Consider the following 69,529-nt stretch of genomic DNA (forward strand, 5'->3'; position numbering starts at 1 on the left):
GAGACATTTGTTGTCGTGGGAGCATTCGTTGTTCCCTACCTCTCCAACGGAGATTAGCACCCCCCCTAAAAGTGTTGGTGACACTAGGTGTGGATTACCGTTGCTTGGTCCCTTGTTGTCACAAACAAGAGAGAAAACCGCGGCAAAAAGAGAATTCGCTTGAAGCTGCCAGCTATGAGATTGTGGCGGGGAGCACCGAAAAGAAAGGCATAATCGACCAAACCCCTACTCACCATCTATCATGTTTTTTTAAGACATCCATCTTGGTTGCTCAAGTGTCTTTAGTACTTGTGTCTTGAATATGTACGTGAAATGACCAATTATTGGTGTATCTACTATAACCTATGCCATCAAGTTATTTATTATTGCCTTTTAGGTCGTGTTGTCTGAAGTATTGTTATATTATTTGATTAATCAATGTTATTGCTGTTCCATTTTCTTTTGCTTATTGTTCTCTTATTGTTTTCTATACTTTCATTATGTGGAACTACTAATCATGACTTAGATTTCCCTCCTTTTCTATTTGCGTGTTTTTATTAGTGTGATCACTAGGAGGCAATAGATTGCATTGTATGCCATTGAACAGGGATTCCGACGATGCAGTGTCCCATGTGACGAGCAAGGTCAACCCACCAACCTACGCAAAGGCGGCTGGCCTCCATTGTAGATGTCACACACCAATGCAAAAACGATGTCGTCACGTGGCAAACACCGCGGCCACACCACACCACGACTACAAGGGGAACACGGGGTCGACACCGCCAACACAATGAGGGCCCACACAGCAACGCCCCACACGGATGGGTCGACACGACCCACTCGAGGGAAGGAAACCCCACCCACAGCCTCAGCCTCACACCCGCTCCACGCGCCGCCCGAGCTCGTGAGGCCAAAATCAAGGCGAGAAAAATAAAGAGCATGCATTACTTGTTTTCCAAGGCTAAGAAAAAGCGGACTGATTTTCACGCCTGTACTCCACTTGTACGGGTGAAAAAGAGTCGAGTGAGAGACAGACAGACATTACTGCCCAACCAGAAAACCTGGGAAGAAATAAGTAATGATAAATTAAACGACCAAACACCATCATTATGCTTGGTGCCCAGCATCCTTCCACTTCCCGATAAGCAAGCTTTGCTGCTCGCCTCTCCTAATCAAGCCCCAACCCAACCTCGGTGGAAAAGCCCGCACCTTTTGCGCGAACTCCCCGTGCTTTCTCCCGTATCAAAGTGAATCCACTGGTTGCATCCGTCTACATCTCGCCGCCGGTGAGCTCGCCTCAGCCAAAAACAGCCCCCCACCAACTCGCAAGTACATACATTTCGTCTCGGAACCGCGGATTCGGGCATGAACTCCAGAACTGTTTGGCTGCCACTGTAAGAGCACGACGGCGCCCGACCTCCTCGTGCTCTCTCCCGTATCGCGCTGCATCTTGCCGCCGGTGAGCGCCGCTGTCGAGGTCACCTGCCCCCCCTCGCCGCCTGTAGGTCTTCTCCTCGACCTCTCCTCCCTGCCTCCTTCCATTTCTTCTTCCGCCCTGACCCCAGTTCACTCGGTCGACAGCACGCCGTCGTCCCCGCCGGATTCGTTCTCATCCGCCGCAGCCTTTCGCCGGATCCGCCCGCCTCTTGCCGCCTCCGCTGCAGATCGAATCCCGTGGCATCGCCCCGGTCCGTCTCCGCCGCAGATCCCGACCTCCACGCCAGGGCCTTCGTCCACCTCCGGCGCCTTGCAAGGTACGCTCCGTCCATGCCTTGGCTGCTTAAAGCTCTTGGGTGTTGTCCCGGACATGGAAATCTTGGCTACAAGCAGGGCGTGTCTGCATTTTTTCACGATTTCTGAACTCTGCAATTGCACACTGCAACTAGCTGCATCTCTTGTCTGCACATGACACTGGTGTCTTTGCACAGGACACCAGCTGCCCAGCTACTGATCCACTAGTACCAATTTGTGTTATATAACTAGTTGAATTTTGGCTGCAAACCAAGCATGCTCTAAATCCTTGCTTGTGATATGCGAGTTTGTCAAATTGATCATACCCGTGCATCTCTTAGTTGCCTTTTGAAACTAAAGATGCATATGCTATATTTTGATTCCTTGATAATTTTGAAGCTAAACAAGGGTCTAGAGAAACGAAATGCTTAGCCTAGTTTGGCTCAATGAGGCCTGATACTGCATGGAATTAGTCCTATGTATGAATTATAGCAGGACAAGATTCTTGAATACTGCCTAACTTTACCTGTCTGGGTGAACTGGGGACAAATTCCTGTCAGCTAGTATGTTTCCACCCTGTGGCTCTAGATCTACGCGGATAAAAAGTTAAATCCGGGCATCTTGGTGTAGGTGAATTTTCAGTTATTAATTTTTCATTATACCGTGTATCTAACTCTGGTGAACATGTGAGGTGCTGAGAAACATGTGGTTGTTAGTAGGAATAGCTATGAAATTGTTGGGACCATAGTGCAGAAAACAATATGTCTTCAATTCTTTGTATAACTGCTATCATGTGAGTGTACCAGCCAGTTGCTTTTAATGACTAGCTTTTATACTGAATTTTTCTCATTGGTGGGTATGATTCCTGTCCCCGTGTTTGTGTGTTTGCACATGCATGAGGACATTCTGATCTACTCCCTCCGTCTCATAATATAAGAGCGTTTTTGACACTAGTGTAGTGTCAAAAACACTCTTATATTATGGGACGAAGGGAGTATCTTGTATGGTTTTTGGCTTGAATTTTGTTTGATTTGAAGGAGATTTTTAAAATGTATTTATGGATTTAAGGAAGTTTATATTGTCTTTGGTGCTTGCTTTCAGACAAAAGACCCCCCTAGAAGTACCAGATGCTTAAAGTATAAAGATTGACAGCATGTCAAGGGTGCGAAAATGGAAGATTGAAAAGGCCAAAGTTAAAGTTGTATTCCGGCTGCAATTCCATGCAACAAATGTAAGATCAAGTTATTTATGCTAACATAATTTCTTTGCCTTTTTGGTTGTTGAGACATTTTTTTGGTGAATCTTACTTTCGAGGAAAATATCCATTTTTCCTTGACTCTTGCACGGGTCTAGATTTCATCTCAACTCAAAAACCAGACACATTTCACCCTGAATTCCTGAAACCATTTGTTTTCACCTGTAGGCTGTTCTTTTTTTTTTTTTTTGCAAAGGAGCCAAAGCTCTGTTTTAACCAGACAACAGCTTTATGAGAAAACCCCTGAAAGAAAAGGAAAATATAATCCAGTCCTTAGGGAATCCTCCACCCCCCACATGTCGATGGAACATTGATGTTGGCACAGCTGGAGTTCCACACCATCGCCGGGACAAAAAAGTAGTGTCCACACAGGCAGCTAGGAAGTCACCCTTAGGCTGGTTTTATATGTGCTTTTCGGCTTTTCACCAAGTCGGCTGCCACATCGCTGATTTCAGCTTACATGCAGCACAGTGAACGTAATAAGAAATAAATATTTGTTTATTTGGGTGATGTTGTATTTTTCTTATTTGTTGATTTGCTGACTAGTTGCCTAGTTATTCTCAACCTAGAGCATGATTATGGGTCCCATGACATTGCCTGTCAAAAACATCCTAGATCCTACATATAGTGGCGTGTCGCCGTGTCGCCCAAAACCGTGTTGGGATTATTTGTGGGGGTGGGGGTGGTATTTCCAAAATTTAGGCTGTGGTTTGTCCATTTTTTGAGTTAGGGGTGAAAGATGCTAATACATACCCTGCCAAAAGTTGTAGGGTGTAAAATTGACTTATTTCCTGCTCTCTGATTTTTACTAATATGAGTCTTGCAGTTTGTGTGAATACTCAGGATTATTGCGTGTTTCTGCCATCCATAGTTGAATGATCTTTACATGGTTACTTGTTTCTGTTGCAGATTCCATCTACAGGATGGGACAAGTTGTTTTTGTCCTTTATCTCTGCTGATACAGGAAAGGTAACTGCAAAAACAAATAAAGCAAATGTGAGGAATGGAAGCTGCAAATGGCCAGATCCTATTTATGAAGCAACCCGACTTCTTCAGGATCCTAGGACTAAGACATATGATGACAAGCTCTACAAACTTGTTGTGGCCATGGTGCGTTGCACAATTGGTTTCGCTTATCCTACATCTTCCTTGGCCATGGACTTGCACACACGTTACGTTAATGTTTTGATATTGTGACCACTTAAATGCTGGATGAACTTACTAACAAGTGATGCTTGCTCTTTCTCCACTTGTTCTTGGAAAATCAGGGGACTTCTCGATCTAGTATTCTTGGGGAGGTCGATGTTAATCTTGCCGAATTTGCAGAAGCAGTGAAGCCTGTTTCAATCGCACTTCCTTTTCGTGGTTGCGACTTTGGAACAGTATTACATGTATGGTTTTTCCCCTACAATATACGTGCATGGGTTTTAGATAATGTTTTAACTTATGTCCATAATCATCAGAAAATAGTCTTTCACTGTTTTGCTTGCCTTCTGGTTGTCCTTTCTAATGTTGTTCTTTGATGAATACCATTGCAGGTCACGGCACAACTGCTCAGCACCAAAACTGGCTTCAGGTTTGGCCACGACAACAACGAAATTAGTTTTGGATTATTGGTTCCAAATCTTATGAGTGCTTTCTTGGTACAGGGAATTTGAACAGCAAAGAGAAACTGGTGCCAGAAGTTCTCAGCAGCTAGTGAATCAAAGAAGTCATGATCCTTCTGAAATTGCTGTTGCTTCATCCGATGTTGGTAGTGATAAGGTTGGTATAAATCCCTACGAAGTATTGGACCTCACTGCAATGGCACATGAAATGAAAACAAAAGAGTTCATTTTCAGGACAGTCATGTGTTTTATACTGTTTCTTGGTAGTAACTACTAACCTCCATGTCCCTAAAAAAACTACTAACTTCCATGCGTACATGGTTTACTGGTGAAAAATAATTCAAAACTTCTGACTTGAACTGCAACAAAGTAGACCAAGTTATGTGCCAGATTGCTTTGTTGAGAGTGACCTTGGTTATCTCAAGATTATGAAAGGATACATTTGAAGGGACTGCGGTCCTTTGGTTCTTTAACTGGAGGCATCGATCTATATTGAGTGGTCCTTTGGTTCTTTAACTGGAGGTATCGATCTATATTGAGTGTACTATTGCTGATTGTGCTGCAGATACATCACTAGAGAATTTACGTATTAGGCCTATATTCGTGACAATGAATGGAATCTGCATATCATGCAATGCCTACTGTTTTCATTTAATAAATAAATTAGCTAAACCATCTCCATATCCTTTTCTATGCATTTCGTCATTTGATGTAATTAAGTTACTTGGTACAAACCATAATTACCTTTATCATTTGTTATAGGCTAACACAAGGAATAAGTTAAAAGAAACTTCTTTGGGGTTCCCTGTGGCCGAAGATTCTGCGGGTTCAACCGAAGATTATGAAAATTCGTCACATAATTCAGATGGTTATTTTGCCGAAAAGAATGATCCATGTGGCAGTCATGAAATCAGTAGCTTTAGGAGCATACACTCTGGTGATTTACCACTGTGTCCGACAAGTCAAAGCCCTACACCAGAGAAGGGGCCATTTCGGGGTAAGCGTCTTTCACCACAAGGGAGCAGTGATTGGAGTCATGGTTGGACTCCTGAGTTGTCTACCAGTCATGATCTTGCTGCTGCTCATGACGAGAATAATCGACTCAAGACCAGATTGGAGGTGGCTGAGTCGGCCTTTTCTCAGCTGAAGTCAGAAGCAACATCCCTGCAAGATGTCACTGACAAATTAGGCAGTGAAACACAGGGCCTAGCTAACCAGCTTGCTGTTGAACTTATGTCACGCGGCGAGCTCACTACTGAAGTATCTTTCCTAAGGACAGAATGTTCTAGTTTGAAAAGAGAGTTGGAAGAAATGAAATCTGCTAAACCCTTGCAGCATGAGGCTGATGGAGGAAATGGTGTTCTTGCTACAGATAGTTCAGTACATAATCTCCAAACGGAATGGCTGCAAGGCTTGCTGCTTCTTGAAAGTAAACTGCAGCAGACCAGAAATAATGCTCTCCATGGACTTCAAGCAAGTGATCTTGATTTCCTTCTTGCTGATATAGGGGCTATTCAGCGTGTTATTGAGAACCTCAAGCAAGGTGTTCAGCTTGGACAAATGAAAGAAAATAACTATCAAGAACATTTGGCTCCACCATCCAATGTTGCCCATCAATCAAGCTCCGGACGTGATCATAATTCCGACAAGAAAAACACTGGCAGTACAGCCACGATGGAGGAAAAAATGTGTGGGCTCTTGCAGAAGTTGGAGGACTCAAAAACTGAGAAGGAGAATCTGCTGGAGAAGATGAGCCAGATTGAGCGCTACTACGAATCTTTTATCCACAAGCTTGAGGAAAGCCAGAAGCAGACAGCAATTGAATTGGAAAATCTCAGGAAAGAACACAATTCTTGTTTCTACACAGTTTCTGTCCTCCAAGCCCAGAAGCAGAAAATGCATGAGGAGATGAATGACCAGCTAATGAGATTTGCTGAGGACAGAACAGCTTTAGAAGCTCAAAATAAGGAGTTTGAGAGGAGAGCTGTTGCTACGGAAACAGCACTTAAGAGGGTCCGATGGAATTATTCTGCAGCTGTTGATCGTCTACAGAAAGACCTTGAGTTGCTGTCCTTTCAGGTTCTCTCTATGTATGAGTCAAGTGAAACTCTTGCAAAGCAGCCCATTGTAGAAGATGCTGAGCATTTTCCTGAAGAGCATTCTGCAATAGCAGATTTAAGCGGTACTATAGAACATGACCAAGACAGGCCTGTTGTCAAACAACGGGGAACTGAAGGTCTTCATGAGGCAACTGCATCTCAAATGTTTTCAACTGAAAATGGCACATCACGTAGTTTTAGCTACAAAATGGATGGCCAGCAAAACCTCCTTCGGGCTGCCAAAATTGAAGAACTTCGTAGCAGATCTGAAGTCATATGTAATCCTGATTCACAGGTGAACTGCTCCAACACCGAAGGACCAAAAGATGCTTCTTCCACAATGGAATCTGATATTTTAGAAACGTACGCTGTTAACATTCAGTGGCAGGTCTTCTCTGATGTGCTACGAGAATCTCACTATACTGCACTGGATATGATTAAGCAAATGCAGGGAAGGCTATACGTGCTAGAAAAAGAACTCCATGACTCTAATGATGCTAGGGAGTCTTTAATGCTCAAGTTAAACTCTGCACTGGACCAATCAAAAAGTTTGAAAGAAAGTGAATCAGGATACATTTTCAAGTGTGATGATCTGACAGTGAAGAACCAAATATTAGAAGCAAAGCTCCAAGATATTTCAGTTGAAAATGCTTTACTTATGGAAAGGCTTGTGGTATCTGAAACACTTGTTGAGGAACATAAAACTTGTGAAAGCAAGTACAGTGCCTGCACTGAAGAAAGGAAGAGATTTGAGAACCTTTTAATGAAAGAAAGTCAGCAAACTAGTCAGCTTAAGGATGAGCTCAGATCAGTAATGGAAGATTTTGAGGCAGTGAAAGATGAATTACGTAAGCAGTCCTCCTTAATCACTGAGCAGCAAATTGTTTCTACATCACTTCAAGAGCAACTGAGCATCCTATGCTCTAAACTTATTTCTTTGAGCAAGGACATCGACATTCCATGCTTGGATGACGTATCTTTGCTACATGAACTTGAGAACAAGAATTACGCTGCTGTCATAGCAAGCTTGGAATTCTTCCAGCAGCAAGCATGCCAGAAGGTGCTTCATCTCCATCACGAAAAGGAGGCATTGGAAGAAATGTGCGATGTTCTCCGGAAGAGATCAGACAAGTCTGAAACAGAATTGCTTGATGTGAAGCAGAAGTTTCATTGTGATATGGCTGGAACAGAAGAAAAGTTGAATATTTCTGAGGGACATGTAGAGAAGCTTCAGCAGGAACTGCAGGAAATGGTACATAAATTTGAGACAATCTCAGAGGCTCAAGAGCAACACTCAGTCAGCAATAGTGACTTAACATCAAAGTTGGCAAAAATGGAAGTTGAGCTGCGGATTGTCACCAGTGAGAATGAGACTCTTGTTGAAAAGATGAAAGACATTGCTGCTGTTGTTCAGGAACTTGAGAGGACCAAAGTAACTCTTGCAGAATCCGATGAAGATAACAAAACTTTGGCCCAGTCTCTACAGTCTAAAGACGAACTGTTGATGCACATGGAAAATGAAAACAGAGGTTTGCAAAATTGTCTGAGCTGTACTGAGGGAAATTTACTAAGAGAAAAGACAACGAGGGAAGATCTTGAATCTGCCCTCGCAAGTCTTACATCTCAACTTAGTGAGAAGGATCAGGTCCTGCTATCTTATAATGAGGACAAAACAGAGTTACTTCATCTGCGGGACCAGATTTCGGACATGAGTAAAGAAAACAGTTTGATGCAAGATGCTCTTTCAGAAAGTGAGCAAATCAAAAGGGACCTCAGTTGTAAGAATTGCTACCTTCACTCCCAGCTCTCCAATGCTGAAAATCAGTTAGGAACAATTCTGGAGGACTTGCTTGCCAGTGAAATTGAAGCTAGTTATATGATAAGTCAGGTTGAGGAGGTTGCCGTGCAACTTGATTTCTTAAAAAATAATTTTGGGAAGCTTCAGCTTAAGAACAAAGATGCTGACGAGTTATTAAGGGCGCACATGTTGACTATAGCAGAATTAACTGACAGAAATGCCACACTTGAATCAGCTATCCATTCTCAAGAAATCAACTTTGCGAGGGTTATTCAAGAGAAGGAAGGGCTTGAAGAGCTTATGAAAAGAAATGAACAAACATTGGCTCAGGTTAGCAATAGCGAGTCTCGAGATACATCAGTATCAATTAATAACAGTGAGGCAGAATTGAAGTATCATGACGAGATTGTGCAGCTTAGAGACGTGCAGACAAATCTTGAAGAGCACGTTGATGGTTTGAGATCTGCGAAAGATGAAGTTGAAATTCTAAACGTGGTTCTGAAATCAAAATTGGAGGAACACCATACTGAGGCGTCATCACTGCTACAGGATTCTGGATATCAGTTGACAACTTTAAAAGAACAGAACAAAGAGCTTACGCAGAAACTTGCTGAACAAACTCTGAAGGCAGAAGAGTTCAAGAACCTGTCTATCCAATTGAGAGAGCTAAAAGAAAAGGCTGAAGCTGGGAAAAAGGAGAAAGAGGGGTCATTGTTCGCCATACAAGATTCCCTTAGAATTGCATTTATCAAAGAGCAATATGAATCAAAGGTTCAAGAGCTTAAAAGTCAGGTGTTTGTCTCTAAAAAGTATTCTGAAGAGATGTTACTGAAGTTACAAAGTGCTTTGGATGAGGTTGAAACTGGGAGGAAAAACGAGATTGCTCTGGCTAAAAGAATTGAAGAGCTATCAATGAAAGTTTCTGAACTGGAGGTGGAGATGCAGGATTTATCTGCTGATAAAAGAGAGTTGTCTAATGCATATGACAGCATAATGACGGACTTGGAATGCACAAAACTGAACTTCGATTGCTGTAAAGAAGAAAAGCAGAGGATCGAGGTCTCTCTTCAGGAGTGCAGTGAGGAACGTAATAGAATAAGGGTGGAGCTTGACTTGGTGAAAAAGTTGCTGGAGAATATGGCATTAACCGACCATGTCGCCTCACCTGATAATTCTGGATCACGCATCTCTCGTGCCACATCTATCGGGCAAATTCTGGGAGATGTTAAATCTGGGTCTGCACCAGAGTTAATACCAAAACTAACAGAAGTTGATTCAGAATTACCCGAAGATGAAGGTGAAATCCATAGCACACATATTTCATCAAATGTAGCAGAATCAGAAGATGTCGGTAAGTCTGATGAGCATCCACATGCCAAGCATGCACCGACAAAGAACTTGGAGGTAATCAATCTAACATAAATGTCTTTATCTTAGTTTAGACTAATTGCGATTGAAACTAGGGCACATGGAATACTTGACAGTTGCTCACAATTGAAGTAATTTTTTCCCTGTAGGATAGTATGTTTACACATATGAGATATACCATGGTTCTCATGTTATATTATTGTAGTTACCAATTACCTTGAATCTATATATTTCAAACATAAGAGGACTAGAAAGAGGCCTGCGTCTAAGATCTGAATAACCTAAGCACATTTTAGAAACTTCTGTTTCAGCGTTTGATGGGAATAGCTTGTTAATCAGATGGCAATATTAAGTTGGATGATGTCGCGGAGTCCTTTGACCCAACTTCACAAGAAATAAGATCTGGCTCTTGTTGAATTTTTACCTGTCAGTGCTTTGTTTAGAAGTGTATATACACACCTCCTGGTGTGACACTTCACTTTTGCTTTTGCTTCACAATCACCAAGTAGAGTTGAAAGATATTCATCTGGCAGTGTGCATTTATATATATATTTTTAATAATTGTTTTGCTTCGGTATCTGTAACATTTATAGCAGTGTTTGTTCTCTCAGCTTACTTTAATTGTACTATTTTGATAGAATTGCCATAAGCAATCTGACGAATCATTGGAGAATCATCCAACTGTCGACAATACCATCAAAGATATTTCTAAAGAGCATAAGAAATTGGCAAATGACTTGAATCTTTTCCAGAAAGAGGTATGTTGAAACTTCTCTTACTGTACTTTAACACAAATTCTGTTCCTACCAAGTTTTGAAAGGGTTCTTACATGAAAAATAATAAAATATATGATTTTTCTTATTACTGACGAGGAAAGGATATGAATCTAATCAGTTAAGTTTTCAGAGCAGTAGGTTTGAGTGTTTCAATCTATATCCATGGTGCTTAGATATCATCACATCTGTGAATGGGCAAGTGCTTGCCTAAAATGGAAATCTTAATTTCATTTTCTTCCTCATGTTCCCCGTTAATCTCTATCTTCTTTACCATAGACATCTCGTACGCAGCAAGCCTTCTGGCTACAAATCCTCATTTCATTAGCATTCCTCTCGTCTCTTCATTGCTTTAGCGATGAGCAGCAGCAGAAATATAATCCAACTCCTCTCTGTCCCTTGCTCTAGCTTTTTTGTAAAAGTGATTCACACTTTATTAATTAGGCAAAGGATTACAATCTGATTGGACATTCCCAAATCGTCCGTAGCTCTGGGTTTGCAAGCCCGTTGCACACACCCTTAGGAGCTTTATACATCTTGGTTTGCAAGCCCGCTGCACATGCCCTTACGAGTTTTATCCATATGGGTTTGTTTGATAATAGTAAGGAAGATCTTTGACTTTGTTTTTTGATAGAAAACAGCAGGAGAATTTCTTACTATAGCTTTTTATTAATTTTTATATGAGAACTTGAGAAGTTAATTACAATATGCACCCAAAAACAGTCGTAGCAAAAAGTAATACAAGAAAGAAGGAAACTAATGCTATTAGCCAATCTCCAATGTTGGTTTTGTCACTAAAATTGGGTAATTCAAACAATAAACAACTTATGTTTGGTTTTTATGAATCAGTAATTACTTGATACTTGGCATGATGTGGATCAGGGCTAATTCATTGCAAATTATTTTACATATGCAGCTGGAAAGACTTAAAAATGAGAATTCATCCCCTCTTCTTCCCCTTGACATTAATCTTATTGATCCGTCCCTCAGTGGTTTGGAAAGGGCGTTATCACAGCTTGATATGGTATGTGTACTTCTTACCTTTCTGTTCTAATATAACTGTACAACATTTTTGTTGCCACTACCCTAAGATGATAAAAGAGTTCTGCCTCCACCACCCACATGCATCCACCTCCATCGTTTGACACGAATCTGCAGTCCATTGTACCTTGTGCTAAGTTTGTGTTTGCGCATGTCGCTATTTTCAGGCAAATGAACATTTGCGAAGCATTTTCCCTTCATTTAAAGAGCTTCCTGGTTCTGGGAATGCCTTGGAAAGAGTACTTGCTTTGGAGCTTGAGTTGGCGGAAGCGCTGCAAGCAAAGAAGAAGACAGACATCGTTTTCCAGAGGTAATTAGTCATAGTGCATCTATTTTCATAAGTTTACTCTTGTCCAACGAAAAAAATAGCACGCTATTTCGCGGTTATAGCGCGGTTATAGCATATTCGGAAGGGAGGCGTTACGTTTTGGCAAAATCGGCCGCTACGGCGCTAATTGCGTAATTAGCGCGCTACACACGCTATAACGTTGTAGCGTTACACGTTTTAACGTGCAGACCATGCAAAATTTAAACAACCACAGCCCAGCAGGCCCAACAGGCCAAAACCAACCCACGACCACTACCTTTCTCACTCTTTTTATCTTGAAACTGTTTGAGACTTACAATTTTTATGTCCTAGATTTGGCCCTTATGCATATATTGCTTGCTCCTAGCAAAAATTTAGTTGCTTAAATACTTTATTTCTAGATATATTTGAATTTTTTTGAAAACGCTATTTTGAAATATAGCACGCTATTAGCACGCTATAACTTGTGTAGCATTTGGAGAAGGGCCTCGCTATATTTTGTAGCGCGCTATTTTTTTCGTTGCTCTTGTCTAGTAAAGCAGGTTCCCCTTTATTATCAGCTGCCCTTTCATTCCCTCGTAGTGAACTAAATGCATGCTCACATATCAAGTCTGGTCATGGTAATACACCAAGGGAAGTATCTTTTTAGGGTTGATTGGTTGGTCGTTTTCGGGCCCAAAACCGTCGTATTAGTCGGAGGTGTAAACCAATTTTTGCCAATGTCTCAAATCATGCTTGGTTCATCGTTAACGTTTTATTTCCGGACGTTTCGGTGTCGTTACGGTCGGAAAGTTTTAAGCACCGCCGGAGCCCCCGATTGAAATCCTGGAGAAGAGAAACGAGGGAGAGAGAGAGAGGAAAGAACTGCAGCGATGGCGGCGCACGGAGCATGATGCTCTACTGCCGACCTTCTCTGCTCCTCCAAGGGATCTCCACAACGCCCTGACCTGGTGTGCTCTCCCGCTATCGTGGGCACCGTCGCCACCCCCTGTTCTGCCTGGCTCCATCGCCGGCACCTCCTTTTGGGTGCTTCACCGCCCTCATGGTTGTCGGGCCGACCAGGCCTTCTGCGACCTGCCCACCTTGATACTGCTCCCTAGTGCGGCCTTAGGACCTCCAGAGTTTTAGAAACTGTGTTGATTGATATAGAGCCTCTTTTCATTCTTGATGTTTTTTGGTCTGTCAAGCTACTAAGGTCTCTTCTTCAGAAACTAAGCTAACTAGGATAAAGAAAAAAAACATGAAATTTGTAGCTTCCAGTAATGTAAGTCAGGTTTTACTTAACTAACTAGATGCTCATCTCTTGAACATTCAGCTCATTCTTGAAGCAACACAATGACGAATCGGCGGTGTTCCAGAGCTTCAGGGACATCAACGAGCTGATACAGGATACAATCGAGTTGAGGAGAAAGCAAGTGGCTGTCGAGAGCGAGTTGGAGGAAATGCAGGGCAGGTACTCGGAGCTCAGCTTGCAGTTTGCCGAGGTGGAAGGCGAACGGCAGAAACTCGCAATGACCCTGAAAGCCCGCTCACCCAGGAAACAATAGGAGGAAACGAAGGAAGAAGAAATGTTAGCCGATCGGTAGTCTTCTTCTGCGGCGGGGAAGAAATACATTTTGTAATGTAAATCATCATGTGTGTGTGTGATATAGTTTCATAAAGATGCAACATCTGACCTGTGTACAGGCCCTCCCTCTGACACAACCTTGTCCATCAACTAATTAATTGTTAATATGGCGGGCGACATCCGCTGACTGCTGCATCTCAGCAGTTTTTAGAGGGTGACTTGAATTGCTTTGCTGTTCTTATTAATTTTTGCCAGAATGTGAGATCGAGATACTACCAGCATTCTTTCCCAGCTTGATTTTGCTTCATTTGTTCTTGAACCAGTTGTCAATGGTATCTGTTTGCTTGCGCGTTACGAGGCTCTCGCTCATATACCATCTCTTACTGAAAATATGCACAATGTTTTTATACAAAGGAGAAAGAAAGGAAGAAATGATAAGTATGCATAAACTATCTCTTACTGGATGCTCATGTGAAGTTATGTAGGAGTAAAACCAAACATTTAGGTGTACATATTTAGACTAAACACAGATTGCATGTACATTGCTGGCAAGACTAGACGAGCGTAGTACTTTTGTTGGTAAAAAAAAATTACTGTTTTTAAAGACAGTATTTTTAAAAAGATGCCTCAAAAGATGTAGACCAAAAAAATAATACAGACATGGTACTATCTAGCGCACATTTGAAAAAGATGCTATGCAGCCGAATTTGTCTTTTTGTGATGTTACGAATCAAATTTTGGTTGAATATTTTGTAGCATGTTTAGTGAGTATTATGTGCATCGTGTGTACATGATTTTCTTTGGATTATTCAAATATTATATATGGGCATTTTCACTAGTTCTTTTAAGGAGGCATTTTGACTAGTTAGCTAGTGCACTAAGAGCATCTCTAGCAGGTCCCGTATACCCCGTCCCATGAAAATCGGTTTAAAGGATACCGCAAAATGTTTTTTTTTTACATTTTTACGGTATGACTTTTGTTCAGGCAGAAAAGATCCCGTAAAATATTTCATTATTCTGGTAAAATTGCGCAAATCCCCTAAAAACGTCCTTTAAATTACAACTGGATCCGTCTCGACCGCTCCCACCGCGAGGATCTTGTCAGGTACAGAGGAGGAGCGCACATCTTGCCGGTGACGACACCGCCATGGAGCAAGGCGAGGATCACGCGGACAGACGCGACGAGCAGGCAGCATCATGTAGCTCGCGGCGGTGGCAGCTAGCTAGCTCGCTCGCGACACAGCAACAGCTAGCTAGCTAGTTCGCCGTGGAGACAACATCAACAGTAGCTAGCTAGCTCGCGGGCGACGGCGTGTGACAGCTCGCGTGCGGCGGCGGTGTTGAGGTTTGGCCAGAATCGAGCTCGGGAAGCCATGGCGCCGGCTGCGAGGAAAACTGTTGGGGCTAAAATTTCCTTCCCGCCAAAGAAAAGGGAAGCCTCCAAAACCGAGCGAAATCCTATAGATATAGAGAAAATGGGCTCGCGGATGCGGGATCCCATAATTTTTTTCCGAGACGGCCGGATATGGAGGATCTATTTGGGCAGGGACACATGATACACCCTGCAAACCGACGGTTATTATAGCGGACGGCCCGGTTTGCGAGATCTGCTAGAGATGCTCCAAGGCCATCTCTAGCCCATCCCTCAAAATCCGTTAGAGGAGTAAAAAATTGGTTTGAGGGGTTAAATCGGACCTAGCCGATCCCTTATCGGCTTTAGTCCCTCAAATTTTTTACTCCTCGCGCCTCTCGATCCTCAAATATACTTGGCCGACCACGAGGTGAGGTCCACATGCCGACACGACATAAGCCACTTATAAAATGGAACTTTGCAGGTCATGTCGGGCCATGGCCGTTTAGGCGTGTGCCGGGCCGTGAAGTGCTCGGGCCGACTTGTTGGCTACCTATGATCAGGTTTATTGTGCGTAAAGTACCATGATGTCTACGGAGAAGTTATCGAGGGTATGTTTTTTTAACTTCTTTTGCCCGGATCAAAATTACCACGATATTTGTACGTAAGTTATTAGGTATGCGGCTGAATATTACCATGTTATTTACACAAAAAATGTCGAATTTATGTTAAAAAAACCTAAGTCAAAAGTTATCACGGTGTTTGTACGTAAGTTATCAACTCTGTTGGTATTTATACATGAATTATCAGCTCTGTTATGTGTATATTACCATGCTATTTGCACAAAAATTACCGGGAGTCTTTCTCCCTCCCTCACCATACTATGAAGACGAAGACATACCCGTCACTTCATTTGACGACCATCACTACACATCATTTTCGTTATCAAATGGGTGTCTTGTTGGCGAGTAAAATAATTCGATGGACATTCGGTCCTATTTGGTCGTCCGTGCTATGTTTGCTGCCTTGTGGTCAAATAAATCCGGACGACAGGGGTATGTTTTCAACCAATTTTTTTGACTAGTCAAAATTACTATGGTGTTTATACATAAGTTATAAAGTCTGCGGTGTGTATATTATCATATCATTCACGCAAAAGTTACCGGGGGTATGTTTTCAATAACCCTTTCGTATGTCAAAAGTTACCATGATATTTGTAAGTGAGTTATCAGGTCTGAGGTGGGTAAAATTACATGCTATATACGCAGAAGTTACCAGGGGGTGTAATAAAAAAAATCCACTAGTCAAAGTTACCGTGGTGTTTATACACAAGCTATAATCTCTGAGGTGAGTATATTATTGTGCTATTTGCATAGAAGTTACACGTATGCTTTTCAACAACTTTTATTCTGGAGTCGAAAAGTTACCATAGTGTCTGTACATGAGTTATCAACTCTGATGTGTGTATGCTACCATGATATTTACACATAAGTTATCGGAGTTATGTTTTACACAACTTTTTTCCCGAGTCAAAAGGTATACGTAAGTTATCACGCCTATAATGCGTAAATTATCATGCTATTTACATAAAAGTCAGAGGTGTGTTTTTCAACTAATTTTTTCTCCTATTAAAAAACTTACCATGGTATTTGTACATAATTTATCATCTCTACGGTGTGTAAATTATCATGTTGTTGACAAAGAACTCGCCGAGGTTTGTTTCAACAAATTTTTTTGTTGGTCAAAAGTTAACATGATGTTTGTAAGACTGGCTACAATGGGTAGTAACATAGACTAGTAACATGCACATGTTACAACCTCTATAGTGGGGAGTAACATATGTGTGGTAACATGCAACACTTTATTTATTAGGCTATAGACTCATTTTGCCTTGATATGTGTGATGTTACTCATACTACTAGTAACTAGCTATGTTACCACTTTCCTCCATTTCTTCATTTATTGCTTGCCACATCATCTATTTTATCTAGATATGTGTGATGTTACTACCTATATTACTCCCACTATGGGTAGTCTAAGCAAGCTATGAGGTATCCGGTGCGATGATTATCATGTTATTCACACAGAAGTCAACACGATGAGGCCTTCGAGCGAGACAACACATCTCACATCCTACCCTCTCTTCCATGATTCTGCCTCAGAAGAGGGTGAAAGATTGAAATCCTGATTCACTCAATTTCGCTTATATCGCGTTGGAGTATTGCTCGGTCAATTTTTTCTCTAAAAATTCTAGTCGGGTTTGTTGTCTGACAGTTTTTCAATTCGATAGTACCTCAAAACAACAGATTAAATACGAGTTGCCTTCAACATAAACAACAAACATATGGTAGATTGATTGGTTGGCTAGCTAGAGCCTAAATGAAACAACCAGAGTTTGAATCCCTTGACACATGAATATTTTTGTGTACAATCACAATTTGAATGTGCATGCATATAATTAGGAGGTGCAATTAAAGGAGATGGTTACTTTCCTAAAAATCAAGGACAAAATCATGGTTTAAATGCGCATATATAAAATTAGGAGACACAGTTAAAGGAGACCGAGATAATTAAGGCGATCCATTAATTAGCAATCAGATAATTAATACGATCCAATAATTGCGGGACGGTGAAGAACTGGAAGAAAAATCAAATGAAGATCAGGTCCGCTCGATCCCAATCCAACGCTAGGCGATGTGTTCGAATCTGTTAAGCAATTTAAGTGGTTTGGAATTTAGCTTTTCCCATACATAAATAACTAAAGCTTAATTCTTGAAGTCTACTTTATCAAAATGAACAATAAACTTTGGATTCATTCTATGCCCCTTTTCCTTTTTGTAACTTTGTTATGTTCTATTCTACTTTTATTAAGATTCAACAGGATATCTATTTCTTTGATGATTTACATTGATTGCAAGGGCATAAAATTGGGGTAACAGCAATGGTCAATGCCTCCTTTCCCGTCATTTTGTTTACATGTGTTCTTCGTTTCATTCTATATTGCATGTTACTTTGCTTTTGTTTTACAATGCCTCAATCTAAGCATTCCATGCTGCAGGTTATTCAAAATGTATATTTTGCGATGTTTTTCTTTTCCGTCGCAATTTGGCCGATGGCTTAAAGAAATAGAGCAACAAATGAAAAATGATTCAAGAAGAAGTCGGTTGAAATACTTACACACACACACCTGATGAAGAAGACAACGACAAAGTGTGAAGGCCAACAACGCAAGACCTGAAGTGCACATTAATGACACGCTTGGCAGCCTGCCTCAACTCCAACCAGGCCACTGGATGCATCTTTTTCGGTTTCGTGCTGTTTGGTTGTGTTTAAACAATGTTGGGCCTACACGACACATTGCTTACCTCTGGGCCTGGCTCTGGGAGAACGCTCGAATCGATCGTTTTTTCAGAGCCAGGCCCGAGAGATGCAACTCGAGTGCACCTGGTGGCTCTGGCGGAGCGAGTCTATAGGTGGGTTTGCACATGTTCTGTTCCGCACACCTCCCTAATCCCCTTCACATGATCCCTTCTAATCTACATGATGGGTGCTTTGATTCGAAATAAACTCTACTCAAAAAAGATGCACATCAACGTTGTGGTTCCATTGTATATCTTGAATTTCGTGCTAATTCAAAGGTTTTTAGAAGAATTTTGGTAAAATCATTGCATCCAGTCAACCATTTGAAATTTTCTTTAACCACTAGCTCCATCTCGCCATTTCACGCGACTTGCATGTTGCATGTTTTCTGTTTCGACGATCGTAGATGAGTAGATCTACGGCTCCCTATTGATCGTACAAACGTGTCACACCTGGGCGTCAGTCAACTAAAAAACGATTCGTGCCTAGTCGATTTCGTGACCGTTGGATGAGCATTTGAGGGCAGCCACACCTTCTTCTACCTCTAGCCGGCCCTTCTCTTCTTCCTTCAACGCCCCGTTTCCGCGTGAGGGTAAGTTAACCACATGGATAAGATGTGAGATCAATCCTCCATGCGTATGTAACAAACATCAATATGTTGTATCTGAGAAGAAAATGCTTGTAACCAAATAATCATGTGTGTGTTTCTTCTCAGCCTAGCTGAGGAGGATGCAAGCTACCAAACTATCTACAGAACATGGTTTTTACTCGATATTCACTTAGCGAGGCCCAATTCAGCTAGGCTCATCGGACACGCGAAAATGTTCTTGACTACCAAACAAGCCATAACCACCCCTCCCCATTTGTACTCGTAGACCATCTAGCTCTAAATAAGTTCCAATAAATCTATTGTGCATTTTGGTTCATCTTCCTTTGTATGTCGCTGAATTCCACAATTTACCTAAAGGTCAGCGTGAATAATAACATATTAAGCTATAGCAATGGGTTGTCATAGGAGCGCACACTGAGCGTACGCAATACTAGTTGGTAATTATGCCCTGCAAAGATAATAGGTTTTCTAGACTATTCTGAGGACTATTCAGTTAACAACTATTGAATTGCTTCTTTATGTCTAAATTTGTTGAACTGCTTCTTAGTAGCTGAATTGCTAGGTGTTTATGTGCACATGTCATCGGTGAACTACTTTGTATTTGAATTGATGACGTCAAGAACTATGATACTATACTATGCATATGCAAATATTTTACCAGTATGAATTGTTTAACTCAAGAGTAAAAATACTATGTCTAAATCAAAAAAGTTCTCATTGTTTTTTTAGAGGGTGGAGGGGGGGGGGGGGGGGGGGGGGGAGGGGCGATGGTCCCCTCTATTTTTCGGGCGGGTTGAGATTTGGGGAGTTCGTAGGGGTGGCTCTTCGCTGTGCTCTGCTCGGGACATTGAGTGTGCGAGAGTCGCTCTTTTGTTTTTTCTTTCTATACATCTGGACGTGCATTGCCCAGGTAATAATAATTAAACAATTTACAAATAAGGCAGAGATAGTGATTATTAAACATTATATGGTAGTTACGTATATAGTCACACGGTCACAAACACACAACATCATACTATCATAGTAATGTATGTTAAATCACACCCACATATACGGTACTAGTCACGCACCACATCATCATAGTATTGTTTTGCAAATCCATATGAAATAGTAGGAATCAGTCAACGTACGTAACAATCATCATACAACGCGCGACATATCAATACAGTATACATAGGAGGTACTAGTATATAATCACACAACATGCGCAGTGGTAGGGGCGGTGGTGAAGATCATAGCTGGGACGCTGGCGAGCCAAGCAAAGAAAGTCTGGACCCCGGCAGACTTGAACCACCTGCAAGCGCCTCAAGGCAGTAGGCTGCAGTACCCGACGTCGTGCTCCAGAAGGTCTTGGACCGTCAGGGTGGACACCGCCGCCGCAAACATGATGTGCAACATCATCTGCAATATTTGAATCGTCTCACAAGGGGATGGGTATAATATAATATGTATGTAGCATTGCAGCGACGTATAATATAATACGTACCCAGTCGAGGGCAGCTATGGCGTCCAGTGCAGCTAGCCTGGGGGCGCGACATGGTAGAAAACGAGGGCCGCATCGTAGCAGAGTTGTATGATGTCGATGACGACCTGAACCGGCAGTATCATCTTGAGGTACCTGGACGGTGAACATTTATAAAAAGTCAAGTAAGGTAATTTCTGAAATATGCGGAACATATTTTGACGAAATAAAGACAAATGTATAAAAAAAGGAAAGCAGAATGGGCCAGCCCAATAGAGGTTGAATTAATGACGTCAAGAACTATGGTTACTACACTGTGCATAACATGTGATGGAAATATTTTACCAATCTGAACTGTTTAACTCAAGAGTAAAATACTATGTCTAAATCAGAATAAAATATGTTCTCATTGTTTTTAGAGGGTGGAGGGGGGGGGGGGGGGGGGGGATTGTCCCCTCTCTTTTCTTGAATAATTATTTACATTAGATAAATTACACGTGTATTGCATAACAATTTTCGGTGGATGCGAGGAAGAAGCTTGGAAGACGAGAGAGAAGAGGAGATGTGAGCAGCATCAACATCACGAAGTCACGGCCGCCTACCCTGGTTAGTTCTGATTAGAAGGAACAACGTGAAGAAGCTTGGAAGACTAGAGTTGTGTCCAAAAGTGACATACTTGCGTGGAAAATCATTTCTAGCAAGCTCACGGAACATGCCTTTGTCACCGATCATGTGATCGGTGCATCCACTATCAAGAATTCATTCCTTTTCTCCGGACATTTAGTTTCTAAGGTTAGCCATGAGACTAAGATTCCTCATAGTCTTCTCATATTCAACATTGAACTCTTCATCTTCATCGTAATTGCCATGTTCGATGTTGTCATCATCACCTTGAGAGGTGATTTCATTAGTTTCATGCTCATGACATCTTTCAAGAGAATGAATGTGAATGGATTCTAAAATGACACTACTAATAATTCCAACATCTCCTTTTGCACGCATAAGATCTCTATGATCATAAAGGCAATCATCAAATTTTGGATCACTGGGTTTCATCTTATGAAAAGCCCGTGATTGGATGCTTGGCGTAGAATGAGTGGAGCATACTAGGAATGGCGAATACTCGCTCAGTGAGGGAGCTCTGTTGGAGAAGAGTGGGACTAGAAAGAGGGAATACCCATGTCAGGCCATGTAAGGCCAATATTTGAGGTACTTGGATCCAGACAATACTCAGCCCTTTCCATTTTCGTCGGGAAACAACAACGAAGTCCATCCAAACCGTCAATGAAGAAATAAGAGGAGGGCAAAGCGCCAATGGCGCGTAAATGGTCTTGTGAAGAATCACATCCGGATTCTTTAGAGCGTAATCTAGATATCGCTTTTCCAGACCTTTCCACAAAGTATGGGCACATCGGAAGTTTTGTAAGCGTCTAAGAAAAAGATTTGGTAGACCTCTAACGATGAGATTAACGGTTCATAGATTATGAAGCATGTCAATTTCTTCCTTAGCAAGGGATGAATGGGAGGCACATAAGGGCTATGAATATACTTGCTCAAGTTAAATTCAATAAATATATTAAGCATTTCATGTTTCCAAGAAGTATGGTACTCCCCATCAAGAAAAGACACTCTACATCTAAGACTCCCAAAAGTAATGGAGACCAAAGCTCTGATACTAATTGAAAGACCGAGAAGGTGGAGTCTAGAGGGTGGGCGGGGAGGGCGGGGGGGGGGGGGGGGGGGGTGAATAGACACTTCACAAGGCAAATGTGCAATTTTAGTTTTCTTGAAAATTAGGCAGATTTGAGCACAAGTTAAATGACGACCAATACTTCCTACACACACATATCTAGAGATTGGGCAGCGGATAAAGAACAACATGCAAGTGTGCGAAAGTAAAGATATGTGGAGTTAGGAAGGTCAAACACAATGAAGACATATAGATTTTTGGCGTGGTTCTGATAGGTGGCGCTATCATACATCCATGTTGATGGGGACTTCAACCCAGGGAGGGTAACAGTTGTGCAAGTCCACGAAGGGTCCACAAAGAAGCAACATTGTCTATTCCATCATGGCTTATGCCCACGAAGGACCAGCCTCACTTGGGGTTGATTTTTACGAAGTGGGCGATCTCCTTGCCCTTAGAAACTCCTTGGTTCAACTCCACATGATCTTGGAGGCTCCCAAGTGACACCTAACCAATCTAGGAGGCACCAATCTTCAAAATGTAATAGATGTGATTGTTGATGATGAACTCCTTGCTCTTGTGCTTCAAAAGATAGTCTCCTCAACACTCAATCACTCTCTCATGGATTTGGCTTGGGTAGGAGAAGGATTGGAGTGGAAAGCAACTTGGGGAGGCTAGAAATCAAGGATCAAATGGTTGGAGTGGAATCCCTTGATCTCAACACAAATGTAGGTGGTTCTCTCCCAGAAAATGGATATGAAAAGTGTAGTTGGTCCTAGTTGTTCTCTCTGAGAGTAGGTGGTGTGTGTGGGGTATATATAGCCATCAACAAAGATCTAGCGGTTACAAACTTTATGCACAACTCGGTTACACCGAAAGTGAATCTCAGTGAGACCGACCAGTGCAAAAGATTCGAACGTTAGACGTTTCGATGAGACCGGATGAATCCACTCGGTGGCTCCGATATGCGATGACCTAAGAGCTTGCATCATCTAGGTGATTCCGATCGGTTTCACTTGGTAATTCCGAAGTGACATCGATGGGTTATAGAAACTTAGCCAACACACTTCGGTGGGATCGAATGTCATCTCGGTGGAACCGAGTTTCTAGGGTTAGGCTTGTGGCTCTGTCTTGTGTATCTCGGTGGGTCCGGGTGTAAGTGTTTCGGTGGGACCGAGAATAACTTTGGGGGATATTGAGAATGTGGTTGAGGGTTTTTGGAGCAATATCTTCAAGCACTTGAGCAAATGACTCATAATCGAAACATCATCCCCTTTTAATAGTCCTATGGACTCAATATGATCTTCGATCACTTAACCAAAAATGAGGAGTCTTGGAGCTTTTGCCAATGCTTGTCCACTAGCTTGAGGTTTCCACATCTCCATACATCTACTAGCGTAGGTTGAACTTTCCTAGAAATGTGCTCGAGGAAAACATTAGTCCAACAACATGTATGTTCTCATGAATTATCAAAACCATCAAGGGAGCAAATGTTCTTTCACCTCCTGCGACCACGCTGCCGCCGACGTTGCCTCGCCGCCCGCCTCACCCCTCGCTGCCCGCTACACTCCTCGCCGCCCTGCGTCACAACACCGCCCGCCCACCCCTGCAGCAACCCCCGTCTGCTCCGGCCGCTGGGCCGTGCCACGCCGGCCTCGATGACCTCTTATGCTTCGGCCTCGACCACCTCCTCTGCTTTGGCCTCGACCATCCCTCTGCTCCGGTCGCTGGGCCGCCACCCCACGCCACGCCAGCCACTGGGCCTTTGCCCCGCCGGCCCCATTGACCTCGACCACCGCGGCTCTCCCTCCGGCTCGCCATGCCGCCTGCTCCAGCCGGTGAGCTTTTTTTGCATTAAATTTTTTTAGATCAATGTTTTAGATGAATATATGATGATATGTTGTGGATGATCTCAATAGATGCAATAGATGATGAATAGATATTAATGTTGTTAGAACAACGGATAGATGGATAGTTTTGTAGGTTTTGTGTTGTTGGTTTTTTGTTGAGATGTGATATGCTATATGATATATGTGATATGCTAAATGTGAAGTAATTTTCTGGATGGATGGATGCTATATGAGATGTGATACGACCACGTTAATTTTTTCTGGATGCTATATGAGATGTGATAAGATCATGATGGATGGATGGATGAATGCTGTTACTCACCTGGAATTTGTTAACTTGTGAATTTTTTTCATGTCATTATCATTTTTTCATCAAAGAATGCTATATGAGATGTGATGGTCTAAGGTTTTCATCCGGTGCAATTTGCAGGCTTTGTGGTGTCACATCTCCCTGGAATGATCGTCATCGAATTGTTGGTCCCTGATCCCGCCGTTTTTGACTACTTCCTCCAATGTTTTTTTATGTCACTAGATTTTGTTTTCATGTCAAGTCGCGTAACCTAGGCGTCTCTTGTCCGGAAGGGTTACATCGATAAAGATACATTCAATTGCATATTAATAACTGTAACTCTTTCAAATTGTCCAGGGCTTTTCACAGACAACCTGAGGATGTGTAGATTGGGTACGTTTTCCATGGTCTACCCCGTTCCGAGACAGGATTTCAGCAGCGCCTCCTCGTTGTTCTCCAGATGCGCGTTCTCTCGGGTTTTTGTCAAGACGTGTATCTGGAGAACGGCGGGGAGGTGCTGCCGAAATTTTGTCTCGGAACGGGGTAGAGCATGGAAAACGTACTCAATCTACATATCCTCGGGTTGGATTAGACCTGGCCATGGGCAGCCCGGCCCGGACGGCCCGACCCGAAAATCCCGGGCCGGGCTGAGCCCGAACTTGCCATCGGGGCGGGCTCGGGCCTGTAAATCAAGCCCGACAGGCAGATCGGGCCGGGCTCGGGCCTGTGAAAAATGAGTTTTTAGCTGTGGTCGGGCCGGGCCGAGCGGGCCGTGTCAGGCTTTTCCAGGTTCGGGCCGGGCTCGGGCCCAATTTAGTAGGCCCGGTGGTCGGGCCGGGCCGGGCTCGGGCCTGGGTTTTCAGCACCGGGCTTTTTTAGGCCCGGCCCGGCCCGGGATATGCCCACGTATAGGTTGGATTAAGGATCTCTTTACCTATTAGAGAAGTAGGTTGATTCATTTCCGTATCTCGTAAATCCGGTAGAAACTAAAAAATTGATACTATTAATTAGATATTAATTTAAATGAAATGTTAATTTGTGTGTGGCTCCCAATAAAACAAAGATGGCTGATAATGAGTGGATGTACAATGGTCATACCGGTCCGAATAGAACAACATAAGAGTGGGCCGTGAAAACCGATGTGTTCTTGAAGGAGGTCCACCATGGTTCAAAGAGAGCCCCCCCCCCCCCCCCCCCCACATTGCCCTTGCGCCCGATGCGAGAACCATCATCGTCTACAAAGTCTAAGATGACAAAACAACTTTGCAAGTATTGGTATATGAAAAACTTTACCATGGCAGTAAACTTTGCTCGAGAGGGGTGTGTTAGAGAGGAGGTGATACGACAACGCGTCGGTGATCATGAGGACAATGGGGTTAGAAACATCGTAGATGATATCCGTGCTGCAGAGATGCCACATTCAACACCTTCAGAGAATGAACCGGAGGAACCAGAGGAAACCGCAAAGAAGTTCATGCGGATGTTGGCCTCGTCAAAGAAACCTTTTTACGAGGGAGCCAAATTTTCACAGCTGAATGCCATCTCGCAACCGGTGGAGATCAAAGCCGAGTACGGCTGTACCCGAGCTTGCTTTGAAGCATTTCTAGGAGCATGGGGTAACATCCTCCTTGATGATCATGAACTGCCAAAAAGCATGTACGAGACGAAAAAAAATCATGAAGGCACTTCCTATGAATTATGAGAAGATACATTTTTGTCCAAAGAATTGCTTTTGTTTAGAAACGACGACGCGGATGACAAATACTGTAGGTCCTCTCTAAGTATATTGAGGTGGACAATGTTGATGGGCAGAAGCAGCAGCTAGCCATCCCGTACGGAAGTGGATGTACGTTTTGCCAAAGACCATACATACGTATTGGGTACCCAAGCAGGGCTCAATTTATTCTGCGTGTATTTCATAGTATTCTTATCCAGCAAACACACAATGCAAGAATCACACAAATATTTAGTACTCCCCACAAATATTATGGTACAGAGAGGGAGTACTACCTACTAGCTAGAACCGGAGCAAAGTCGTCTGACTTGTGCAGCAGGCTTCTCCTCCTAAACAAGTCTCCGAACTTGCGTAGGACGGACCTCCTCTTCTTGTGCTTCATGGCATGCTCTAGGCCACCGTACTGTCTTCCGTCATCGAAGTGGTCGAACTCGTAGTAATCATCCATGGCCGCCGCTGCCGCCGCGGACCTTAGCTCGGCGAGGTTGCTGATGGACGCGAACATCCGACGATCCCTCCGGCTGCCGGCGGCCATCACCCTGCCGGAGTCCAGGAACGCCGCCGCGCTGAGCTTCCCCTGCGCATCGGTTTTCCACTCCTCCAACAGCAACCCCGATGCCTTCTCACCGCCACCAGCAGCGGCGGCCGTTTTGCTTGCCGCCGTGAGCTGATTGTGCAGATCCGTGGCACGCCCCTGCGCGGCAGCCTCGCTGGCCTTGAGCGACTCGTTCTCCAGCCTCAGGGACCCCATGGCGTCCTCTTTCTCGGCGACGGCGTCGCGCAGCTTGGAGTTCTCGGCGCTGGCGAACTCGAGCGACTCGCTGGCCGCGTTGGCCTCCTCCGCCGCCCGCTCGAGCGCGCGCCGCAGGCCGTCGTTGTCGTGGTCGACCGCCCGGTGCATCTCGGCGAGCTCGGCGTTCTCACGCCGGGCGCCGGCGGCGTCCTCCTCGGCCGCGCGGGCGCGTCCGAGCAGCGCCTTCTCCCTGGCGCGCCACGCGGCCGCGGCCTCCTTCCAGTCGGACATGACGCCGTCGAGCTGCTCGGTGGCTGACCACAGGTCCGCCTCGGTGGCGCGCAGCAGGCCCTCGAGCCGGCCGGTCTCGGCGTTGGCGCGCTCGAGGTCGGCCTGCGCGTCGGACAGCCACGTCTTCACCTGCTTGGCCTCCATGGTGACGGCGGAGAGCGCGGCGGCGAGGTCGTCCGCGGCCTTCCGGCTCCTCTCCTCGGCGGCCAGAGCGGACCGGAGCCTGCCCCGCAGCCCGTTGATCTCCTCGTCGACGCCGCCGAACATGAGGTCCCTGACGCTCCACTGGCCCTGCTGCGCGGGCCCCGCCAGCCGCAGCGCGGCGGCCTCGAGCCTGGCCTCCTCCAGCGCCATCTTGGCCTGCTCCAGCTCCTTGGTCTGGCTGATCAGTGACTCCAGCATCTTGTTCTCGGTCTGCTTCGCCGTTGCCACCTCTCGATCCAGAAGCCGCACCCGCGCGGACGCCGACGACGATGACGTGTCGCCGTCGCTCCGCGGCTCCATCTTGTTCTCGGTCTGCGCCACCACTATCTGCTCCGTCGTGCCACCACCGCTGCTGCTGGCACGCTGCATGCAGTGAGCCCATACATAAGTTGTATAGTACCATTACCTACCGTACGTCGACCAAAGGGACGCAGTGCAATTATGTTTATGTGCGCACCTCGGAAGATAGCAAGGAGAAGGTGGTGGTAGACGTGCTGCGCTCGTGCCGGGGCGTGGCTTTGGAACTGGAAGCCGGAGGAGTCGTCGGCGCACCACCCCACGATCGCGATCTGCACGGCGAATACTTACATACATAGTCGTCAGCTCGATCGGAATGCATGCTCGGCCGGCCCGGTCGAAAACTTTCTCCGGGACCAAAAATTGTACTCCGGCTGCCTACCTCGGCCTGGAGGGCAGCATCAGGCCGCGCGCGGGAGCGGCGGAGCACCACTGGAGCTAGCCGGGAACTGCCAGTGCAGTGTTTCCTTGCACCTTTGCCAGAAACCGGTCTAGAGTACACCAGATTTATAGTGGATCACGTACGCTAGACAAAAAATACTGCTCGGGGTGTGGAGCAGGTGGAAGAAGGAAAGAGACGGCGGGCTTGATCTGCACCGTTGCGTGCGATCCCACGCCAATTTACAATGCCGCGCGCGCGTAGGGAGTGACGGGTGTTACTAAGGCCCTGTACAACGGTGAGTGCTTACACAGGTGGCTCAAAAAAAACCCGTTTTTTTCATAAGAATGAATTACACAGGTGCTTAGGACGGGTGGCAGAAGCAAAGTTTTGCTTCCGATGCCAGCCGGTGCTTACAACAAATAACCGCTTCTTCAAGTCACGATGCCTCGACTCAGTGCCTTCATCGGCAGGCAAAAAATAGAAAAAGGGCCCAGCTAGCACCCCATACCAAGCACTACTCGTTGAGGATTAAAGAAATTTTCGAGGCGCCATGCAGGTAGCACCGGTGCACAAGCACCAGCGTTGTACAAAGCCTAAGGAGTACATATTCCAAAAAAGATGACCCAACTTTATACTAACTTTGTATTAAAGTTAGTATAAAGTTGGGTGATCTATTTTGGAACGGAGGGAGTAGTAGTATACTTTTTTAGCCGTCCTTAACTCCTTAACCGCCCGTTATCATAACCACTCCAGATATATTCTACTCACATGAAAGAGCCAACGATCAAGGATGTGATGCCAATCGCCTTGGCAGTTTCAGGCGGTCCAGTAGCAAAGCAGTCAGCGCGTAAATTATTTCTCAGCCGACGTCGCTCCTATGGTCACCATGACTGATGTGTCAGGCTGCCATTGATTGGATTGGCAACTCGTGAGTTGAAAAATAAGTATATAGCTTATGGACTTCTTTTAGTTCTTGTCCCGGTATGCTTGTTTTATTTTAGTATCATATCATGAGAATGCAGAACTAGTAAGCACATTTCTTTTCCAAGAGAAAAGGTAAACCAATCTCTTGAGGAAAAACAACACACACGCACAGCCCCTTTGCCCGGATCCGTGTCGCTCCTCACAGGAGCGACCTAGGTGCAAGGCTATTGTGGTGGCGTCAGTCACTTGCAAAAACGTTATTATATTATGGGACGAAGAAAGTAGTTGACAACCGAGGATTCATTTGGCTGGAGCACCGGGCCTGATGCGTGTGTCGTGTGCTAGATAGCGGTGGTGGTGACCGCGGGCATCGCCCTACGACTGCATCGATCCGATTTTGCATGGGCTCCCGGCTACACTGGGAGCTCGGCGGTTGTGCGCTACACGACGCCGTGTGCTAGATGCGTGTGTCGTGTTAGTTCGACTAGTTCGGCACAGAGGCGGCCGGATGGTCCGGGCATGATGGTCGAGCTATGGTGGCATCGTCCAAATCCGTGGCACGAATTGGTAGGCTCCTCAATGGTCATGGTGGCTTTCTTAGGCGGAAAGGCGTTCCACCCATCCGCTAGCACCACTACCACCTGTCTCACTCCAAGCAGCGGGGGGACAATCCTCCCCGGGATGCGCCTGGTTGGGTTGGGTGGCTACTTCAGGCATGTGCTTTATTGCTGCATGGTTGCGGAGAGTACCGTGAGACCACATTGGTTATTTTCGGAGTACCGGCTGGTGCAGCTACCGGACGATCCGTCCATCAATAGTGCTTGGAGTATCCTTCATGTCCGAGGTAAAAACTCTTGTTCTGGCTTTTACTAGTCATTCAGAGCATTGGCGGACATGCATCGTTACCTTGTTGAAGGCGGGGTCTCCATGGTGATGTTCTAGCTTCCATTGCTTGGTACTCGTGTCCACAATGAAAATACTCATCTTGGACGTCTCCGACAAGACGCCGCGATGGTGGGGCGAGGGTGTTATCCCTTCTTGAAGTTCTTGCTATAGAAGAAGTTGACTTAGTCATAGATATTTTTTATATGTCTTGTAATTGTTTTTTCATAGTATATGGCTTGCTCTCTGCTTGTTTGTGGTCTCATTTTCTTGCATCAGTTTTAATAATTTAAGATTGTGTGCATCTGAGGATGCAGAGTCCAGAAGGTTACCCATCTTTTTCAAAAAATAAATAAATCAGGAAAAGGGTAGTTTGAAATGAGAGAACCCAAGTTGAAGCTTGCAAATGTTGCCTTACTTTCATGGAAGTGGATTTAAACATGCACTTCTTCAATGGATGGATATGGCTTTGCACTTACTTTACCTTTCTTTTTTCTTTGGACAGCCGTGAAGAAAATGCAAACAGGGGTTCTGGAGAAACGAATAGAACAAGGACGTAGGGTCAGCCAAAAAGCATCGTCAAGCTGTGGCAGTTGTGTTTCCGTCATCCATTGAACTATTCAATCAACTTTTTTTGAAGGAAGGAAAACTATTCAATCAACTTGCTGCGTCATTACACCAACTAAAAGTGATAAGCTTGGTTAAAGCAATGCGAACGTGACAGAGAGCAGGAACGCTACCGAACATGGTGACTGATTTTATTATTATTATTTTGAAACGAGGCACAGGCTCTCCTTATTTCATTCAATAAGAAGATAAATATTTAACAAATCTCCTCAATCAAAGATACAAAAGAGATTGTACAAAATAATTTACTCACCCATTATGATATTTCTCAAATGTGTGTATCCCGCCTTCGCCCAAATATATAGCCGCCTCTTCTTTACCTTTTGGCATGATCATCGTTGACATTTTTTTTTCATATTGTTTTGAAAAGAAGGTTAAACCTCCGGCTTCTGCATTATTGTGATGCAGACAACCATTTTTAATTATTAAACAAAGTACATAACAAAGGCAATTACGGCTGAAACATCACAAGATATAAAATAAACACATACGACTAAGTCTACTTTTATGTTGAAGGACTCGCATTGTGCTCATGGAAAAAATAGCTGGTGTGGCATATGCGGCCAATATCACCCGCACCAACAGAGAGAAAGACGACATGAAGGGCAGGGATGGGCGAGATAATTCTAGAAAGAGGTCAAGTGGTATATGTGATCTATGGAGACATGTGCCAATAGACGGAGGCGGCGGACGCAAGCGATGAAATCCGTCGGTTGAAGGGAAGTGCCCCCCCCCCCCCCCCCCCCCCCCCACATACAAAAAAACAACAACAAGAAAATCAACCTTGATCACTAGTTGGCACGGCGAAATTCTACAACTATGCATGTTATATTGTCGGTGCTCCCACGTGCAAAAGCGATCTCTGTCAACTTCCGGGCTGCAGCTTCAGGGCCCATCTATTCCTTCACAAATGCAACGGCGTGCTGCAAAACCACACTTACTATTTGGCAACGAACAACGGATTTAAATGCAAGATCAAACGAGATGTGGGCAAGAAAATCATTTCTTGTCACATGAAGAGAATAATAGATGGTAACTTTGCACAAGCCAACAAATTGCAAATCGTGAAATGACATGTATATTAATTGATAGAATATAAGGCTCAAACCAAATTGGTTTGCATGACTGCGTCCTGACAATGGTTCACACTAGACATGTCAAGTTCAATACATCACATCCGCTAGTATGACAAAAACATGTCCCTATTTGTTTCAACTCATATTACTCACTTTGTTCCAAAATATTTGAAGTTCTACATTCATCCTAAGTCAAACTTTTTTATGTTTGACTAGGTTTATAGAAAATTATGTTAAGATATACAATATTAAATATACATGTTGCGAATGTTTATTTTCTAAAAATTCTAGTGAAACGTTGTAGATATTGATTTTTTTCTACAAAGTGGACAAATCTAGAACTTCATTTTTTTTTGAACGGAGGGCAATATAGTTCGCCCAAGAAAGTGCACCAGAGATTTTACTATTGCCAGCCATAGCGCAAAAAAAGGAAGGTAAAATGTGTACGTAACCGTGTATGAAATTTGGTATTATGACATACTGACCTCATTTGACACCACGTCCCACAGGCCATCACTAGCCAAAATCAGATACTCCAATTCATCATCTATTTCTTGTTCCTGACAAAAATTTGGAAATGCTTGAGTAAATTGCCCTATGGCCAAGCGCATTCATGAAATTTATCAGGACCTAGGGCATTCTTGTGTAATGGTGTCTTTGCAGTCGTTATAAATAATAGCAAGTTAATGTGTATTGCATGATCACCTGAATCTCAGGCTATGCAACAACCGAGACATTGCGAGTACACCACCTACCCTCCATGTTCCTGCAAAGCAAACATTTGGCATTATCAGATAACAGATCTTTCAACAAACATGTGCTTGGTTTTCAACACAGTAGATCACCACATAACCAGTGTCAGGCTTACCACTAAATGTAACAACTCCTCCAACATTCTCAATCCGTTCCCGCTCGTCACTTTTGTCTGGTTTGTGATCATCCGAGAGCGCAATAGCTGCAAACAAGACATACCGAACTGATTTACCATTATGTAATATATGATCCTCATGTATATTCCTATATCAACAGATACTGGTAGATAAGCTGCTCGTGCAATATAATCTTGCTTTCTTGCACAAATGTAATTTGCAAGCCAACCACGAAATTTAGGCAGCAAGGTCATAGATGTAGGAGATATGCCCTAGAGGCAATAATAAATGATATTATTTATCTCCGAGTTCATAATTATGTTTATGTTTCATGCTATAACTGCAATGATTCTCGAGTCTGCAATATCCACGAGGCTCGGAGGAAGACTCATATGCACGTGTGGAATAATAAACGGTAAGAAGTATTCCTAGTCTGGCCTCTAAGACTAGCTCAAGTGTTGCATGATGGTTCTGTTTTCCTGATCATGGGCATGTTTATGCCAACAATTTTGAGGGCACAATGTTAAGAGAACATTTGTGTTGAATCGACCCAGATTGATGTTATGCTAAGAGATTCATTCGTCACAAGTTAATGGTTTATAACACAGAGATAGTTAATGTTTGCATAATTCCTTAGACCATGAGAGTATCGAGTTTCTTCATGCTTGCTTCATGAACTTTGGGGTTTGTTAAACGTCATCCGTAACTGGATGGCTATTACGGCGGCTTACGGGTTCATGGGAAAGTATGTTAAGTAACTTGATAGCTCGAGTTTGGGATTTGCTCCTCCGACGATGGAGAGATATACTCGGGCCCACTCGGTGTTACGGTGTCCATCATCGTCTGGCCAGACACTTTGTGATTTGATCACGGGGATGCCGGAACACGAAACGAGAAAAGAGAACAAAACCGGTAACGAGGCAACTTGCATAGTGGACAAAGTGTTGGCCCACGGGGATGCAATAAATCTCACCTCAGGTGTTTGTGATATATCGTGAAGCAACAGGAATATCTCACCTCAACTGGAGGTTCACTCGAATATTCATTCGTGTGGGTATAGGGGTCAATATGGGTGTCCACGGCTCCGATGTTGATCATTGATCGGAAGGGGTTCCAGGTCATGTCTATACTTCACCGAACCTATAGGGTCACACGCTTAAGGGTCATCTATCTGCTGAATACTAGACAGGGAGTCTGAGAGAAAATCACCGAAAAAGTTTCGGACAGCGGAATCGTACCGCAGAGAGAGGTCACCGGATGAGTTTCGGTGAAACCGAAAAAGTTGTTTCGGGGTATGCCATTAAGTCAAAATGGTTTCGGCACATGCCTGATAATTCTTGGAGGGTGCCAGAATCATTCTGGAAACTTTTTGGAATTTTCAGAAGAAAAAAAACCGAAAATGTTTCGGAGTTGCCGGTACCGCTTTGACTGTTTTTCGCAGATGAAATTCACTAATCTGAAATTGTTTCAGAACGAATCCAAAATCATTTTAGTGGGTACTGAAATTATTCTAAGACCCACAGAAATATTTTCGGATTTAGTGGACGCGAAAAATTGTCTTCATGAATAGTGAAAACGCATTCTTGTTTGCTTTTCGCAGATGAAAATCACTAAACCGAAATTGTTTCGGAACGCGTTGAAAACTATTTTAGTTGGTACTGGAAATGTTTTGAGCCCACATAAATATTTTCAGTTCGAACGGACGCTGAAAAATGTCGTCATGAATAGTGAAAGTGGTTTTTGCTTGGCTTCTTGGAGAAGCCACCTTGAGGGCCTTTTTGGTATTTCCCCCCTTGGCTTCTTGGAGAAGCCAACCTTGGGCTTGGCCTATAAATAGGGGTGGAGGGGCTGCCTAAAGGATCACTCTTTCTCACATACAAGTGCCATGCATGATCTGGCTTCTCTCTCCCTCTCAGCGAAATAGTTTCGTAGAGCCGAAAGGCTGTCTGGGTTCCGGTGGGAACTAGTTCTGGACGGCGAAGCCCTGCCGGATAGATGACACCGTATGTGTGCAACTCTGTAGAGAGATCGTAGTTTCGGTCTTAGTTCGTGAGTGCCTCCCGAAGGGCTGTCCGTGTGACCGTCCGAGTTTCGAAGGTCCTCCCGAAGGGCTGTCCGAGTGACCATTCGAGTTTCGAAGGTCCTCCCGAAGGGCTGTCTGAGGAGCAGATGAGGGTATACATCCTCGCGGTTGGGAGGTTGTAAATCCTAGCTGCGGGGATCTGCACCGCCGATCGTCATCGACTCTACTTCCCGCTGCGCTACGAGTCGGTAACGAAAAAGATCAAACCATGTATGCAGTCTCCATAGTGGTCCTGGGCTGGTGCGTAGGTCGGAAATTTTTTGTTTTCTGCTGCATTCCCCTACAATAGATGCATTATCCAATGAAATACTAACAGTGATAAAATGTTAGCCAACACAGTTCCGATTCGGTCTTGGTGTTTTCCATATAGGCATTTTCAGGTGCTGTTTTATATGTATATGCATTTTCTCAAATACACTACTAGTTTGCAACCTTGTACATACCTAAAAAAGGATATGTCCAGTACTCCATTTGACAGAGAAAAGTAAATGTAAAATTAACCAGCGTGCATTACTGACATGATACAAAATAAATAGTAACTCTAAGAACATATAAATTGCTCCATGATACACCGTCTCGACGAGGTTCATCGCAAATTTGAATAACATACCAGGATCATGATAATAAGTAATGTATGCAAACATTTTAGTACAATAGCATATAATGCATGGTTAACACTAATTGGGATAAAAGTTTCGGAAAAAAAATCACACCTTTGCCCGCCTTCAATATTACAGCCCGTGAATCGCCAACATTTGCCACATAGAGATGGTTGCCAACCAAAATTGCGGTTAATGCAGTTGACCCGTCCTCTCTATGAATATTGGTTTCAGCATCCAAGAAATCTGAGTCAGTCTTCGTATAGCTCTCACCTGAGAATTACCATTAGTTAGTATTGCCGATTACCTACTAGCTAGATGCATTGAATGATTTTGAAATAACACTCATGAGTAGACATCATACTTATTGATGTTTTTGTATCACTAATGAAAGCTGGATGTTTCAAGAGATTTTCAAATAAGTGCTCCTTGAGATACTCAGCGGCACATGAACCACCATGTCCTGTGATGACAAAAGAATTTTAGTCTGAACAATAAACGAGACACAATGAAGTGTTCGAACAGTGAATTCTCACCATCAAATACTCCAAAGAGGTTTATTTGTTTAGCGTCCATTTTAGATGATTTCATGTCATAAAAGTCTTCCATACTTGCTCTTCTCCCTCTGAAGCTAGAATATCCGCAACACAAACTTCCATCCTCACTGCAACCACAGATGTTCGCAAGGGAAGAATTAAGGAATATTATAGATGAAGAATAGGCTTACAGTTGCCACATGCACTGTCAAGGTTAAACAGCTCATATGGTCTGGTAATTGCTGGCAAGAGCATCTCCAAGTGGTGGTTTTATAGGTGCTTGATTGTGTCACAGTACCACACATCACCAAGCACCGCTTAAAAGAAAATACCAGTGTAGGTACAATTGTACAGATCACACTGAGTAAACTAACAACAAAAACCATGCATTGTATGTTCGTTTATTAAAATGGTTTGTAGCAGTTTTCCACACAAAAAAGGCTCAGTGAGAGAGGGGGGGGGGGGGGGGGGGGGGGGGGAATAAAGACACACGCATTTGATGCCCACACTATTGATCACATCCCAATTAACATCACACTCTTATCCATGGTAAAACATAAACATCTATTACTAATTACAGAATATTACATGAGACGTTTCTGCAATTCTCACCAAGTTAGATAATTTGGGGAACATTGATGACTCAGAGACATTTCAATAAGTAACCTTCGAAAAAGTTTCTATACTCCAATTTCAGGTATTTCTAACCTTTTCTTCTGATAATGTCACAGTGGTTGCACCACCCACACTGTAATTTACTATAGCGCCAATAGTGATTGCGTCTCCTAACCACTGTTGAAGCCTGTGCTTGACATTGGTTCGTCTAAAAACAAACAGACTATGAAAATTTAACATTTATCAGTGAATGAAGTACAAAAGTATCGGATTGTTGTTGTTGTTGATCCTATACAGTTGTTAGAAATCAGAGAAGAGTAATGGTTAAGCTAACAGCATAAATACATGAGGGATTTCTCTATAATTATAATGTAAGCATACAATCCATCTACATATACGCGGAACAATCGCCGCATTATAAGTTGCGGCAACCAGAGACTAAGGAACCAAGCTACGTATCCTTCCTAGTGACCATCTTACTTTGTGGTACTAATTAAGGTGCTTAGGTTATATCTACCTTATCATCAGGTGCTACCGGAGCACCTGATATTCTCCCTAGATCCTCTCACTGCATGTTTTAATGAATAAAGATTCTAATAAATTCTAGCATGCAGAAGACCTAGAGAGTTCTAGCTAGCTAGGGTCATCCGAGAGAGCATGAGGTTACCTCTTCCAGCCACCGCATATGTGCTCCTTCCCGTCCTCCTGCTCACTCTCCTTGGGCGCCGCCGCCACCGCCGTGGTCACATCCCCGGCTCCCCTTGCCGCCCGAGCGGACGATGATGCGTCGACCATCCTCTTGGTGGCCCCCACGCGGAACCGCCTGTACTTCAGTGGGTGCCACTGCCACACGGGGATCTTCTTGAACCTCGCTGGCCTAGGCGGCCGCGCAGCCCTCGTTATTGCCGCAACGGGTGGAGACGACGAGGTGGAGGCCTCCTGGTCCTTCATGCCTCCGTCGGGCACCATCTAAACAGCCTCCAACACCAAAAAATCAAGCTTCTCCGGTCCGGACGAGGGCGGTGGCCGGCGAGGGTGTGTAAGTTGTAGGGGGCGAGTTGAACCGATGGAAAACGGAGGAGAGAGTCCGGGCGTGATTTCCCTATCCGCCTTCCTGGCTTTTTGGAAGAAAAATTGGTTTTGGGAAGAAATCGAGTCCTTGTTCCCCGCTCGATCGCGCTTGGACGAGCGGATGGGCTTGGCCCAGTTAGTTTAGCGGACGGTGTTTCCTAACCCTATCCGAATCCGATACAGACTGCGATCGCGGCGACCCACCCGCCTACAAGTATACGAGCCAAACTGAACAGAACACGCACACCCTCTCGCCTGAGTTGTGTCTATTCCATCGATCGCCGGCCGGAGGATTGAGATGGAGGGCAAACCAGCGAGCGCGGAGACGCCGGCGAAGATGGGCCCGGACGATGCCGACAAGGAGATGGCTTACGAGGCGAAGAAGTTCGCTTCGCACGTTCGTGTGTGGGAATCTGCATGGGGCAAAACCTGCGGTTTCTTCACGGACTCGAGTGAGTAACCCAACGAGTCAATCAATCTCCTTTAACTAGCAGCCGTCCCTCCTTCGTTCATGCATGCTACTAGAACATTTTTGTTTTCTGACATGCATGCGCTTCACTTGCTTGCAGCGGCGCTAAGCTCCATGCAGTTTACACACTACACGCCCGGACACATACCATCCCAGGGAGCCGGGTCCAACCCGGCAACCTTGCAGGTCCTCTCCATCAAGCTCGTAAAAGTAGCCGGTGGCCTCCAGTGGCCATTGTCCGTTTACGGCGTGGTTGCCGTCCGCGACATCGTGGATCACAACCGCAACATTCTCTTCTCCCGCGGTAGGAGCGAGGCCCTGCAACTCACACAAGATGTAAGCATTGCTACAATCCTCATTTCTCTTTTCTTTTGGGGATCTTGATTATTGCACAGGCTTCTCTTGTGCCAACCTCTCTGTTATTATTTCCTTTCTTGGGGGTACCTATATATCTTGCTTATTAATGGCGTGATTGATCGATGATGCTTGCAGGATCCTTTTTTCCCTTGATTGGCCCGTCACGTGCCATTGTATTTACCGACTTGGTTGACATTGAAATCCAACTAAAAGTAAAAGGTGGAGGCACAAAAGCGTCTCAAGATAAAGCATTGATCAATTATGTGTCCAACTACGGCGGTGCATATGGCCCTGGTGCATCTACACTTTCCGTTGAGAACTCTTTTCGCACGCTAGAGTTATGCTTGCAGACTGTCAAACGAACCGTCCAGGGCACTATCATGCTTGTCCAGGTCGTCAAGCATGGGTCATGGCCTTTCAAATATGGTGGCCAAGTTGCTTGCTCCCCACTATCTGCGGAACTGTTGTTCGATGATAGTGGATTCACTCATATCATTAATCCCTCATCTAACCAAATTGTATTGCTTGATTCAAAAATTGAAGCAATGCGGGAGTGTTTTGATGGTTACCTATATCTATCGAGGCAAGTTGTTTCTGTAGATTCCAAAGGAAGACTGAGCTGAGCTGAGCTGAGCTCCTCCGCCCCCCGCTCCGCCTCCGCGCCGCGGGCCACGCCGGCCGCGGGCCACGCCGGCCGCGGCGGCCACCAGCCCCCGTGGGCAGCTGCGCCTCCTCAACGGCCATGGCTCCGTCTCCCCGACTGCCTTCAACGCCTGTCGCCCCCTCCTCGGACCATTCGGCATGGCCGTCACCTGGATCTAGGGGTGTGACCCCTGCGCCCTCCGGTCCGTCCGAGGTGCTGGAAACGCAGCTGTCGCCGCGCATCCCATCCCCGGATCCGCCGCGCCTCCTTCTTCAGGGTGAGTGCTCCCATGCCGCTCCTCCTGTTTCTCCAGTGGATATTGCTGCGCCCCCTCTTTCTGTGCGACCCCAGCTTAGATCCATTGTGGTTATCCCGTCGCCGGCCGCTGACCATTCCTCTTCCGGAGACGAGGAGGGATGGAGCACTTATCGCTCGCGGAAAGCCCGGCGTGCCCTCCAAACTCCACCGGCTCCTCCAGCTCACCGGCGCGCTCCCCGGCGCCCCGACTTCAATGCTTCCACTGGTCGAGCTGCCTTCTTAAGGCGCTTCAAAGGGCTCTGTTTCCGCTGTCTCAGCTCAGAGCACCGCCGGATCGATTGTAGAGACCCTCTCCGCTGCATCTACTGCAAGAACACTGGCCACTTTGGTCGAGAGTGTAGCCGCAACCCCCGCAACCGCCCCGCCGGCGGCCCGGTGCCCTCCAAGGCGCCGGTGCACCAGCGCCTCCGTTTCCCTCCGCCGCACCACCCTCCTGCCCCGTTAGCCGCCATGGCAGCTAGCCTCCACTTCCACACTGACCCGTCGCGCCGCCCCCGTGAGAGCCACAAGGTCATCATCTCCACCCCGGCCATAGAGCGCCAGGAGTCCATCCTCCGCCACCACGCTGTGCTGCTTTCAGCCGTCGACAAGTCGCGCCCCACAAACCCCATGGCCGTCGACAAGGCGCTTGAGGCGCAGCTGCGCATCCCTCCGCATCTCCTGAGGGTCACCTACCACCACCCGGAGGATTTCCTTGTTCGCTTCAATCTTCCTGCGCACCACGACCTGGCCGTCCGCCAGGGCATGGTGATCGTCGACGGGGGCGCCCTCCGAATCAGGCCCTGGCACGAAGATGACCACATGACCCACGAGAACTTCAAGCTTCATGTGCGGCTGGTCATCGAAACCTGCCGATGCAGCTCTGGTCGCTTGAGGGTGCCGAGGAGGCCCTCGGCGACCAGTGCCGGGTGGATCGGCTCGACTCCAGAACCTACGAGCAAGACCACACGAAGACGTTCGGGGTGTGGGTCTGGGTGTGGGACGTCTCCCACATCCTGACCAAGTGCGCCCTCTGGTTCATCAAGCGCGGCGCCGGCAGGACCGAAGAGATGTACGGCTTCTCCCCAAGCCGCGACGTGGCCCCTCCTCCGTGGGTTCGGCGTCGCGACCCGCTCATCCACGTCGACCGCATCGAGGACTGGACGCCGTTGTCCCCGCGCTCCTCCTCCTCGCCTCAGAGCGGCCTCCCCTCCTCCGAGTCCGAGGCCGACACCAGGCCGTTCCCGGCAATCTACCCCGGCACCTGGCAGATCAAGGTTGAAGATGGACAAGCCCCTGGAGATCAAAGCCGAGCTCAGTGTACCAGGCCGGCCGTGGTGAGCACCGGCTGCCACGGCATGCCGTTTGGAGGCCCCAGGCGCAGCCACGACGGTGACGATGGAGGGGGCATGCGCTCGTGGAAGGACACCCTTCTGGGACGCGGGCGTACCTCCCGTGACATGGCGACGACGGTGCAACCCCACCAACGCCAGCGCAGCCGCACGCCTTCCAGCCGTCGCGAGCACCAACATCATCGCAACTCCTCCAAGGGCAAGCAGGCGTAGTCAGATCGTTCCCCTGCCCAGAAATACCCTCCGTCTGACCCGGTGGCTGACTTCTTCGACGGCGCCACGGACCTGGCCCCTCCGCCACCTCCCCCTGCTGCTGCAAACGACGTCGACCTTGCGGCTGAAGTGGCGACGGCGGAGCCGCTCTGCTTCCCCGACAACGCCTCCAGCAGCAACAACCTGCCAGCTGCTGCTCTCTCAGCCCAGGGTTGCTGCGCTCCTGCTCCAGCCATTTCCGTAGTGCTGCAGCTGGGCGCAGTCACCCAGAGAGTGCAGCAGCTCGGCATCCAGGATCAAGACACGGCAGCTACGCCACACCGTCTCTTCGCTGACGTCCCGCCCCCTGCTTCCGCCGCCACACCCTTCTGCGCCCAAGAAGACGAGGACTGCATCAGCCCCGGTGCGACAGAGCGCCCGCCAGGCAAACAACCGCACGGAGGTGCCGGTGGCGCATCATGCGACTCTTCGTATCATCCGCGATCTCGGGCTGCTGGGACCAAAAGACAAGATGACACCTCAGGCGGCCAAAGCCCTGGTCAAGAAGTTCGACGAGCCACTCACGGAAGAAGACATCATCGGCCTGGCAAAGCTCACACACCAGGATCCAGCTGCTCTTCGAGTTGCCGCCGGCCTTGCCGGGCCGGATGGAGCTCCCCTCGGGGAGGATGCTTAGTTTATGTTGCTACAAATTAGGTGTAGTCTCCAGAGGCGGTCAGTCTACGACTGGCTTGAGTTAGGGCCAATGTTTAGTGCTTGGTTAGAGGATAAGCTTCCATGTCGACGGAAGTTGGGGCCTATTGGTGGCCGTCGACATGCCACGGTTGTAGTTGATGTGTTTTTCCTTCAAAATAGTATTAGTCTCCGGAGAACCCTCATGTGTCCCCATGAATGACATCAACTGCGCTATCATGCCTTGGAACGTTAGAGGACTCAATTCGGCGGCTAAACGAGAAACTGTTAGAGAGGTAGGCGCGGCACAGAGACTGGCCATTCTCTGTTTGCAAGAAACAAAAATAGATGTTTGGTCTCAAGCCATGGTAAACGACATCGGAGGTAGTTCGATGAAAGACACCGTAGTTCTTCCGGCGATAGGATCTAGAGGTGGCATTGCGATCTTCTGGAACAGAGATCTTGTATCTATCTGTTCACAAGCCGTAGGCCAGTTTTCGAGCACGACTGTCGTCTCTCTTGTGAGCTCGGCAACTAGTTTTGTGCTCACCACGGTCTACGGCCCCTCGGACGGCACAAACAAGGAGGCATTCTTCGCTGAATTAGCTAGATCAGCCCCCCCTTAGGTACTCCATGGCTCATCAACGGAGACTTCAACGTCATCTACGATGCGAGAGATAAGAATAACCTCAACCTAAACAGAAGATTGATGAGTAGATTTAGAGAGGCACTAGACTCGGCGGCGCTGAAAGAAATCAAGTGTAAGAACAGAAGATTTACTTGGAGTAACGAGAGGGAATCGCCCAAGCTAGTTAGCATCGACAAATTCTTTGTCAATCTAGAGTGGGAGGCCCTTTTCCCTTTCTTCATGCTCGTCGCTGCTTCCACGTCATGCTCCGACCACTGCCCTCTGATCCTGGCAAGCGCCACTGCTCCTCCTCGACAAGCACGTTTTCGCTTCGAGAGCTTCTGGGTCAAGTTCCCTCACTTCAGGGAAACGGTGCAGAGGGCATGGCAACACCCAGCCACCGAATCTTGTGCTTTCAGCAGAATCAGAACAAGGCTTGATAGGGTGGCCAGGGACCTCAAGATTTGGAGTGGAAGCCTGTTCAGTGACTACAAACTGCAATTCCACATCGCTTCAGAGATCATTTTGAGATTTGATGTGGCAATGGAGAAGCGGCAGCTAACCCCGGCTGAATTCAGTTTCAGAAAACTTCTCAAGCAGAAAGTGGTTGGGCTGGCTGCGGTTGAGCGAGCTCGACGGCGTCAGGCCTCTCGGATTACATGGTTGAAAGCTGGGGACGCCAAAACCACATTCTTCAACGCCAAGATTTGCTCTAGAAGGAGAAAAAACTTCATTCACTCCCTGCACGCCGACGGTCGGGTGGCGATCGAGCATGATGAGAAGGCCAACACCATCTATGAGCATTTCAGCAAAATCATGGGTGCCACAGAAACTAGAGGTTGCACCATTAATTGGGCGGATATTCAGTTGCCTAACATTCAAACCGATGGCTTGGACGCCCCTTTCTCTGAAGCTGAGATCTGGGCTGCAATTTTGGCATCGCCAGCGGAAAAAGCTCCGGGTCCGGATGGCTTCAACGGACAGTTCTTCAGAGCCTGCTAGGATATCATAAAAGGCGAGGTGCTGGCTGTCTTCAACGAATTCCACGCCTTATCAGGAGCAAATTTTGCCAAGATCAACTCTGCATTTGTGGCCCTGCTACCAAAGAAAGATGGAGCTGATTCAGTGGGAGATTTTAGGCCTATTAGCCTCATCAACTCCCTTGCCAAGCTCATCACCAAGGTGCTGTCACTCAGATTAGCTGACAAGAAATCCACCATAATCTCACCAGCCCAGAGTGCATTCCTTAAATCCAGATGCCTGCAAGACAACTACTTGTATGTAAGAAATTCAGTTCGCTCCCTGCACCGCAAGAAGAAACCGGCTTTGCTTATCAAACTGGATATTGCTCGAGCTTTTGACTCGGTGTCATGGGAATTCATTCTTGAGCTGCTCCAGCAACTGGGTTTTAGCTCCCGTTGGAGGGACTGGATCGCTCTGTTGCTCCGGTCCTCGTCGTCCTCCTTCCTGCTCAATGGTGACCCTGGAGCCCCCCTGATCCACCGTCGAGGGCTGCGGCAAGGCGATCCCTTGTCGCCTCTGCTGTTCATCCTTGCAATGGATGTCCTCCACCGCCTGATAGCAAAAGCAGCTAAGGACGGTATCCTCGCACCATTACCAGGAAGAGAGCTAAAGCTGTGCACTAGCATGTACGCGGACGACGCCATCATTTTCGCAAACCCTGACCGGGCAGAGCTGGACAAGCTTTTTGAGATCATATCCCGTTTCGGCGACGCGTCTGGCCTGCACCTCAACATCAACAAATGCTCGGTTACGCCCATAAGATGTGAGCAGATCAACCTCCAGGAAGTTCTGCAGAACTTTGGCGGCCAAATAGCTCAATTCCCGATCAAATACCTGGGCTTGCCGATAAACCTGGGAAGACCACGGATGGTTTTGTTTCAGTTCATCTTGGACCGTATCCGTGCCCGCCTGGCTGGTTGGAAGGGACGGCTCATGTCCATAGCAGGAAGGAGGGTGCTCGTCCGTTGTGTTCTTTCAGCAATCCCTACTTTCGCCCTCTCTGTCCTTCGACCGCCCAAGCTTCTGTTCAAAGAAATTGACAAAGCTCGCCGGAAGTTTCTGTGGACTCAGGATGAGGAGCTCAGTGGAGGTAAATGCAAGGTTGCCTAGAAAAGTGTATGTACCCTGACTGAGAACGGGGGCCTCGGCATCCTTGATCTGCAGAAGTTTTCCAGTGCCTTGCGCCAGCGATGGCTGTGGCTTTCATGGCAAAGTGAGGATAGGCCATGGAAGGGATCTGAACTTCCATGAGACAAAACTGACATAACTCTATTCGATACTGCGACCACGGTCACCCTCGGCAATGGGAAGTTGGCTTCGTTCTGGCTATCTCCATGGATCACCTCCCCAACCCTGGCCACTTTGTTCCCAGACTTGTTCAGGCGCTCGAAGGGAAAAACAAGTGTGTGGCCGATGCCCTTGCAGACGACTCTTGGATACAAGATATCAGACTCCGCTCAAATGATGTCCTTGTCCATAGTTTCCTGATCCTCTGGAGGGCGCTGCGGACAGCAAACCCGGTGCTGCAACCTCACGTTGAGGACAAGATCACATGGCACATTCAGAACACCGGTACTTATAGTGCTAAATCAGCATACAAGCTGCAATTCAGAGACTGCCCGAAGACGGATGACAAACAGCTCATCTGGAAAACCTGGGCCCCGGGAAACATCAAAATTTTCTTCTGGTTACTGCTCCGCGACCGCCTATGGTGCAGTGACAGATTGCAACGCAGAGGATGGGAAAACGGATACTTCTGTTCTCTCTGCCGAAGAAACTTGGAGACCTCAACTCACCTTTTCTGGGAATGCCCAGTTTCTAGAGCAATTTGGAGACAAATAGCAACCTGGACTGACTGCGACAAGCTTGCACTCATTTCAGAGAACATAGATGACACCTCCACCTCCGCCCAAAGGATACGCAACATCCTCCAACAGGCAAGGCCGAGGCTCAGAGAGAAACTCAAAACGACAATCTTCCTAGCTGCATGGCACATCTGGAAGGAAAGAAACAACCGCACCTTCAGGCATCAGGCAAGCCAAGTCTGCAATGTGGTCGGTGCGATCAGGAGAGATGCAGAAGGCTGGAAGCTGGCAGGAGCTAAATGCCTTGAGACACCGCTGGGTGATCCAGGCTAGAGCCATCTCTCTTCCCAGTTATAACGGAGGCACCTTGTACCAAACTCTTGTAAACCACCATGATCACTTGATCATGAACATATTTTCCGCCATCTCTCTGCTTAATATATGAATGCCGGTGATACACCGGTTCTTTCAAAAAAAGTTGTTTCTGTAGAAACTGAAGGAGTGTTGGACATTGTCATACAAACCTACTCCAAATCTGGCGACATAGCTGCACATGGTCATATTCGTTTCACGCCCAACTATTGCGGCATAAGCCAGGATAAATTTGCCCTTGGTGATGCTGAGGTGTTGGTCACTGTTGCTTGGTCTCTCGTGGCTAGGAGCAAGCGGGGAATCGTGGCAGAACGAAGCATTGTTTGAATACTAAGATATGATATTTGGCTGTGGAACACCAACCAAACCCTTACTCTGATTTCCATGTAATTTGTCCAGCTATTTGTACTTTAAGTTATATTGTGTGTAGTGCTTCAGTTTTCATTAATCAACATCATCATTGTCAATTAGTTGTGCATTGGTCCTCTTGTTGAATTTAATTCTTGTAGAATACTTGGTTTCATGAATGATTCATCATTCACTAGATAAGAGGCGTGGGTGAACCCTTATCACAAAAGTATGGGCAAAACTTTTACAGCTGAATATATTTGGGCATAAGCTTCCTAGTCATTTATACCACGAAATTATCCACCAGAATTTGCACAGATTTTGTGCCAATCAACCTCTACTGTAAATAGGGTGTGTGAACTGTGATACAAACATGTGTTGCACTAACAGATCAATCAATCAATCTTGTTTAACCCGAAGTGTTCATGTTATGTCAGATCGTCGTTGTATAAAGCAAAAGGGAAGGGCTTGGTTATCTAGTATAGTTCATGCATGCTAGAACTGTTAGGGAACGTAGTAATTTCAAAAATTTCCTACGCACACGCAAGATCATGGTGATGCATAGCAACGAGAGGGGAGAGTGTTGTCCACGTACCCTCGTAGACCGAAAGCGGAAGCGTTAACACAACGCGGTTGATGTAGTCGTACGTCTTCACGATCTGACCGATCAAGTACCGAACGCACGGCACCTCCGAGTTCAGCACACGTTCAGCTCGATGACGTCCCTCGAACTCCCATCTAGCCGAGTGTTGACGGAGAGTTTCGTCAGCATGACTGCGTGGTGACAATGTTGATGTTCTACCGACGCAGGGCTTCGCCTAAGCACCGCTACGATATTATCGAGGTGTAATATGGTGGAGGGGGGCACCGCACACGGCTAAGAGATCAATGATCAATTGTGTCTGGAGGTGCCCCCCTGCCCCCGTATATAAAGGAGCAAGGGGGGGTTCGGCCGGCCTAGAGGAGAGGCGCGCCAGGAGGAGTCCTACTCCTACCGGGAGTAGGACTCCCCCCTTTTCCATGTTGGACTAGGAGAGGAAGGGGGAAGAGGTGGAGGGGAGGAAGGAAGGGGGGGGGGGGCGCCGCCCCCCTCTCCTTGTCCTATTCGGACGGGGGGGGGGGGGGGGGGAGGGGGGGAAGGGGCGCGCGGCCCTGCCCTGGCCTCCTCTCCTCTCTTCCACCTAGGCCCACTAAGGCCCATTAAGTTACCGGGGGGTTCCGGTAACCTCCCGGTACTCCGGAAAAATCCCGATTTCACCCGGAACACTTCCGATGTCCAAACATAGGCTTCCAATATATCAATCTTTATGTCTCGACCATTTCGAGACTCCTCGTCATGTCCGTGATCACATCCGGGACTCCAAACAACCTTCGGTACATCAAATCATATAAACTCATAATATAACTGTCATCATAACGTTAAGCGTGCGGACCCTACGGGTTCGAGAACTATGTAGACATGACCGAGACACCTCTCCGGTCAATAACCAATAGAGGAACCTGGATGCTCATATTGGTTCCTACATATTCTACGAAGATCTTTATCGGTCAGACCGCATAACAACATACGTTGTTCCCTTTGTCATCGGTATGTTACTTGCCCGAGATTCGATCGTCGGTATCTCGATACCTAGTTCAATCTCGTTACCGGCAAGTCTCTTTACTCGTTCTGTAATACATCATCCCGCAACTAACTCATTAGTCACAATGTTTGCAAGGCTTATAGTGATGTGTATTACTGAGTGGGCCCAGAGATACCTCTCCGACAATCGGAGTGACAAATCCTAATCTCGAAATACGCCAACCCAACAAGTACCTTTGGAGACACCTGTAGAGCACCTTTATAATCACCCAGTTACGTTGTGACGTTTGGTAGCACACAAAGTGTTCCTCCGGTAAACGGGAGTTGCATAATCTCATAGTCATAGGAACATGTATAAGTCATGAAGAAAGCAATAGCAACATACTAAACGATCGAGTACTAAGCTAACGGAATGGGTCAAGTCAATCACATCATTCTCCTAATGATGTGATCCCGTTAATCAAATGACAACTCATGTCTATGGCTAGGAAATATAACCATCTTTGATCAACGAGCTAGTCAAGTAGAGGCATACTAGTGACACTCTGTTTGTCTATGTATTCACACATGTATTATGTTTCCGGTTAATACAATTCTAGCATGAATAATAAACATTTATCATGATATAAGGAAATAAATAATAACTTTATTATTGCCTTTAGGGCATATTTCCTTCAAGAACATTCATCACACATCCTAAATATCACACATAAATTTTTGTTCCTTCCAATTAGTCTTTTTCTATTGGCGCAACCATTTTCAGCTCCCAATGATTTCTCATTTTATTTTATTTTTACGGAAAAGGCCCAAGTTCAGTCAGCCCCTACAAGACCTTCCTTCCAAGAGTATGAATTGTAGAAAAATCTTGAAGAAATCAGTGTCGTCTTCCTTTTCCATCCACCTGCAGTGAGCTATAAGCGGAGCTTGTTCTGCCTAGCTATGTGTCTTCGTCTTATCGGAGCCACGTTGATGAAACCTATAACTGGTAGAAGCAGCAGACATGAAGTCATCGACATAGACTAAGATGTCGTGACCAGGATATGAAAGTTTCATCATCTGAGCGGTCCTACCACAAAGGAGGGCCAGACGACAATCCCGATTCTGGCTAGAGGGAGGAAGGGGACACAAACCTCATAATTTCCTAATGAGAACATATGAAGTTGAGCTTCATCGAATGGAGCTTCACCCGGGGAAGAAAAACACCTGGCAATGCCATCCCCATCGCATGACATCACCGCCATGGACGGATGCTAATCACGCAAGTCCAAATGGCCGATGATCGATATCGTCCCAAACTCGTCCACAACCCACCGAGGAAGATCATACACATGGGAAAAGCCGAGAAACCATTATTTCCATCGCCGCTGCTGCACCAACTTAACCGGTATAAGAAAACTCAAAACCCCTACTGGGCGTGAACTGAAGTCACAAATCTGGGGTTCCAGCACCCTTCTGCCAACATAGTGGTCCATGGAAGGTAGGGAACCTGCGGCGGCACAAGTGGGTGGAGGGGGAGTGCAGTTACCTCCTTGCCCCCTACTATTGTACCAGAGAAAAAAAATGATTTGTTGGTGTGCAACTAAAAACAGATCTATTGGTACGGTGTGCTGAGATCATTTATCATTTACTCCATCCGTTCCTAAATATAAGTCTTTCTAGAGATTCCAATATGGACTACATACGGAGCAAAATGAGTGAATCTACACTCTAAACTATGTCTATGTACATCCGTATGTAGTTCATATTGAAATCTCTAGAAAGACTTATATTTAGGAACGGAGGGAGTATATGATTTTGTTTTGCGATTAAAATCATGTCAACCGGTGTGGTGTGCTGGGAAGGACGTGTGCAACGATGTACATGCAGGTCCTTTGCCTTTTAGAAATAATAATACCATGTAAGCTTCTTTCGGTTATCCACAAAACCTACCGTACTTTGGCAACATGTATCCACACTGTTGTGAAATTCTACAAGTGATTTAGAGTAAAAGTAAGTTCCCTAGCTTGGTGGCATTTCTTTTTTCGAAAAGATCAGATCTATTATAAAGATTCACCGGAAGTATAAAACACTTCAAACATAATTAAAATTACATCGAGGCTCATGGACCACCGAACGACCATTGCCGCCGCTAGTAGCTTGGTAGCATTTGATCACCACTTCCGTGATGTCTGACGTCATTCCCACACTCATATGTAGGTGATAGGGTCATGGAAAGTGAAAGCAACAACACATAATCGACTTCGATCCAATGGTGCTTCTTTAGTACCCGGTCACCAGCTCCGGGCTAAACACCCTATAGGTGATGTTTATTTTTCCTGTAGTGCTAGGTCCGACCCTAATTATTTATATGTGGTAATGGCGATGTTTTGCCTCATTACCTTGTTGGAGGTTTTGCTTGGAGTTTTCGGGCTTGATCCTTAGGGTGAAAACCATCGATCTAGCCTTCGGTGGTTGCATTCGACGAGCGCGCCGTTCCCCTCAGAGAGGTGGTTCTTTTGAAGAATATTTCTCGTAGTATTTTGTGTTGTCATGATATGGCTGGTGCCAATGATTCTTGTTGTATTTCATCATCTTCACCAAGGAAAACCTTTGGTTTTGTATGACTTTGCTCTTTGTACGCGTGACCATATATGTGTTTCCATTGGTATTGACTGTATCCATCCTAGTCACACAACGGTAGGGTATCTTTTTTTGAAGTTAAAGGTAGGGTATCTAAACATTATGTTTTTGTTCACTTGATGTTATGTAAGTCAATAAACAACGCCCCTTATTGGAAATCCATTTTGCTAGCATTTAGTTAGTCTAAGTGCAGGGTTTGCTAGAGCATCTACAACCGCAATTGCCTAATTCCGACTCCGAAACACACGCGGACAGTGACCAGACAACAAACAAAAAGTTGATTCCACAAACACATACACGATTTCGAAATCAACAAATCCATATTAATTATTTCATGCAACGAAAAACCTAATCTAAGCGGATCTCGGCCGGCTCCGCTATGCCCATGTCCGGCAGCCGGCCGCCCCTCAAAAGTGTTGGTCCGGTCGACGACGAGGTAGAGTAAGACATGAGACACTAGCTGGCTCATGGGAGGAAGTGTGGGCTACTTTTTCGGGCCACGTCATAGGTGGGCTGCGTGGAAGGGAGAACCAATCGTACGTCGGGAGGGGGTCGAACCATCAGTACTATACCTGCGCGCGTGCTGGCCATTGTGTGAACGGATTCAAATCGGAGATGGAGTACTCCGTCCAGGTTTAGAAAAGGAACGAGAGTCAAAACAACCTAGCTGGCACATATAAGTACGTAACGTACGAATCAATTATCAAACTGATCCCAAACACGCCCTCTCACCAGCGCCGTCGCCGTCGCCTGAGTCTTCTGCCTATTCGATCGGCGGATTGAGATGGAGGGATCAGCCGGCAGATCAATGGGCACGGAGACGCGGGCGCCCAAGGAATCGGAGACGTCGTCGCCGATGGGTCGGGATGGTAGCCACCAGGAGAAGGTGCCGCGTACTGACTCTTCTGAATTCAAATCAGATATGGGGGCAGAGTCAGTGATGGATACCAGTGAGGGGACGTCCATGGTCAAATCAGACGAGTCGATACCCGAACCTGCGGAGCCCAGCCCCACCAATGCAATGGCCAGATTGGAACAGTACTCCGTCCAAGATGAAAGCGATCATGACAAGATGGACAGAGGCAAATCAGGCGCACTATTGACCATGGAGGCCAAGGAGAAGGCCGCTGAGGAGATGGCTCACGAGGCCGAGATGTTCGCTTGGTACATTGAGGGTTGGGAATCTGAATGGGGCAAAACCTGCGGTTCCTTCACAGACCAAAGTGAGCAACTAACCCCCTCTCTTTTTCTTTCAGCAAGGGATCGATTTACTTAATTTGCTGCTTACAAAGGGGTAGTTCATGCATGTTAATTAGAACACTCATTTCTAACAAACGCCGCACTTGCTTGTGTGCTGCATGCAGCGGTGCTGAGTTCCACGTGTTTTGTACACTACACACCCGGACGCATGCCACGGATCCGTAGTGGGTCTACCCCCGACACCTTGCAGGTCTTCTCCATCAAACTTGCAGAAATAACCGGTGGCCTTCAATGGCCATTGTCTGTGTATGGCGTGGTTGCCGCCCGAGACACCGTGGATCACAACCGCAATCTTATCTTTTCTTGCGATAGGAGCCACGCCCAAGAACTGAAACAGGATGTGAGTATGCTACTCCCCTTTTATTTCCTTTTGCAAATCTTGTGCACGCCTAGCTTCCTCTCTACTGGTCGATTAATGTTTTTTTTTTTTGAAAGACCCGGCAAAACGCCGGCTTCATTGATTTAGCAGAAAGCAGCGGGAAACATTTTGATCAAGTGATCAGGTGGATGAAATTGGAAAAGTACAGCTCTCTCTCCTCTAATTAAGCTAAATTTTCGCGAATTGTGTCCCCGAAGGGAGGCTCTATGAATTTGGCTCCGGCCAATCTCCATTGCTCGATATTGGTCCTAATCGCCGCGATGACATCTTCCACCCGAGGTGTTTTTGCCCGGAAAACGCAGTGGTTTCTTTCCCTCCATAATTCTCAGGCGATCATGATGATTAGAGTTCTGATTCCGCGCCTGTTTGCGGTAGCAGTCTTGTTGATGAGGAGTTGGCAAGTCTGAGCCGAGCTGAGTGGAGCCCTTGTGTCTGGTACGAGTGAAGAGCAGCCCGACCATCTGGCACAATTCCCCCAAACCTGTTGCGAGAAGCTACATCCCCAAAACAGATGAGTAGATGTTTCCAAATTCCTGGTGCACAGAGGGCAGAAATAGCCATTGGGCCAGCCTCTTCTCTGCAATCTGTCATTGCACCACAGGCGGTCTTTGACTAGGAGCCACATGAACATTTTGAGCTTGTTGGGTGCCCAAACCTTCCAGATGAAGCTGTTGTAAACTGGGTTGGGGGCCTGCTGACATTGCATCTGGTAAGCCGATTTGGCAGTGTATGTACCTTCGCGAGTGAGCTTTCAAGTCATTTCATCTTCTTGGTCAGGAGCCATGGTAATGTGTGCTGCGTCGATGAGCCGCCACATCTGAAGAAACTGAGGTGCTATTGCAGCAGTATCTCCATGTTGCAAATCTGAAATCCACTGCTCATTGGCTAGAGACATCCGAACTGACCTGTTTTTGCGCCTCGCATGACTGAACAGAGTAGGGAAAGCTGTGGATAGTGGCTCGTCACCGATCCAACTATCTTTCCAGAAGTTGGCCTTGTTTCCATTTCCAACTTGGATTGATGTCGCTTTGCCGAAGAGAGCCCTTTCATGATCGTCAGGAGTAGGGGTCACGGCAACCCAAGGCTTATCCGGCCGCGCCCATGCGAGCCACTGCCATCGCAATCTCAGTGCACAGTTGAATTTTTGCAGGTCCAGTAATCCAAGGCCTCCATGGTCTAGAGGGGAGCAAACCTTTTCCCAGGAGACTTTGCACTTTCCACCAGAGAGCTCATCGTCTTGTGCCCATAGGAAGCGTCTTCGTGATTTGTCCATTTCCTTCAGGATTTTCTTTGGTATCTTCAGTGCAGTCATCGCAAAAGTTGGTAGGGCAGAGAGGACGCATCTGACGAGGACTCGTCTTCCAGCTATGTTGAGGAGCTTGCCCTTCCAGCCGGCCAACCGTGCTTTCAATCTGTCGATCAGGAATTGGAAATGCGCCATTCTGAGCCGAGTTGGCGAGATTGGGAGCCCCAGGTAAGTTATTGGGAAACTGACGAACTGACCACCAAAACCCTGTAGCTAATCCGGCACGTTCAGATCTTCACAGCAGATTGCAACAACTGATGATTTTCTTTGATTCAGTTTCAGCCCGGTGGCTTGCCCAAAACTGTCCAGCAGATCAAGCAACTTGCCCACCTCCTGAGCAGATGGATTTGCGAAGATAACAGCGTCGTCGGCGTATAAGCTAACTCGCAAACTTGGACCGCGGCCCGGCAGAGGCGCCAGGACCCCAAGATCGGACGCAGCTGCAAGCAGATGGTGGAGTGGGTCAATTGCGATGATGAAAAGCAGAGGGGAGAGGGGGTCGCCCTGTCTTAATCCTTGCATGTGCCAGAAGTGATCGCCCGGCTCCCCGTTTAGCAGCACCGAGGAAGAGGCCGACGGTAGCATTAGCGCGATCCAATCACGCCATCTCGGGGGAAAACCCAGCTTTTGCATAAGCTACAGGAGGTAAGCCCAGTTGATGGAATCGAAAGCTTTTGCAATATCCAACTTGAACAGAAGGGCCCTTTTCTTCTGCCGATGGAGCGCCTTGACAAAGCCCTGCACATATTGGTAGCTTTCATGCAAGCATTTTCCTTTCTGGAACGCCGTTTGTGCAGGGGAAATCAGGTCTTGTAGCCGAGACGCCAGCCTCATGGACAGCACTTTTGCAATCAGTTTAGCAATGGAATGAATGAGGCTGATCGGTCGGAAGTGGCCCATCTCTGTTGCTCCATCCTTCTTTGGCAGCAAGGCGATGAAGGCAGTGTTCAGATCAGCAAAGTTGTCACCCGCTAGGTTATAGAACTTTTGGAAAACCGCCATGATATCATGTTTGATAATGTGCCAGCATGATCTGAAGAACTTGCCGGTGTAGCCATCCGGCCCGGGAGCTTTATCAGTCGGAGATGCCTTGATGGCAGCCCAGATTTCTTCCTCACAGAAAGGAAGATCAATGCCTTGCAGGTCGACGGCTGGCAACTGAAGCAGATCCCAGTTTAGCATGCAGCTCCGTTGCAGGGATTCGCCAAGGCCGCGGGCGAAGTGATCGAAGGCCAGCTGAGCTTTCTCCCTGGCTCCGTGACAATGGCGTCGCCCGTTTTGATGGATTGAATGTAATTTTTTCTACGACGCGAGAGGAGACGGGCATGGAAGAACTTTGAGTTGGCATCTCCCGCACGAAGCCAAGAAATTCTGGAGGCCTGCTTCTTGCGAGCCCTTTCAATTGCTGCCAGCCCGAGAACTTTCAATTTAAGCTGCTTCCTCAGGTGAAGCTCATCAGTTGACAGCGGTCTGGCCTCCTGCGCCACGTCAAGCCTCATGATAACCTCGTTTGCAATGTGGAATTGAAGTTTTGCACCCCCAAACAGGCTTTTGCTCCAAACCTTTAGATCCCCCGCTACTCTTTCCATCTTCTTCTTCATCCTGACGAACGGGCAGTCGTGACGAACAGGCCTCTCCCATGCGTGTTGCACTGTCTCCTGGAAGTGAGGGAAAACTGTCCAAAAATTCTCAAATCTGAACCTTGCCTTGGTGACAGGCCTAACTCCATTAGCCAGCACCAGAGGGCAATGATCAGAGAACGAAGTGGAAGCCGCCATGAGGACGAAACTTGGGTGCATATCCTCCCATGCCAGGTTACAAAAGACTTTGTCGATACTGCAGAGAGTTGGGTCGTCCCTCTCACTGCTCCACGTAAATCTCCTGTTTTTGCATTTGACCTCTTTCACCCCGGCGAGGTCAATTGCTCTGCGGAAACGGCCCATCATCCTTCTGTTGATGTTGCAGTTGTTCTTGTCTCTAGCTTGGTATATCATGTTGAAATCGCCATTCAGCATCCATGGCTCTGTTGCAGGCGGCGCGACCGCGGCCAGTTCCGACAGGAAGTTGGCTTTCTGTTGGTCGTCCGTCGGGCCGTAGACCGTAGTCATCCAAAATGAGCAGCCTGTACTAATGATCTTCACCCTTGCAGTGATGGAGAAGCTAGCGACGATCTGATCCGTGATGTCGACGGTCTGCTTGTCCCAGAAGATTGCCGCGCCCCCTCTCGTGCCCATTGCCGGAAGCACGACGCAGCCCTGCAGAAGATTTCCCCCAATGTCGCGAGCCATGTCAAGAGTCCATGTCTCCAGTTTAGTTTCTTGAAGGTTTAGAATTGAAATCTTATTTGCCTGCGCCACCTCTCTAACTGCAGATCGTCTAGCCGACGCGTTCAGGCCCCTAACGTTCCACAACATGATTCTGTAATTTGTGTCAAACATGGAGACAGTGGTGTTCGCTTCGCCGACTAACATTTAAAACAGAGGGGTTACAGCACACCTTACATCTATCCATGGGGCACCGCTGGCCTCCAATAGTCCCAAAATCCCGGCGGTGACTAACTACTGATCCTGCTAGCCGAAGACTACACATGAAGACTAATCCTAACTCGAACTGGTTTAAGACCAGTCGTAGACGAAGACTAGAAGCTAAAACTAACATGATCCAACTACATCCTCAGCATCCGCGCCGGCCATTCCAGCCGCGATTTCCAGGGCCTCCCTGTCCAGGCCGGTGAGCTTTGCGATCGCCTTGATGTCGCTATGGGACAGAGGCTCCTCGAAGCGCTTGAGCAGAGCCGCCGCCGCCGCCGGAGTCATCCGATCCTTTGGGCCTAGGCCACTGAGCTCCTGGACGAGGCGCAGCGCCGCGCGCTGAGCCACCGGCACAGTGCAGCCGGACGCGGCCTGACGCGCGCTCCGGCGAGAGGGAGCAGAAGTGGCCCGCACCTTCGGAGGGGCTGAAGAGCGTGGCCGGACGGGCGGAGCGGGCGGGGCGTCGAGGATGGCCGTTGGCGAGGGGGTGAACAGGTGCGGCGAACCACCCCTCTGACTGGTGTTCCCTTGCCCAGCGTCGATGTGGAGGCAGTCGACCTTCTGGGTAATGGCGGCTACTTGAAAGCCCACAGCAGCAGAAGCCGGAGTGGAAATGCAAGGGCTGCTGAGAGGGGCGTCAAGGTTGGCGATGCAAGGCAGAATGTCGTCCTCCAGGAGGCCGTCCATAGCCCCACGACGCGCCGAAGCGTGAGGCGGCGAGCGGCCACCATCTTCAAAGGCCAGCGGGTAAGTGAGCGCATCGCGCATGGCGTTCTCGATCTCCAGCTGCATGACGTCTGTACGAGGCGGAGGGGAGAGGGCGCGCCCGGCAGGGAAGGAGAAAAACTGGGCCACCGGGTCAGGCTCGGAGGCGCTCTGGCGCGCAGACTCGCGCGGTCGGAGTGGGGGCGGGGGGGTGGCCCTGAGAACCGGGCCCTCCTTTGCCTTTGCCTTTTTGTGCTTGACTCTGTCCTTGGTCTGGTCTTCATGGCGACGATCAGAGGCGGCCTTGTTGCGTGGCCGGGGAGCGGCCTCGACGACGTCAATGGCCTTGCCCTTGGCGTGGCAAGAGTTGCCCAGAAACGCGTCCTTCCAGGTGCGCCGCAGCCCACCTTGCTCACCGTCGCGGTCTTGGTCACGGCGATCGACGACCCGAGGCCCGCCCCTGCATCCGGAAGCCGGCGCCCTCAGAGCGGCCCTCCTCCCCGGGGCCTGGCCATCCTCGACGCCAGCAGCCCAGGAGCCAGGCTCGGTCCGTGGAAAAGGGCGGTCGTCGTCATCTTCGGAGGAGGAAGGAAACCCGCTCTGCCCCGAGTGCGAGGAGCGTGGCGAGAGCGGGGTCCAGTCCTCCATCCGATCCACGTGGATGAGCATGTCGTAGCGGCGGACACCCGGCGGAGAAGGGATGCGACGATCGGGAGGGGAGTAGCCGATGATCTCGTCGACGCAGCCCGCTCCCCTCTTGAGCACCCAGAGCGCCCGCGTGGTGGGGATGTGCGCGACGTTCCATGTCCAGAGCCAGCAGGCGAACGTCTTGGCGTGGCCTCGCTCCACGGTCCGGCTGTCGAGGCGGTCGATGCGGCTGAAGTCGCCGAGCGCCTCATCCGCCCCCTCCAAGGACCAGAACTGCATCGGGAGGCCTTCAACGACGATACGGACGTGCAGCGGCAGCTCATGATGGCTGCGTTGTCGTCTTCGTGCCAAGCACGGATGAAGAACTTGAAGCCGTCCACCTTGATGGAGCCCCTCCGCACGGCGTCGTCGCGGTGCGCCGGCAGGTCGAAGTGGACGAGGAACGCCTCAGGTTGGTGGGAGGTGACGCGGAGCTGGAAGGGCGGCGTGCCTACCAGCTCCTCGAAGGCCTTGCCCACCGCCGTGGGGTTTGTCGCATGGGTCCTGTCGACGGCAGAGAGCGTGACGGCGTGCTGACGAAGGACGAACTCCTCGCGCTCGAGGACGGGCGTGGCGACCACCACCTTGTTGCTGACCCGCGGGCGCCGTGCAGGGTCGCAGTGGAGGAAGCGGTCCATTGCCGGAGGGGGCGGTGGAGGGGAGGCCGGCGACGGGAAGCGGAGACGGTCGCGCACCGGGGCCCTGGACGTGGCCGGCTTCAGTCTTTCTCGGGCGGTCCCTCCTGGACCCCCGTTCTTCGGATTCTGTGGGCACTCCCAGGCGAAGTGGCCCTGGCGCTTGCAGAGGATGCAGCGGAGAGGATCTCTGCAATCCTTGCGGCAGTGGAGCTTGCTGAGGCATCGGAAACACTTCCCTTTGAATCTGCTTAAAAAGACGTCACGGCCGGAGCGGGCATTGAAGTCCTGATGGCGATTCGAGCGGCGCTCGGAGGAGGGAAGCGGATGGACCGCAGGGCCGGATCCAGCACGCCCCCCTTTCCGGGATCTGACCTCCGTCCAGCCGTGCTCATCGCTCGAGGGGGAGGAGTTGACGGCAGGGGATGGGGCGACAACCATGGATTTAAGTCGCCCATGCCCAATGAAGGGGGACGCGCCCAGATCCGCCGGGCGGAACTGGTGTTCCGAGCAGGACGGCTCGCCCCGCCGCAGGATTCGCGGCGTCGAAGCCGGATCTGAGCCCGCAACGGTGGTAGCTGGAGACGATGGCGAGAACGGGACCCGAACGGACCGCGCGACGATGAGAAACCGCGGGGTGGAGTGGAGCGCCCGCGAGGCGAAGCAGCCGAGGAGGGACGGGACGGGACGGCAGCCATTAAAGCCGGATTTGTGGCCGCCGCGGCCGGAGTGGCCAGCGGCGCAGCGGAGCGGAGCGGGAGCGGCTTCTGCAACGCGTGTGATGATCCTGGTCGATTAATGTTAATTGGGTGAAACTGATGCTTGCAGGATAGTTTTTTGCACTTGATTGGCCCGTCCCGTGATATTGTGATCGAGGACATGCTCGACTTCGAAATCCAACTAAAAGTGAAAGGTACAACCCAGTCTGAAGACGAAGCATTGATAAGACATGTATGCAGTTACGCGGGAGGAGGATATGGTCCTGGTGTAACTATTGAGAACTTTTTCTGCACACTAGAGTTATGCCTGCAGCGAGTTACTCGATCGGTCCAGGCCACTATCGTGAGTGTCCAGGTTGTGAAAGGGTCATGGCCCTTTGAATATGGCGGACAAGTTGCCTGCTAATCGCTGTCAGGGGAATTTGTGCCCACTGATAGGGGACTTGTTCGTGTTATTGATCCCTCGTCTAGCCAAATTGTGCTGCAGGATACAAAAGATGGAGCGGAACTGAAAGGTTTTCATGGTTATGTGCATCTTTCGAGGCGAGTTGTTTCGGTAGGAATTAGAGGAATGCTGGATGTTGAGATACAAGCCTACTCCAAATCTGGTGATACCGCTACACGTGGTCATGTCCGTCTCCTGCCCAAACTTTGCAACATAAGCCAGGAGAAATGTAACCTAGATGGCGCTGAGGTAGTGGTTACTGTTGCTTGGTCTCTTGTCCCTACGGACAAGCGGGACATCATGGCAGAGGGATGGAGCGGCGCGAAGGTTATTTGAAGCTTGAGGGTGGAAGATCAGTAGTGGGGAAGGCTAAAAGGAGTGGCAAAATTAAGAGAACACCAACTGATTTCCATGTGGTTTATTGGAGTTTGGTAGTATTTATGTACTCCCTCCTTTTTTGTTACTCTATATATTAGTTTTACCTTAACTCAAACTTTGTAAATTTTGATCAAGTTTATTATTAAAAATATATTAGCATCTACAATAGTAAATCAACGCCAATATTAGATTCATCATTGAATATATTTTCACATAATTAAAAGAGGACGTGCGACATGCTGTGTATATAAGTGGTAATTAAGTAGTCATGAACGTTCACAAATCAAAACAACAAGAAACTTCCATGGCTCTTCTATTCTTTTTTTACTATATTATACCCACACCATCTTGTGTGTGCAATGACCATGACGAGTAAATAGCATAAAACTACTAGTTTACAGGCTTTGGTTCCAAAAAACTATCACTTTTTAATTTTTCTCAGAAAGCTACCGAACGCGCGGTCCGCTGTTTCAAAAAACCCAAACCCGCGGTGACTAGCGATTTAACCCGTTTTCTGACGGACCGGGCCCATCTGTCAGCCCACGTGGCCACGCGCGCTCACGGCGCAGCCGTTAACGGCCGTTAGCCGACCCGGGTCCGGTCGGAACCAAAGTGGGCGGTCGGCCACACACTCTCTCACTCCCCCTCCTCTCCCCCGCGGTGACCTAGGTGGGCGATGGCGGCGGCGCAGCCAAATGTCGTCGGCGGCGAGCTATTGAGGCAAGGCGGCACCGGCCAGGAGGGCGGTGGACACTCAGAGGTGGACAAATGGCTAGGCAGCTCGAGCTTCCCGGCGCAGCGGTCGCAGCAGCCATCACCGCCCGCAGCTCATGTGGATCCGGCGAGCTCAGATCCGGAAGTCCGCGCGGCTAGGGCAGTGGCGAAGCGCATCCACACTGATCCAGCAGGCGGCCACCATTGGGCGTCGTCCTTTGGTGGAGTGAGGTAAGCACTGGTCAATGTTTCTGGTTAGTTCAAATTAGTTCTGGTAACTATATGCCAAGCTTTAGTTAAAATTTCCGTGTGCTTTAGTTCAAATTAGAACTAGGGTTAGTAATTGTTTGTTCTTGGCATGCTACTGTAGAAGAAAGTGCATTTGGTTAGTTCATTTGGTCAGTGCATAGATGTTCTTGATATCTGAAGAAAGTTCAGTAATGTTCAGTGACTTAAAAAATAATTGTTTGTCAATTTAATCCTACAGCTTAGATGATGAGATTTGGGACTTGAGGCTACATTTTCAAGGAATAGATAATATGGAGAAAAAGTATTCAGTTTCCTCGGATATCAGTTATCTGACCATATTAGCATTGGTTGAGTTGGAGGGCTATGGCATGGATGCATTTCTGACTTATGTAAAGGAAGAGGGAAAGGGGCTGGAGGATGTGGAGGCCCTGGATAGTGAGGAGGCATTAGAGGAAATGCTTGACTTATTTGTTGATAAGAAGGTACTGAACATCAGTGTCAGAAAAGCTACTGATCCAAGCCCAGCTGATGAGGAACAGATCCCCATTGATCATGTTGGTGAACCTGTTGTTTACAGAGTTTCACAAGAAGGTGTTATGTACCCTGCCTCTAATGCTAGCTTGCCATCTTTAACCCCTGATGAGCCCTACATGAACACACAGCAAAGCAACAATTTGAACAAGGGGAAAACAGTTGTGGAAGAAGAAGATGTAGAAGAAGAAGCAGATGAAGAAGAAGAAGATGTACCAGTGGAAGAAGATGTAGCAGAGGAAGAAGATGTACCAGAGGAAGAAGATGTACCAGAGGAAGAAGATGAAGTTGAAGATGACAAATCATCTTCAGAGTTTGAGTTCTTTAGGGGTGATTACAGAGGGCAGAAAATTTCTTACAAAGCTTGGTGTAGGGGTGAAGATGAGGCTGGCACTGATACTGCAGAGCACTATTGTGCAGCTAACTCAGAACCTTCTGAGTTTTGGGAGGAAGAACCAATAGTTTCTGAAGATGAAGAAGTAGTGGATCCTGCTGCCAAAAAGCTTAAGCCAGTTAGAAAACCTGGCCCAACTAGCAAGTCTCACAGTGAGCCTGAGCACAACAAGTTTGAAGATTATGTCCCTGAAGCTGATGAGTACTGTTTTCCAAGTGATTTTGGCATAAGTGATGAAGAGGATGCACCAAGGCTGCCATCTGGAAGAAAGAGTAGGAAGAAGCAGAAGAAGGAGAGGAGATGGTATGATCCAAAAAGGCCTGATGCACATGAGCAGTTTTCAATGCATTTGTGCTTTGAAAATGTAGTTGAGTTCAGAGAAGCACTTAGAAATTTTCATGTGAGGACTCTTAGGAATTTTGAGTATCACAGAAATGAACCAACTAGGGTTATTGCTTGGTGCTCTGAGAGAAAACATGGTTGTGAGTTTTACATAGTTGCCTCCAAGATAGCTCATGAGGCAACTTTCAGTATCAAGAAGATGAACTTGGATCACACTTGTGGAGCAAGTGGAGAGAACACAAAGGTGACAGTCAATTGGGTTGCTAAGGTTTGTGAGGATACAGTCAGATCCAACCCTGGAGCTGGTGTTGACACAATTATGTCATACACAAAGAAGAAGTTTGGTGTGCATGTGCCTAAAAGCTTGGCATATAGGGCAAGGAAGCAAGCAGTAGAGGTTGTGCAAGGAGATCACAAACTCCAGTATCACAGAATAAGGGACTACCTGCAGTGTGTGCTAGATACTAACCCTGGCAGTAGGTGCATAGTAACAACACATGAGGACCCACTTAACCCAGCTCCTACCCCAAGGTTTCACTATATGTTTTACTGCTTGTTTGCATGCAAGGAGGGTTTTCTGAATGGATGCAGGCCATTTATAGGTAAGTATTCAGAAATTTATATGATTTGTAAACATTGATGTACTTAGGCACTCATGTTATCATGTTAGCAGGTCTGGATGGTTGCTTCATCAAGCTAAGCACTGGTCAGCAGATATTGGCAGCTACAGGGAGGGATGGCAACAATAACATCTTCCCAATAGCTTTTGGTGTTGTTGATAAGGAAGAGACAGACAGTTGGACATGGTTTCTCACACAGTTGAGAACAGCCATTGGAACTGGCAATAAGTTTGGCAAATACACAATTATGTCTGACAAGCAGAAGGTATTTTTCTGAACCTAGTGTTTACATTTGCCATGAGTAAAATGTTATTAAGTAGTAACACTTAAGATTACACTACATTGAACAGGGATTGTTGAATGCAATAGATGATGTATTCCCTGATTCTCCACAAAGGTTTTGTCTTAGACATATTTATGCCAATTTTCAATTTGCTGGTTTCAGAGGAGAGGAACTTAAGAAACATTTAGATCAGGCTGCCTATTCCTTTACCAAACATGGACATGATTTAGGCATGGAGAATTTGAAAAAAGAAAGTTTAGAAGCTTGGCAGTGGTTGTCACAGATACCAGAGCATACATGGGCTAGGTATAAAATGGACACTGTATGCAAAACAGACCTGTTAGTAAACAACCTTAGTGAGGTTTTCAATAGAATGATATTGGATGTTAGGAAGAAACCAATCAGGACTATGTTAGAGGGCATAAGAACAAAGCTGATGATTAAGTTTCAGAAGATCAGAGAGAAGACAGAGACATGCAGATGGGAAATCACACCTACTTATTCAGAGATTTTAGAAGAGGGGAAGAAGTGGGCTAAATATTGTGAAGCATACATGGCAGGGCCAGGAATATGGCAGGTCACTAGTAGCTCTGAAAACACATATTGTGTTAATTTGAACAATGAGACCTGTGACTGTAGGAGGTGGGACATGACAGCTGTCCCCTGTAGTCATGCCATTGCTGCAATGCCGAAAGTGAAGATACACCCTGAAGACTATGTTTCTGCTTTCTTCAAGAAACCCATGTATTGTGAAACATATAAGCACATAATATTCCCTGTGCCAGGTCCTGACCATTGGCCTCATACACCTGGTGATGATATTTCTCCACCTGTTTTTAGAGAAAAGAAAGGTAAAAAACAAACTGCCAGGAGGAAAGGCCTGTTTGAGGTGCCAGCTAAAAAGGATACTTCTAGGATTGGTACAGTGACATGTAGCAACTGCAAGAAGCAAGGGCACAGGATCAACAATTGTGGTGTCCCTTTGAAACCTAAGTTCCAGATGAGGCTGAACAAGCACCAGGTATGTCCATTCATTCCATTGTTACATTCATTGCATTGTTACATTCATTTCATTTGTAGGAAAATAGTTCTAACTAATATTGTTGTGTAGGTAACTAGCTGAAGTGGTTGAACTACTCTGTATGCAAGTGCACTGTTTGATTTGGTTTGTCATAACACTGCCTCACTAAGTACTTGATGTTGTACTGTTTGATTTGGTTTGTAATATGGTACTTTATGTGGATTCTGCACTTGTCTGCAACTTCAATTCATCTGCAACTTTTATCTATATGTGGATTCAACACTTGATAAATTGATGGTGCTGCTGACCAAGTGCATACATTTATTCAGAAACATCCAAATGCATACATTTATTCAGAAACATCCAAATGTTACATAGATAGAAAGATAGTCTCATAGATTACATCCAAATCTCACAAATACTACCAAAACTATCTCTCAAATTGACTTACAGATAGCTAGAAAGATAGATTACATCCAAATCTCACAAATATCAGTCATAGCGCTCAAAGAAACGGACCCACTTGGCCCTAGTTGCTGGATGAGGAGCCATGACTGCCCTCATCCTTGCCCACCTAATTATCTCCATGAATGACCTTCCCCTGCCGCCAGTGAAAACCAGCTCTAGTTCTTCATCATTGCACATCTCCAGTACCTTGTCGGAGAGTCGGCGGTTGAACTCCTCTTGCTGCTCATCCTGGGCCGCCTCTAGTGCCCTCTGCCTGCGCCGCCTCCTCCTCCTCTGTGCTGCTGCTGCTGTCCTAACCTCCACAGCCTCCCCCTCTTCCTCTGTGACATCTCCCATGTCAGGATCCATCTGTGGTTTTCTTTTGGGTGGCGGCTGGTGGAGTAACTGGGAAAGGGTGGGGGTGGGGAGGGGTTTATATTGACAGATGGATGGGGTTGGGTTTAGCAGGCCTAGGGTTGCATTTGGTCAAAGACTAGTGGGCCAATAAGCCCAAATACCCACAGAAATAATATTAGTAGGCTAACAAATAACATATAAAAGATATAAGATCAAGTTGAACACTTAATAGCATACATTCTACATTTCCACAACTTAGTAGCATAAGAGATCCATTTGCACTACTTAATAGGTGATCCATTACAACTTAACAACATAGGAAATAAGGTTCTTGCACTAGGTTAAACTTCACATTCCCCCAAAATGTACACCCATAATCACTTGCAGTCATGCCAGGCCACATCCTTATATAAAGGCCTTTGGATGTACTTACTTCACCAAGATCAAGCTTCAAGACTCAAGGATGGCCTTGATTTGCTCTAACTTCTCCTTGCTGCCATACCCTTCTTTCAGCAGCTCAGCAACCACAAGCTCAAGCTTTGCCTTCTCCTTCTTAAGAACATCTCTGTCAACTTCAACAGCCTTCATAGCCTTCCTGGTGTTCTTGATGATATCAGCTTGGCTCTGCAAAATGCACCTCTGCTCTTTTGCAAGTTTGAGCTTTTCCATCTGCACCTCCAACATAGCTTTCTCATCTAACTCCTTCTTCTTCTTCTCAAGTTCTTCCTCCTCCACTTGTTTCTGGTACACCTTCTTGTCCACCCTACCATCCTGCCAATCAAACATCTTGGATACATCATCAACAAGCTTGGTGTACTCAATGCAAAGCTTGTCATTTTCAGTCCTAAGCTTGGCCAACTCCCTTTCATGTTCACTCTTAAGCCTGGCCAACTCCTTCTCAAACTTCTCCTTGTCCTGTACCCTTCCAAAGTTCTGCTCATGGAACATCTCCCATAGTTTGCACAAACATCTCTGAAGAACAGTTGGCCAAGGCCCATCAACCCACTCTACAACACCACAATTCACACCATTTTCCTGCATTTGTAAATGTGATAAGACTATGGCCCCACTCTACAACCTACTTGATAAACTTGAGATTTTCTAACTATGAATAACATAAATGAGATATGATAAGTTATTACAATGCCATGATTAAGTTACCAAAGTGACAAAAATACATATGTGACTGTCATATCAAACAAAATGCTGCATCATATCAAACATCACTGAACATCCATAACATAAAACTTAATGGGCATCTAACCTGGACTGGGCAGCCATAGAAACGCCTTCCTGTTACAGGCCCTTCAAAAGCAACACGCTTAATAGGCCTCAGTTGGTGCAGAATGCACTTGGGATGAGCAAGCTCAAGTTGGCCACAGAAAAGGGGCTCCACAGTGGTGTCTCGTTCCTCCTGCAACCATAATAACCAACAAACACTGGTTTCAATCTCCACTCAATACCAGAATCAACAAGCACTGTTCTTTAAACCTGATCACTAAAAAATCTCCAAATCAGCATGAACCCTAACACTGTACAGAGATGAACCCTAGGTTACCTCAATCCTACAATCAAACCCCACCCTCACTAATCAAGAACAGTATCACACACACAACAACAACACTACACTCAGCAACATCCATGGCTAGAGCCTAGGGCTACTAGCACCTAACCCTAACCCTAACCCTAGGTGGCAAAGAACTTACCATAAGTCCCATGTCCATGCTGACAACCTCGCACTCCTCCTCCGAGCTGGTTTCCTCGTCATTCCAGGAAGGCATTGCGGCAAGGAGGTCGACGGCCACCGGCCTCGAAGACGGCGAGCGGCGGCGAGCTCGTACTGGAGCAGAGGAGTGAGAGCAGGGGAGTGAGAGCAGGGAGTGAGCGAGCGAGCACGAGAGCGCCCGACCGACCGAGCGGTTATTTAACCCAGTTCCGACCGGGCCGGTCGGCTAACGGCCGTTAACGGCCGCGCCGTGAGCGCGCGTGGCCACGTGGGCTGACAGATGGGCCCGGTCCGTCAGAAAACGGGTTAAATCGCTAGTCACCGCGGGTTTGGGTTTTTTGAAACAGCGGACCGCGCGTTCGGTAGCTTTCTGAGAAAAATTAAAAAGTGGTAGTTTTTTGGAACCAAAGCCTGTAAACTAGTAGTTTTATGCTATTTACTCTGACCATGACAGCTATATACCCTTCTATTCTGTCTGGCAGTTTACACAACGAAACATCACATTCCAATATGACTGCATTGATGAATGTGAAGAAGCTCGTTGTCCGGGGTCTACTGGATGAGCTCCGTGGGTGAGGAGGAGGACAATAGGGCGTAGGTCTCGGGGGCCAAGATAGAGAAGCGTGTGGAGAAGTTGATGGCCAACTAGGACGAGGAGACGAGGATGGACGGAAATAAGGAGGCATGGGACGAATATAATAATGTTTTTCATTCCAACGCGCAGGCATTTGTATAAGGCTTAGAGCATCTATAGCCGGACATGGCAAATCCGGCCCCTCAAACGCCCGCCGAGGAGGACACGTCCGCGGTTACTAACCGGGCACGCCTCATATGTTGGCTTCCAGACCTGCGTCCCTCATATCCGAAACCTCAAGCCCATGCCACCCATGCAATGCTACTTATAAACACAATCAACTAGCCGGATTATCATTGCATCGCCGGACAAAAGCACAAAGTTCATTGAAGGTTCATCGGTGGACAGTGCAAATTCATACTACAAATACTTAGAACATAGATAAAACATAAATAAACATGGAAGTGGAGGAAATCACCATTTCCTCGCTGGCCCCTTCCCCTTCGGGTTGTAGGCGCGGCTGTGCCCCTCCTCCACGTAGGCATCGACGTTCGAAGGTGCATCGTCGACCGAGCTAGAGGTGGAGCCGTCCATCAGGCTGGAGTCGGAGTTGCACCTTTTGCCCAACAGCCTGCGGAGCAGGCGGTCCTGCTCCTTCGCATGGCGGTCCGTCTTTGCCTTCGTCGCCGCCTTCTTGTTTGCCTCGCCCTCCGACAACTCGATGGCGAGTCGGAGCGCCTTGGCATTCTTACGACGTAGATGTCGCGCATCCGTCTCCGTCGTTGTGAGAAAGCGGCGAAGGTCCGATGCGAGGAGCGTGGCCTCGGGATCGACCGGCGCGCGAACATCCCCTCCCCCGCCGCCGCCCTCTCCCTCGCCCGTTGCCGCTCATGTTGGGCTGCTCGTGCCCGTCGGCCCCGGCAAGGGCACAGGGACCCAGCGGTGGCCGGGTACCACTTCCGGAGCAGAGCTGAAGGAGCGGAGCGGCCAGAGCTGCCGCTGGGCAGGACGGGCCGGCGACGTTGTCGCGCACTGGCGAAGTAGAACCGCCACTGCCGGGTCCGCCTTGGTCGAGCTGCGAACGCCTCAACTCAATGCGGAGGGCGACCTCCTCCACACCGCCGTGCTCCGCTTCGCGCATCATGCTTGCCCAGTCGTCGTCGTAGCCGGAATCCCCACCAGGGCTAGCGCTGCTTTGGTCGCCCGCCATTGAATGGGTTCGGGGATCGGAAGTGGATTGTCCAGAGAGGGGACTGAAGTGGACTGCGGTCTATGGTTTTCCGGATGAGGATATTTGTGAGGCACGCGTGGGCTAGGCTGGGCCAAGCCGACGTGGCGGACACGCCCGGGCCGCCAAATTTGAACTAGATATGAGGGACGCCGGATAGTCCGGATGTTTGAGGACGGTTTAAAACGCCCGGCTGGGTTTGGTTTTTCACGACCGATCAGTGACCAGGCCGTCCGTCTAGACATTTGGCAACGGTTTGGGGTGGCCGGTTGTAGATGCTCTTAGGGTAGGTCGATGAAACTGTGTCTATGGTGGTGTGGTTTGGGCTGTGGGAGATTTCAGTTTGCTTGGTGCGGGCATCTTTTCTTTTCCCCGAATTGGCGCTGGTGTGACATACTGTACGTACGCATGCTTGTGGGTCTGGCGGTTTTTCCAAAAAAAAAAAAGTCAAACTAACCAGCCTCCAGATTGTAACCGACTCGGACTCCGATCGAGAAGAACCTAGCTTGCGCCTATAACTGACTCCAGAGTCCAGACACCGGAGTAGATTCGGTCAGAGGGTGTCTATTCCACGAAAAAAGGAAACTACTAAAATCAATCGAACCGGCCGGCCTCCAGATAAGTTTGTAGCCGACCCCGACTCCAAGTCCCATCGAGGTGACCCCCAGCTCTGCAGCTCCCACCTATAAGTACTTACGAGTCAAAGAACAAGAGCACGTGTATCCTCTCGCCACCGCCGCCGCTGCCGCCTCAGTTTTGTGTATTCGATCGACGGAACGAAAAGCCCGCCCGCCCCCGCGATCGATCAGTGGAGTGAGACGATGGAGGGCAAACCAGCGAGTACGGAGACGCAAACGCCCATGCGTCCGGACGGTGCCGACGAGGAGATGGCTCATGAGGCGGAGAGATTCGCTACGTACATAGTTACTGGGAGTCTGCATGGAGCAGAACCTGCGGTTTCTTCATAGACCAAAGTGAGTATATAGTAACTAACAAATCGCATCGTTTACTTTAGCTAGTACTATAGGTCATGCATGCCAGATCACCCCAGCTGTGTACTGTACTTAATTTGCTGTTTATTGATTGACACTTGCTTCACCTTTCTACAGCTGCGTTGAGTTCCATGCAATATACACACTACACCCCCGGACGCATCCCAACCAATAGTGCCGGGTCAACCCCGGAGACCTTGCAGATCTTCTCCATCAAGCTCCCGGAAATAGCTGGTGGCCTTAAGTGGCCATTGTCTGTGTATGGCGTGGTTGCTGCCCGTGACATCGTGGATCACAACCGCAACATTCTCTTCTCCTGCATTAGGAGCCAGGCCCAGGAATTGAAACATGATGTATGTATTGCTACTATCTTTTGATTTTCCTTTTGAGATTGTGTGCCCCCCTACCTTAGTCCTCTCTTGTTGATTAAAATATATTCACTGATGGTGCTTGCAGGATCCTTTTTTGCGATTGACTGGGCCAACCCGTGCAATTGTGTGTTCGGACACGGTCGAATTTGAAATCCAACTGAAAGTAAAAGGTACAACACAGTCTCAAGATGAAGCATTGATCAGATGTGCACGCGATTGCAATGGAGGATTTGGTCATGGTGTATCTACAGTTTGCTATAAGAACTCTCGCTGCACACTTGAGTTATGTTTGCAGCGAGTTGCTCAAACGGTCCAGGCCACTATCTTGGGTATCCAAGTTGTGAAAGGGTCATGGCCTTTTGAATATGGTGCACGAGTTGATTGCTCCTCGCTATCAGGTGAAATTGTAAACACTGATGCTGGACTTGCTCGTATTATTAATCCCTCGATCGTCTAGCCAAATTGTGCTGCTTGATTCAAAAGATGGAGCAAAACTGAAAGGTTTTGATGGTTACCTGCATGTGTGGAGGCAAGTTGTCTCTGTAGGAACCAGAGGAGAATTGGGCGTTGAGATACAAGCCTACTCCAAATCTGGCGATATCGCTACATGGGGTCATGTTAGTTTCATGACCAAATTTTGCAACATAAGTCAGGAGAAATGTTCCCTTGATGGCGCTGAGGTGTTGATTACTGTTGCTTGGTCCCTAGTCCCTACGGAAAGGTGTTTAATCATGGATGATGGAAGCCGCAGAGGGAATCTTGTTTGAAGCTAGAAGATATCAGTCAGGAAAGACTAAAAGGAGAGAGCAAATCAACAGAACACCAATCAAACCCTTACTCAAAGTAAGAGTATAACTTATTAGAGGTTGTTAGTATATCTTTATTTGTTAGCTATGTAATTTGACCAACTATTTGTGTACAAACTGTATTGCATAGATTGTGTGCCAGTGCTACTCCACCTCTATTCAAAGTAGGGTGTGTGTGGCACAACATGTGCCTTAACTAAGAAATCAATCAATCAATCTTGTTTAACAAGCGATTCAGGCACGTCAGACCGCCCTTGTATAATGCAAAAGGGGAGATGTCTTTTTTTTTTTTCACGAAACTTCGGCAGGGATGCCACCGAGCTACTTAATTTGCTGCTTATCAAGTTATATTGTAATTTCCGTGAATTGTTCTTTCTTTGTACATTACAAT

The 69,529-nt window shown here is 47.2% G+C and overlaps 6 protein-coding genes and 2 pseudogenes across 8 annotated transcripts; 4 read left to right on the forward strand and 4 right to left on the reverse strand.

Annotated features, from left to right (window-relative positions):
- The first annotated feature begins 1,174 nt into the window (after positions 1-1,174).
- On the forward strand, positions 1,175-13,735 carry LOC109750183 (uncharacterized). Of its 2 annotated transcripts, none has more exons than XM_020309133.4 (12): positions 1,175-1,480; positions 1,561-1,733; positions 2,812-2,941; positions 3,875-4,075; positions 4,234-4,356; positions 4,504-4,541; positions 4,615-4,729; positions 5,335-9,873; positions 10,476-10,595; positions 11,527-11,634; positions 11,819-11,961; positions 13,274-13,735. In XM_020309133.4, the coding sequence occupies exons 3-12, from the start codon at positions 2,864-2,866 to the stop codon at positions 13,503-13,505; spliced, it is 5,697 nt and encodes a 1,898-aa protein (XP_020164722.1). In that variant the 5' UTR covers positions 1,175-1,480; positions 1,561-1,733; positions 2,812-2,863; the 3' UTR covers positions 13,506-13,735. The 2 variants fall into 2 exon arrangements, with proteins under 2 accessions (XP_020164722.1, XP_020164723.1); XM_020309134.4 differs by having other exon boundaries at positions 1,205-1,484.
- A 12,192-nt stretch (positions 13,736-25,927) lies between these two features.
- On the reverse strand, positions 25,928-27,896 carry LOC109750184 (uncharacterized). Of its 2 annotated transcripts, none has more exons than XM_040391468.3 (3): positions 27,777-27,896; positions 27,555-27,680; positions 25,928-27,460 (listed from the first exon to the last, which is right to left on the reverse strand). In XM_040391468.3, the coding sequence occupies exon 3, from the start codon at positions 27,395-27,397 to the stop codon at positions 26,141-26,143; it is 1,257 nt and encodes a 418-aa protein (XP_040247402.1). In that variant the 5' UTR covers positions 27,398-27,460; positions 27,555-27,680; positions 27,777-27,896; the 3' UTR covers positions 25,928-26,140. The 2 variants fall into 2 exon arrangements, with proteins under 2 accessions (XP_040247402.1, XP_020164724.1); XM_020309135.4 differs by having other exon boundaries at positions 25,932-27,460; positions 27,555-27,666; positions 27,777-27,890.
- Positions 27,897-31,105: 3,209 nt separating this feature from the next.
- On the reverse strand, positions 31,106-36,956 carry LOC109750182 (probable protein phosphatase 2C 7). Its single transcript, XM_020309132.1, has 8 exons — positions 36,655-36,956; positions 35,373-35,500; positions 35,201-35,299; positions 34,951-35,109; positions 32,154-32,240; positions 32,004-32,051; positions 31,771-31,880; positions 31,106-31,132 (listed from the first exon to the last, which is right to left on the reverse strand). Exons 1-8 carry the CDS (start codon positions 36,954-36,956, stop codon positions 31,106-31,108), a joined length of 960 nt encoding a protein of 319 aa, XP_020164721.1.
- A 466-nt stretch (positions 36,957-37,422) lies between these two features.
- LOC120965950 (uncharacterized) lies at positions 37,423-45,460 on the forward strand. The gene is made up of 5 exons (XM_040391469.2): positions 37,423-37,510; positions 37,628-37,862; positions 38,018-38,471; position 38,804; positions 44,996-45,460. The coding sequence occupies exons 1-5, from the start codon at positions 37,423-37,425 to the stop codon at positions 45,214-45,216; spliced, it is 999 nt and encodes a 332-aa protein (XP_040247403.1). The 3' UTR covers positions 45,217-45,460.
- A 4,786-nt stretch (positions 45,461-50,246) lies between these two features.
- Positions 50,247-58,441, forward strand: LOC141026194 (uncharacterized; annotated as a pseudogene).
- LOC141025430 (uncharacterized) lies at positions 54,805-56,546 on the reverse strand. Its single transcript, XM_073500708.1, has one exon. It carries the CDS (start codon positions 56,544-56,546, stop codon positions 55,035-55,037), a length of 1,512 nt encoding a protein of 503 aa, XP_073356809.1. The 3' UTR covers positions 54,805-55,034.
- Positions 58,442-63,611: 5,170 nt separating the features above from the next.
- LOC120967179 (uncharacterized) lies at positions 63,612-66,951 on the reverse strand. The gene is made up of 4 exons (XM_040393787.1): positions 66,696-66,951; positions 65,148-65,281; positions 64,706-64,855; positions 63,612-64,476 (listed from the first exon to the last, which is right to left on the reverse strand). Exons 1-4 carry the CDS (start codon positions 66,949-66,951, stop codon positions 63,892-63,894), a joined length of 1,125 nt encoding a protein of 374 aa, XP_040249721.1. The 3' UTR covers positions 63,612-63,891.
- A 905-nt stretch (positions 66,952-67,856) lies between these two features.
- On the forward strand, positions 67,857-69,099 carry LOC109750181 (uncharacterized; annotated as a pseudogene).
- Positions 69,100-69,529: the final 430 nt, after the last annotated feature.

This window comes from Aegilops tauschii, chromosome 6 (assembly GCF_002575655.3).
Source record: "Aegilops tauschii subsp. strangulata cultivar AL8/78 chromosome 6, Aet v6.0, whole genome shotgun sequence".
NCBI classification, from domain to species: Eukaryota; Viridiplantae; Streptophyta; class Magnoliopsida; order Poales; family Poaceae; genus Aegilops; species Aegilops tauschii.

Coding starts and splice junctions, on each gene's coding strand:
- LOC109750183 (XM_020309133.4), top strand. CDS start 2,864: ATGTCAAGGGTGCGAAAATGGAAGATTGAAAAGGCCAAAGTTAAAGTT. Junction 4,730..5,334: donor CCGATGTTGGTAGTGATAAG/GTTGGTATAAAT, acceptor CATTTGTTATAG/GCTAACACAAGGAATAAGTT. Junction 11,635..11,818: donor CGTTATCACAGCTTGATATG/GTATGTGTACTT, acceptor CGCTATTTTCAG/GCAAATGAACATTTGCGAAG.
- LOC109750184 (XM_020309135.4), bottom strand. CDS start 27,796: ATGCTGCCCTCCAGGCCGAG. Junction 27,667..27,776: donor ATGCTGCCCTCCAGGCCGAG/GTAGGCAGCCGG, acceptor TTCGCCGTGCAG/ATCGCGATCGTGGGGTGGTG. Junction 27,461..27,554: donor TCTCCTTGCTATCTTCCGAG/GTGCGCACATAA, acceptor CACTGCATGCAG/CGTGCCAGCAGCAGCGGTGG.
- LOC109750182 (XM_020309132.1), bottom strand. CDS start 36,956: ATGGTGCCCGACGGAGGCATGAAGGACCAGGAGGCCTCCACCTCGTCG. Junction 35,110..35,200: donor TGATACAAAAACATCAATAA/GTATGATGTCTA, acceptor GGTAATTCTCAG/GTGAGAGCTATACGAAGACT. Junction 31,133..31,770: donor GGGACGTGGTGTCAAATGAG/GTCAGTATGTCA, acceptor GTGGTTTTGCAG/CACGCCGTTGCATTTGTGAA.
- LOC120965950 (XM_040391469.2), top strand. CDS start 37,423: ATGGCTTACGAGGCGAAGAAGTTCGCTTCGCACGTTCGTGTGTGGGAA. Junction 37,511..37,627: donor CGGTTTCTTCACGGACTCGA/GTGAGTAACCCA, acceptor ACTTGCTTGCAG/CGGCGCTAAGCTCCATGCAG. Junction 37,863..38,017: donor GCCCTGCAACTCACACAAGA/TGTAAGCATTGC, acceptor GATGATGCTTGC/AGGATCCTTTTTTCCCTTGA.
- LOC141025430 (XM_073500708.1), bottom strand. CDS start 56,546: ATGCAGTTCTGGTCCTTGGAGGGGGCGGATGAGGCGCTCGGCGACTTC.
- LOC120967179 (XM_040393787.1), bottom strand. CDS start 66,951: ATGGCGGGCGACCAAAGCAGCGCTAGCCCTGGTGGGGATTCCGGCTAC. Junction 65,282..66,695: donor TCAGCTCTGCTCCGGAAGTG/GTACCCGGCCAC, acceptor CCTCTGCTCCAG/TACGAGCTCGCCGCCGCTCG. Junction 64,856..65,147: donor GCATGGACATGGGACTTATG/GTAAGTTCTTTG, acceptor TTATGGTTGCAG/GAGGAACGAGACACCACTGT.